The sequence below is a fragment of the Pinus tabuliformis genome, chromosome 2_1 (assembly GCF_031772625.1).
Source record: "Pinus tabuliformis cultivar Carrire ecotype Pingquan chromosome 2_1, CPIR1, whole genome shotgun sequence".
Lineage (NCBI taxonomy): Eukaryota > Viridiplantae > Streptophyta > Pinopsida > Pinales > Pinaceae > Pinus > Pinus tabuliformis.
In genome coordinates, this window is record NC_142299.1 from 437890918 (window position 1) to 437963006 (window position 72089).

Consider the following 72089-nt stretch of genomic DNA (forward strand, 5'->3'; position numbering starts at 1 on the left):
GGGAATTAGCCCATATTTAATTGGTAAATTCCTCACTCATAACTGCACAATCCATCCATAGGACTTCCTCTGATTGCATGCATCACCTCTTTAAGTTAGATGATTTTACAATTGATAGTACATTGTCTCCGAACTCTAACCTCAAGTAGGTCTTCCTCTGAATCGACATGCATGAGCTATTTTGAGTGAATTATGAGTTATCTAATTGATCACTGCATGTGAGTTAAATCCAATTTAATTCACTTGACCTCTCACTAGTTCCTCCAATAGTTAGAACTAGTTTAACTAAATTTAACTCAATTAAATTGAATTAAATAATTACAACTCAATAAGAACTCAACTCGGGACCCTAAAATTTAGGGATCACTCTACATGACTCTAGATAGACTTCCAACTTGAATTTACTGAGCTAACTAAGTCAAATTAACTTAGTTAACTGCTACAAGTTGCTATGAGAATTGAATTACAATTTAATTCCTAATTTAATTCAAGGACAAATTAAATTAGGATTTTTCTTGATGCTATTTTTAACATTTCTTATTACTATTTTCAACACTCCCTCTCAACAAGAAAGGAATTCAACTCTATCCTGATTTGGTACCTTTGGAATGTTTTGCATTCAACACTTTTCATTATTGCTGTTGGTATTGCAATATCTGCAATAAAAAAACATCCTAATAAAATAAGCTAAATCAACTATGTCTGCAACTATCTATTGGGAAAATTGTGTTGCTACTGACTCTACTCCTGAGCCTCCTGCTCTGTTTTCAACTTTACTCTGCACTCCTCAGTATCTGACTGACACTGATCCTCTTGTTATTGAATATTGTGGGCTCCTGTAGCAAGGTAATGATCCATGAGACAATTCAGACCACAGCCGCTCCCACTCTGGTAGATTCTACCTCCAATTAACTAAGTCTTGGTAACTGTGCCAGCTCTTGGGAAGGCCTAGAAGTGCTAGTATCATCAGATCATCTTCTTCAATAGTAACTCTGACACTTCCAAACTCATCCTGACACTGGATGAACTTGATCAAGTACTTAGAAATTGAGTCGCCCTTCTCCATCTTGATCGTTTTGAGTTTGTCCTTCGGTGCCAACTTCCTATGGTCACTTTTGTTTTGAAACAAGTCTATCAATTCCCTCCACATTGCAAGTGGTGTTTCCTTACCATGGATATTTGAGACAATATGATCTCTAACTCCTTCTAAGATAATCATTCTCGTGTTTGCCACACACTTTCTACATTCAGCCAGATCTTTAGCATCAGATGTTGGAAGCTTTAGGTGATCCAGGTGGATATTGGTGGCCACCTGCCAAGTCCACCTGGACCCCCACCATTGTCTTTCTCAACATTTTTAGTTTCCTTAATTGTAGCACAACTTACTATTTTTAGCAGTTTTTCGGGTCCTGAACTTCCGGAGCAGTTTTGAGGCCCTAAACGACGTTTTTTGGGGAATCCGGGGGCAACACGAGTCCATGGAATAGACTGGTGTTGCCCGTTCCAACAATGATAGTGCTCGGATAGATCTTTCTAATGAGCTATTGTACGCGTCAAACGGAGATCATATGCCAAAGTTACGACCCCGGGAAGTTGATGTACCAACTTACCCCCAAACGGGGTCCACAGTTTGGCGTTTCATCTCCTAGGGTTAGGTTTTGGAATGTTAAGGGTTTTTCCATTGTTTCTCAACAATAAATAGGCCTTCAGCCTCATTGTAACAGAGTTCAGAGGCATGTAGCCATCACATCTCTTCTCAGAGATAAGATACCATCGCCCTAGCTAGTTTATTTCCATTTCTGTTTGTAAGCATATTTCAGTATTTTCGATTAATGAAATGAAGTATTCTTTCCGCTGCATCTTTGTGTATATGGTTATCTCTGTAATTTGTTGCGTTCCTGTTTAAATCCGGATCAGTGGTATCAGAGCGGTCTGCATTTTCTTTGTTTTTCTTTGCATGTCCCCAACAAGGTCGGGATATAAGGAGTTAGGGCTTGAACTGGTTGAACCTTTGCAAGACCAGCCTCGCAAATCCCGACAGCCTCCCATGGCGGACGAGAAGAAAGACGAGGGGGCAGGAGATCCCATCAAAATCTTGCTCGAAGAAGCGCTCGAGCGACAACGGAACGCGATGATGGACAACTTTGCGCAGATCCTTCAGCGGCTACCCAGAAGCGGCGCATCGGCTTCCAGCAGCTCCTCTGGAAACGCCACACCCTTTAAGGTACAAGTTAATTTTGAAATCCCCATATTCGAGGGTCAGATAGACGCCGATGCTGTAGATAAATGGTTAAATCTGCTAGAGGGTTATTTTTCTATTCATGAATTTTCGAGTCGGGAAAAGATTGTTTTTGCTCTTCTCAAAGCAGCCCCCCACGTCAAGGACGGGTGGGAAACCTACTGCGAGCAGAAGGATGAAAGTACTGGCTCACTATTTTCAGCCGCACCCACCTGGGATTCGTTCCGGGATGCCATCAAGGAGCAGTACTACCCTGTCGGAAGCTATGAGGATGAATACATAAAGTGGACCACGCTGCGGCAGGGAAGGGACCAAGACGTGCCGGAGTTCACCAATCTTTTCCATACCCTTCGCACAAAGTTGGGTATCAAGGATTCGGAGCAACATTTGATACTCAAATACCGTGGCTGCCTGCACAAGTACATCCAGGAAGAAATACAGTTCCTAAACATCCCCTCGCTCGGTGCAACATACCGGTATGTCGTCAAGGTCGAGCAGAAGTTTAAACAAAAGAAGCGAGACTTTGGATCTGCAAATCCAAAGCAGGGGAAAGGTGCCCCTAAACCACAGAACAAAGGACAAAGCCAAGGCGGGACAGCCCAAGACAACCAGCCGAAGCTGCAAGCAAAGAGCAACGCCGCGAAGCCGAGAAAGGACACTGGAAAATGGTGCGAGTTCCATAAGAGCTCCACTCACAACACAAGTGAGTGTCGGGCCAAGCAGTCACTGGTGGCTGAGCTAAAGGTTTCAGAATCAGATGCATGTTCCGACTCTGAGTCAGAACCCAATAAGGGGTATGAAAAAGGGAAGCAGATCATTGATGCGGATCCCAGTGCCACTGTTGCTACCGCAAAGATCCAGAAAAATGAACCCGAAGATCCAGAGGAGGAGGAGCGTCTCTTCCACTCCCAGATGTGGGTAAAGGGCTCCCCGATACAGTTCATTGTTGATAGCGGGAGTCAAAAGAACCTCATTTCGGCAGAGGTCGTGAAGCGGTTGGGCTTACCGACCACAGCACATCCACAACCATACACCATTGGGTGGCTTCACCAAGGGCGAGATCTTCGCGTGAGCCAGCAGTGTCGCCTTCCATACAACATCAAGCCCTTCACGGATGAGGTATTGTGTGACATTGCTCCCCTTGAAGTTTGTGATGTATTACTAGGACAACCATACTTGTGGAAGCGACATGCTGTGTATGAATCAAGGCCCCGTGCTGTTATTATTACATTGGGAAATAAGTTGTTCAGGATACCAGAGGTAGCACCACCTGCCGCCATCTCTTTGATTACTGCAAAACAATGCAGTAAGATCATTTCCAAAACCAGGAAATTTGTTTTCCTGATGATACGCCCTCAAGGGAAGAAGAAGACAGTGGCCGCGGCCTCCAAACGGGGTCCCTCTGCACGGCAGCTACAGATGGACAAGATTGTGGAGGAGTACGAAGACATCTTCACCTCCCCGGCAGGGGTTCCTCTGCACTGTCAAGTCAAGCACTCCATCGATCTGACCCCAGGTGCGCCGCTACCCAATGGACCAATTTATCGGCGCTCCGTTCTGGAGAACAATGAAATCAAGAGGCAGATTCAGGAGCTCCTGCAGAAAGGTCACATCCGTCCGAGTTCTTCGCCCTGTGGGAGCCCGATAGTGTTGGTACAGAAGAAGGATGGGACGTGGAGACTCTGTATTGACTATCGGGCGCTGAACAAGATCACTGTCCGTAATAGGTACCCGATCCCGCGGATTGATGACCTCCTAGACCAACTAAAGGGGGCGAAATATTTCAGCAAGATCGATCTGAAGTCAGGATATCACCAGGTACCAATTGAACCCTCAGATGTGTGGAAGACTGCCTTCAAATCCAAGGAGGGCCTCTTCGAATGGTTGGTCATGCCTTTCGGATTGACGAATGCTCCTGCAACCTTTATGAGGCTAATGGATGACATCTTGCGGCCATTCACCAACTCCTTTGTAGTAGTATACTTGGATGACATTCTGATCTTCAGCCAGAGTTGGGAAGAGCACCTCCACCACATCCGACAGGTTCTCCAAACACTGCGGCAACACAAGCTATGTGCCAATTTGGAGAAATGCACTTTTGGCATGACCGAGGTTCAGTATCTGGGATACATCATTGATGAACAGGGGGTGCATGTCGATCCAGCCAAGGTCCAAGTCATTCGGGATTGGCCCTCTCCAACCACTCTAACAGAGCTCCGCAGCTTTCTAGGTCTTGCCAACTTCTACCGCAGGTTTGTGTTGGGATTTTCTCATATTTCTTGGCCCTTGAGTCAAGTCACCAAGGGCGGGGCGAAAGCAAAATTCTTTTGGTCTGAATCTCAACAGAAGGCATTCAGGGAGTTGAAGGATCGCCTCTGCACGGCACCAGTGCTCGCGTTACCAGATTTACAACAACCATTTGAGGTCGAGACAGATGCCTCTGACTATGCTATTGGGGCAGTCCTTACTCAACATGGACATCCAGTGGCATATCACAGTGAAACACTTTCAGACACAGTCCAGAAGTACCCCACTTATGATAAAGAGATGTATTCCATTGTACAGGCCTGCCGACAATGGAAGCATTACATTTTGGGGAAGGAAACGGTCATCCACACAGACCACCGACCTCTGCAGTTCATACAGACCCAAGGGAAATTGCAGAATGATCGCCATCAGAAGTGGTCTACATACCTGCAACAGTTTCACTTGAATATCAAGTATAAAAAGGGCAGCACCAATAATGTTGCAGATTGCCTCAGTCGACCACCGATCATGGCGCTAACCACCGTGCTCAACTCTTGCGGGCACGAGACTTCTGATTGGCCACTTCTCTACAAAAGCGACCCAGAATTCGGCCACACATACCAGACACTCTTGGAGGGTCGGCAGGTTGCAGATTTTCACCTCCAGGATGCCCTATTATGCCACCTCGGTCACCTTTGTGTTCCTTCAAGCGAGCGTGCCAAGATGATTTGGGAAGCACACTACAGTCGGGCTGCTGGGCATTTCGGGGTCGAGAAAACAGTGGCAGTACTGCAAAACTATTTCTATTGGCCGAATCTTCGACAGGATGTTGGGAAGTACATCCGATCATGTACTGCCTGTGCCATTGCCAAACCGACCATTAAGAAGCAAGGCCTCTATACCCCGTTGCCTACCCCTAGTCGACCTTGGGAATCCATCTCCATGGATTACATGTCAGGCCTTCCTTCCACTAAGCATGGAAATGACTGTGTTTTTGTGGTCGTCGACAGGTTCTCAAAGATGGCCATTATGATGGCCTGCAAGAAGAATATCACAGCAGAAGCCACTGCTAAACTCTTCTTTGAACGAGTGTGGGTGCACTTTGGGATCCCACAGTCTATCATCTCAGATCGGGACAGTCGGTTTCTCAGCACCTTTTGGTCCAGTCTCTGGTCAATGCTGGACACCAAACTCACGAAGTCCACAGCCTTCCATCCTCAAACTGATGGCCAGACAGAGGTTGTCAATAGGATGATTGTGCACATTCTGCGCATGTATAACTCAAAGCATCCACGCACATGGGACGAGAGCCTCCCCTACGTTCAACACAGCTACAACCGAGCTCTTCACAGCTCCACTGGCCATAGCCCTTTTCAGGTGGGTTTGGGATTCCAGCCACTATGCCCCATTGATGTGGCCATGCCACTTGCAGCTACTCACATGAATTCAGCTCATGTCCAGTCCGAAACAGATAAGGCCACCAGCTTCATTGAGCGCATCCAACATATTCGCCAGCAGGTCCATGACATTCTTGAGAAATCAAATGCCAAGTACAAGCAGCGACATGATCAACATCGGGTGCCACACAAGTTTCAGGTGGGCGACAAAGTCTGGTTGCATTTGCAAAAGGAACGCCTTACTGGAGCCTATCGGAAATTGAGACCACTCCGATATGGTCCTTACACCATTACTAAGGCTATGGGAGACAATGCATTTGAGCTCAGCATTCCCCCATTCCTTGGCCTGCACCCAGTATTCAATGTGGACCGCCTTCGGCCATACTTTCCACCATTGCTAGACACATCCGACATTGCAGAACAGCTCAAACCCACAGAATTAAATCCAGATTGCATGGAACAAGCTGCAACTGATCAGATCATGGACACACAGATCAAGAACACTCGCCAACAGAATATCCAACTGTATCGAGTTGTCAAAGCAGGCCAACTCCTTCAGCAGGGCAAGTGGCTCACCAGGGAACAAGTTCAGCAGAAGTTTCCTCATCTCATGGAGGAGCTCAACGCAATGGGGACCATTGCTTCCTAAGGGGGGAGGAATGATCCAGGTGGATATTGGTGGCCACCTTCCAAGTCCACCTGGACCCCCACCATTGTCTTTCTCAGCATTTTCAGTTTCCTTAATTGTAGCACAACTTACTATTTTTAGCAGTTTTTCGGGTCCTGAACTTCCGGAGCCGTTTTACGCGTCAAACGGAGATCATATGCCAAAGTTACGACCCCGGGAAGTTGATGTACCAACTTACCCCCAAACGGGGCCCACAGTTTGGCGTTTCATCTCCTAGGGTTAGGTTTTGGAATGTTAAGGGTTTTTCCATTGTTTCTCAACAATAAATAGGCCTTCGAGCCTCATTGTAACAGAGTTCAGAGGCATGTAGCCATCACATCTCTTCTCAGAGATAAGCTACCATCGCCCTAGCTAGTTTATTTCCATTTCTGTTTGTAAGCATATTTCAGTATTTTCCATTAATGAAATGAAGTATTCTTTCCGCTGCATCTTTGTGTATATGGTTATCTCTGTAATTTGTTGCGTTCCTGTTTAAATCCGGATCATTAGGATATCATGATTTATGAATTCCTTTAGCCTGTTGTCTTACAACACTTCCTCCATCCTGTCCTTCCAAGCAATGTAATTCAAGTTTCCCTCTAGGGCATACTCAAGTCTCAAACCGTAGAACGATATCCTTCTGAATCTGAAGTATGAAATTGCAAATTTGATTTCACCTGCACAACAAACTCGTATTCTCCTCTTCTATAGTGATTTCATCTCCGATATCATGTAGAATTTTAATGTAGATTCAAACTGCTTATGTAATATACTATAACAAAATACTTGAATCTACTCTACTCATAAGCGAAAACAAAAATTGATCGATGAATTCATGAAGCAGAAAAGGAAGAATTTCAATCACACAACACAATACTTTTTTGGGGAAAGCAACATCTAAAAACCTCGCTATCTATATATTGCATTAACTAGAAGATCTGAGAAAAAAATACAATGCTTGTTAAATCCAAACAATCTCTGCACAAGTACAGACTATCTCTGTGCTTCACAAACCAGCTCAAGCCAATGCTTAGCCAAATCTGTTGCCTACCAATCTCCTACATCCTTGCACAGTTGCCTAGGGAATTAACCCATATTTAATTAGGAAATTCCTCACTCATAACTGCAAAATCCATCCATAGGCCTTCCTCTGATTGCATGCATCATCAGTTTAATTTAGATGATTTTACAACTGATAGTACACTATCCCTAAACTCTAATCTCAACTGGGTCTTCCTCTAAACTGACATGCATGAGCTATTTTGAGTGAATAATCAATTATCTGATTGATCACTGCATGTGAATTAAATCCAATTTAATTGACTTGACCTCTCACTAGTTCCTCCAACAATTAGAACCAGTTTAACTGAATTTAACTCAGTTAAATTGAATTAAATAATTACAACTCAATAAGAACTCAAATTGGGCCCCTAAACTTTATGGATCACTCTACATGACTCTAGATAGACTTCGAACTCAAATTTACTGAGCCAACTAAGTCAACTTAACTTAGACTTTAATTGCTACAAGTTTCTATGAGAATTGAGTTACAATATAATTCGAGGACAAATTAAATTAGGATTTCCCTTTGATGCTATTTTTAACATTTCTTGTTGTTAGTTTAAACATGCAATGTTAGACCATGGTTGACCATGGATGACCAGGTTGTCACAATGTGATGCTGGACCAAGAGACAATCTTTGTCACAATGTGACCATGGTTGACCATGGTTGATTTTCATATTGAAACAATCTTTGTTACAATGCAACGTTGGAACATGGTTGACCATGGATTACCATGGTTGTCACAATGTGACGTTGGACCAAGAGAGAATCTTTGTCACAATGTGACCATGGTTGACCATTGTTGACCATGGTTGATTTTCATATTGAGACAATATTTGTCACAATGTGATATTGGAACATGGTTGACCATGGATGACCATGATTGTCACAATGTGACGTTGGACCAAGATACGATCTTTGTCATAGTATGACTATGGTTAACCATGGTTGATTTTCATATTGAGACAATCTTTGTCACAATGTGACATTGGAACATAGTTGTTACCATGGTTGATTTTCATATTTAGACAATTTCTGTTACAATGCAGCTTTGGACCTTAGTTGACCATGATTGATTTTAAGGTCGAGACAATCTTTGTCGCAATACGATGTTGGACCATGGTTAACCATGGTTTATTTCCATATTGAGACAATATTTCTCACAATGTGACATTGGACCATAGTTGACGATGGTTGACCTTGATTAATTTTCATATTCATAAAATCCTATGGTAAAACCTAAGATAAATATTATAAATCAAGGTATATAAACCCTTAGATAAATATTCTAAATGCTAAAATAAACATGGTTGATCATGGTTGATTTACATATTGAAACAATATTTTGCACAATATGATGTTGAACCATGGTTCACTATGGTTGGCCATGATTGATTTTCGTATTGAGACAATATTTGTCACAATGCAACATTAAACCATGGTTAACCATCGCTGACCATGGTTGACAATGGTTGATCGTGACTAACCATGGTTGGCCACCGTTGTCCATGGTTGATTTTCATATTGAAAAAATATTTGTCTAAATGTCACATTGGACCGTGGTTGACCATGATCGATTGTGGTTGATCATGGTTAACCATGGTCGATTTCATATTGAGACAATCTTTGTCTCAGTTTGACATTGGACTATGGTTGACCATGATTATAAACTCAAGGGATTTATATTAAACCCTAGGATTAATATTATAAACCATATGAATAATATTATACCCTAGGAATATGAACCCTTAGATTAATAAACCAATGGGACTGATATTATAAACCTAACGAATCAATATTAAAAATCCAAGATATTATAAAACTAATGAAACAAAGGATTAATATTATAAACCCAAGGTATATAAATTTTAAGATAATTACAAGGTTTTTTTAGGGGTCTCCTACACCAATTTAGTTATAGCTTGGTCATGACCTTAAAATTAAACGATCATTATTATTATTACGATTATAAACTTTATTTATCTTAAAGAAATATAAAAGTTAGTATATATAACAAATTCATAGTAATTATATAAAAAGGTAGTTTTTCATATATATATATATATATATATATATATATATATATATATATCTATGTTAATTGAGTATCTTATTATCTAATCTAAAAGAAGAAATTCAAAACCAGTTATTACAAAGTTACCTTTGTTTTATATATATATATATATATATATATATATATATATATATATATATATATATATATATATTGTATAAAATAATTATACAAATTTGGTCCTGGAGTAATGAAAAACACTTGCAACGTTCTTTCCATTGGTTCATGCAATATACTTACAAGTAACTGCATAAAGAAATTTGAATCTGTAAATAAATAAATCTAAATTTGTATATGCGAGGAGAAGAAATAGATGACACCAAATCCCAAAGAAAAGGAAGCGTGTTCATTCACAGTCCCATTGGAAAGTACTGCAATTTCTATATTTTTTTTAAAGAAAAGAATGCGTTGGAAATAATAATGCATTGGCACAATAACATTTCTCAAATTAATTTTATCACGAGAAATGAATTCTCTATAGTACCAACTGTGTTTTTACATAGTTCAAATTTAGTACTCCCAAGAGGTTTGTTTATGTATCTACCTGTTGTGGCCACAACCACTACCTTATGAAAACATACTCTGATAGCAAATTTTGAATGGGTCCCCTAGAAGTTTGATATTTTATCTTTCCGAATGATCTATTTTATCCCAGGTATTTTAACTCTTTGTCGAGTCAAATTTTCAATGCCTAATGGCTAAGCCCCTTGAATAAACCTCTGCTACATGATTCATTCATGACCCAACCTAACCCTTCATTCATTCCCTTCATCGGGACTCTTCAATCTTCATAAGCATTCATGGTACATTTATGCCCACACATATAATCACCCCCACCCTTATTATAATCGTTGGTGTGCTTAACCCGCAAAATCTTCCATTGCGTCTTTATTCCCATCATAACTCTTTATAATGGGAATACTTCACAAAATACACATAACATTCCTTTTTTCTTATCGCATGCAACATTGGCGCGCAACGCGTACCATGAGGTACCGGATCCGACGGCATTATAAACCATAACTTATATATTTCTGGTCCGGAGCCCATTGCATATCACAATCGGCGGAACCCGAGGATCATATATAAAATAAAATGTGATATGGCGGACCCATCGATCCTATTAAACATAATATATATATATTTTTGGGTCCGCCCCCGCCCCATCGCAAATTGCTTTCGGCGGAGTTTAGTGCTCATGCATAAGGTGCGACACCATATGGCGGACTCGATGATGGTTATAGATCCGGTACATAATTTTTGAAGTCCCCCTTAGGGTTCGGCCGCGGTTTTCCCGTGTTTTCCTGTGCATTCGATGAAATGTCATGGTCTGGGTTTTCAAAGGAAATCTGATAGGGGTGATGTTGCCTATGATTTCTCGTTGAGATGCACGATTGCGACTCGGTCGCAGCACAACTTTGGCTGAGCCAGGGGTCGATTCTTTCGCACTTGCTCCTTTTGATTTCATTATGCCTTATCATTTTTAAAGTTTCAATTATGGAAAGAGTTGTTCTTGGGCGTTTCTATCATATGTTCATAATCATAAAGCTAATGCTAATCTTCTCTGCAGGTGAGGAGTAAAAGACGCTTGAGCGGATCTGAAGAGTTCAGGTATGCGAGTATGTTCTGTTTAAATATCCAACCTTGGGCATTCTCAGTTGGGGTTCCACGAATAGCCTGTGTATTCTAAAGGAAAAGATATCCCAGGTTTCATCATGGGGAGATGACACACAATCACTCCATTTAATTAGCATCTATCCATTTCCCCAAGAAATGAAGCGCTCCAATAGATATGCCTTCTACGTGTTAGCGGTTACACTGACAATTTTATCTCTGTATATTTTGATTTGTATATTGAAAACACCAGGGGAAGGGGAAAGGTGAAAGGGAAGACTGAAGGTCATCTCCAGAGGCATAAATATTACCTCCGTAGATGAGGGAAAGGTTTTTTTTTTAGGAGAACAACCTTGATTTATTATGAATAAAGAAGATTGTTTAGTTGAATGAGGAGCCTTTGGTTTCTGATTTATTTTCCTTTGCTTTTATGTGTTTTGAAATAGGGTGTTGTTGTTGGCATAAATACACATGTATTTTGTTTTTGTGCATATTGATAATGATATAACTTGTGATTAACCTTGGTTGTTTGAATGTAATTCTTCATCATAGTTAATTCATGAGCAATCCTTCATTTGAAACTATGTTAGACATCAATTGCAAGCTTTATTTGTATGAAAAGGAATGTGTATTCATGTATGAGTAATTGGATTGCAATTCAGATTTAATGTAGCCTTGTTCTTATGTGAACCAGTAATTGATCCATTTGGAGTTGGAATTTATATATGATGTTTAACCTCTTTTTGTTATGCTCCTGCAGGATAGATTAGGATAGTTAGGACTAGCTTAAGTAGTTTAGATTGGATTTGATACATATAGGTTAGCTGTTTCCTTTTGTTGATTTAATTGAAGTCTTCTTCCACGAAGCAATCTCTCAACACCTATAAAAATTCATGAGGTCCTTTAAAACATGTTGGAACTAGCCACTCCAAACGAAAGCAGATCTAATTGGGGTCTATGATCGGGCTAGTTCCCCTTGTTGATATAGTGAAAATTCGCCATGTCAACAAATTGGCGCTAGAAGAAGGGCCTGAACCATCATCCACAACTTTTTATGATTTCATCTATAAATTTCGCGCATGGACTCGAAAATATTAATGCATGGATCGTGAAGGTTGAAAAGACCCTTCCTCTCATTCGGAAAAGCCTCATTTCGAAGAAGAGACACTGTGGGAGTATCCTGTCACTCAGGAACAACCAGTCAGAATACTTACTTGGGCTTACGCTCGTTCCCTCTCTTGGCTCCCCATATTTCACTCTTTACCTCCGACAACTAAAAGAAATCCAAGGATCTGTTCCATAAATGAAGAGACATCTACAGCCTCGTCTCTTGAAGATATTGTGATTGAATCCTTGCAAAGTATTGACACTCCCTGGGAAGAAATTCCTGAAGATCCACTCTCTAAAGGTAATCCCTGGCCCGATTTGGTAAATCCTAATAAAGAACGCCTCAAAGAAACGTTCAACCAGAACATCCCCATCCACAATATGGCTAACGTTCCTCTTCCAGGTGGGAACCAGCTTCAACCGGGTGGAAACCAACTCCCACCTCCTCTGGGAGCACTCCCTCCTTGGCTCGCTCAGGATGTCGTAGTGGTACCTGGGCAGCAACATCCCTTACCGAAGAATGCAGAAAGAGTACTGCCTAAATTCAACCCTGAGAAGGGAGACACCGTTGATAACCATATTCACTCTTTCTTCTTAGCCATGTGCATGTTGGGGGTAGCCGATGAAGATATAGTATGTCGCCTATTCCCTTTTACTCTGATTGGTGCAGCCTCCACATGGTACTCTAGCTTGAGAACAGGATCGATCACCTCGTGGGCTGCCTTTCAATAGGCCTTCTTAGACAAGTATGGCGCTGAAAAAACACCTGCGGCCTTAGTTTTAGAACTATCCCATTTGTAAATGGAAACCAAAGAAAAGGTCAAGGATTTTAACATCCGGTTCAACAACTTGTTCAACAGAATCCCGGCTAATGCTAGACCTATTAAGGAGGTGCTCATGGAATTCTACATCATTTCTTTCCTTGTCCCTACTGTGATGTGGGTCAAGAGGAGTAACACGTAAACCTTACAGGGTGCTATCGATAAAGCAGTAAAAGTTGAGAATCAAATGATCAGTCTCACAGCATGTCATCATACAACTAGAGAAAAGAAATCCTCTCAGTCTCCCAAGAATAATAATGGGAGGGACAACAAAGTGGTTGAGGGCAAAGAAAGGGACACCACATATGTGGAAGGTTTGTATTGGATCATTAAGAAATTGACAAACATAGTCATCGATATGAAAAGGAATTTTGGAGAGAGTACAAGTGGGAATGGAGGAGATTATAACAACAGAAGACCTTTTAAACCATTCTACTGCAAAAGGACAGAAGGTGGTCATGGTCTGCTTGTGTTGCCTGCTCCACCCAATGAAGGGAATTTAAATACAGAAGAGTTGGTTCTTATTGGATCGCTCCTTAACCAAGAAGAACCTATAGTGGAGCTAGAGCCAGAACAAGAAAATGAGGAAGAATACCAAGTAGAATAGCCCTTGGACAAAGAATCTCAAATCAATGTACTATGGGATTTTTACACAAATGAGTACGATGACGATGAAGGAGATAGTATGGCAGAAATCCACACTAATGAAATCCATACACGAAGTAAAGGGCCACTTGTAGGTGTGATGAAGCCTGTAGACTAGACAAATAAATATGTTCACCCTTTGAAGGCACCCACTCCCAAAGTTCCTATTGAGAAGGGTAGACCTAGTGGTTAGTCCAAGAATACCCCAGTGGCAAACCATCCTGAGAAAGATAATATACCTCCCACCGCGATGAAGGCGACTCAAAATGGTAAACTCCCACCTAAGAACAACAAAACTGGTATGTTTACTCTGCCATATCCTGTTTATAACATTGATTACAATATTGTGGATGATCTTAAGAAATCTAGGGTTAATATCACATACTTTGATTTGCTAATATTAACACGGCAAAGAGATTTGCACTTGAAAGCTATGAATGAGTGGAACTGCAAAACTCCCACCATCCCAAGTAGCCAAACCTAGAAGTTGGGATCTAGACCCGTTAGTACGTCTAGTACATCCCAAAAGCCACCAGCCATGGAAGCCACTCTATCAAAAATGAATTGAACCCCCAAAGATGTCAGTGTGGCCATGATAGGAAGGAAATCAAAATCCATGACTCCCCCTTTCCTCATCACATTTGAAATATTCAACATGAACATACACAATTGCTTGGTAGACTCAGGTGCCTCACCCACTATGAAGCCTTATGCTATTGCTAAAGGACTTCATGTGATACCTGAGAAAACTGGAACTCGAATCATGCAATTAGACAGGACAAATGTGAATGTAATTGGGGAATTGAAAGATGTATTGATCCAGATGACTACTAAACCACAATACACACAAGTCATCGACATAGCTGTAGTCAACATACCTAAGGCTTATGGAATGCTGCTTAGTAGGGATTGGTCAGTAAAACTGAATGGATACTTCTCAACTGATTGGTCCCATATCTTGCTGCCACAGAAGGGAAAAGGTGATATGCTGAGAGTTGATCGAGATAGATACATGAAGTATGTAGTGACGGAGCTAAACGGTCCCAATGAACTTGTAATGTTTACCAACTCTATCCTTGGGAATTATAGTTTCAATGTTTGTGCCACAGAAACCTGTTTTGGAGAATTCCATGCAGAAACAATTGAAGAAACTGCAATAAACACATAGTTGGAAGCTCTCCCCTGTAATCCAACTGATGAACCACCTTGTAATATAGTAGATGATAGAACTAGTTTCGTAGGAAGCAAATCAATTGATGTAACACTAGACTCTATATTTTGGACACTCTATTTTGATGGCTCTAACTGCTTTGAAGGTGCAGGTGCTGGGAGCATTCTCGTTGATCCACAAGGGAATCAAAAACTGATGGCCAGCCGGTTGGAATTCACGTGCACCAACAAAACGACAGAATATGAAGGCTTGCTGCAAGGCCTGAAAAAGGCCATTGATATGAAGGTAAAAAATCTTAAAGTCATTGGTGACTTGCAAATAATTGTGGACCAGGTAAGGAAGAGGATACACTGCAATTCGCCACACCTGGTAAGGTACCAACATGAGGTATGGAACTTAATTGATAGTTTTGGTTCTTTTAATATCACATACATACCTCGAGGAAAAAACCAAGATACCGATCTAATGGCTGGTATGGCTGCAAAAATTTTGCCTGATTTTAGATTAAAGAAGAATAAATGCTATGTTGAATTGATTTTCAGACCATCTGTGCCTGATAACATCTCAAATTGGCAGGTGTTTGAAGATAACGAGCAAATCTTTGAGTTCTTGCACTGCGAGAAGACATTCAATAATGCAATCATTGATGAAAAAGAGCACGACAGACTTATAAATGAGAGGGAAGATGAGGAAAAGGATCAATCCAATATGATTCCCAAGTCACTTGTCAAGATGGAGCACTTGTATGACCTGCATGGTAAATTCAAGAAGCCAACTAATTGCAAAACGCATAGCTCATCCATGAAGTACGAATCGGTCAACCTTGGAACCAAAGAAGACCCAAAAACTGTTAATTTGGGCTTGGGGTGCTCTCCACAAGAAAGAGCTACATTTTTCAAGCTATTTAAAGAATACAAGGATGTCTTTGCATGGACATATGGAGACCTAAAAACCTTTGATACCAACGTTATGCAGCATGTAATTCCTTTAGAAAAGGAGGCTAAGCCCTACCAACAAAAGCTTCACAAGATGCATCCAAGCCTGGAACCATTGGTGAAGAAAGAATTAAACTAGCATTTGCACCTAATGTTGCAAAGGAAACGCCGTAAGGCATAGTGTGTGGAAGAATATTGAAATGTGAATGGGCTTTTTTGAAAGCAAGGGTCGATGATAATGAGTTTGAATTGAGGAAGCCATGCCGAAAACCCTATTCGGGGGTTAAAGTGGCTATGAAATAGAATAAAAGTAGTCATAAATATCCATTGAACTTGTTTAGATACCTTAAAGATTGCCTAGTTGAAGGTGAAGTTAAACAAATGAATTCACGTGAACAACAACTAGGTATCCATATCGATATACAAGACCACCAGACATGCTTTGAAACAAGGGGATAAAGAATGGGACCAGGTAAAACTTTCTATTTCCCTTTTCCTTTTAGTTTCATTGTTTAATATAGCCTCTCCTCTGGATATGGGGAAGGAGAGCGGAGCGATGGAGGCGTATCTTGGATTTAGGGTTTCAGCAAGCATTCTCAGCGCCGCCGCCGCGGATCCAAAAGTTCTGACCTGCCTGAGATCGGATAGAGGTCTGGGCGATGGATCTGAGCTCGGAGGCCCTTTTGGGTCCTGGATCGAACTGGCGGATGGAAAGGATTTTCACGCTTCGAATCATAGCAATCTGCGCTTCTCCTCCTTCAGGGTGCAGATAGACTTCTCCACGGCGGCATCAGGAATTTTTTGTTCGGCCCCAAAACAAATGGTTTTCACCCTGACGCGTCTTGATACGCCATCGTACAGGTATGGAAAATCTGATTGCGAATATGAAAAGAAGAGGCATCTGCTAGCTTTCATGGGCCATTTAGGAACCCCGGGGTTTCGATCTGTCGACCGAGGACGGTTCTTAAAAGGCAAAGCTGTAGATCAAGCTGAGGATGGGAGTAGGGCCCTGGCTCCACGGCGTTTTGAGACTTCTATGCCCCCTGCAGCGCAGATCTGGGCTTATATCACATCGACGCAGCAGTTCATGCTCAGGTATGGGAAATTGGTTTGTGACTATGGAGAAAAGAGGTGCATGCCAGCTCCTAAGCCTCATTTTGGCACGCCGCAGTCTCGATCTGCAGATCCCAGACAGAAGCAAAACAAATATTGGCCAGATCCAGAATACAATGGAGACACAACGGATCTGAAGCAAATTTTTATCAGATCAACAGAAGGCAGACACATTAGTGTGCAGATCTGGGATCGGATGAGTGTTTTGGAGCTAAAAAAAGAGATCCAGGGAAAAATAGGGATTCCAGCTGCACTACAAATCCTAATTTTTTCAGGGTACTGTTTGCAGGACCAACTCACACTCCAGCATTACAGGGTGGCAAAGGATTCAACTATTACTCTCAATCACCGTCTGCGAGGCGGATCAAAGGGAGATACCTCAAAACCTATAGGTACCTACCGCGATGCAGCCAAAGGGAAAGAAGCCCCAAAGATGAAAGAAGCTACAACTGATAATGCACCACCAGGGCAGTACATTGTGGATCAAGCGCCAGAAAGTCCATCCATCTCGCTGGATTTACCAGAGGTAGAACACATATTCTCAGATCTACAGAAAAACGCTGTTATCTGTAGATTTAATGGCTTCTGGCCGAGAACCGATGCCTTGTACCAATGGATCTACACGGTCTGGACCAAAAATTGTCAAATAAAACTATGTTCAAAGGGTTTTTTCATAGTGACTTTTCACGCAGAAGAAGAAAAGGAAAAAATCCTTAATGAAGGGCCATGGTTCTGGGGCAATGCGGGACTGTTTATTACCCCATGGTTCCCGGAGTTCGATGCCAATACCATGGTGGTATCAAGGATGCCTGTATGGGTAAGGCTGCATAACCTTCCGATACATTTTTGGCATTACAAGGCCTTATTAGCTATAGGGAACGCCCTGGGAAGAATGTTAAAGATTGATTTAGAGAGACACATACAAGATCTTAGAAAAGAACTACCTGATAGCATCATTCTAAATTTCAACAACTCTCAGTGGAAACAAACTCTGGATTATGAGAATACAGCGTTCAGATGTAGGGGATGTCAACAAACAGGTCATCTGTTTAATGCATGCAAAAGTCAAAACAAAAGCAAGCCGCACCAAAGGAAGGCAAAAGGATGGCAGAACATAGATGACGTCGTAAGGAAGAGAGCAGCAGAACTGAAAGCCCATCGGAGAAAAGAAGAAGAAGAAACAGAAGCAGAAGAGAATGATACCACTATAGAGGAAGATGAAACAGAGAACCAGAAGGAAAACCCATCAGACAACAAGGCTTCACAGGTTCAGATGACAAGCGTGGACCAAAGCATGGGAGGCACAAAACGATACCATCACTCAGACACATCAGACTCAGACAAAGAAACAGGCTCTCAGAATGCTGGAAACCAGTTAGTCATTGCCTCAACCGAGCCCACTCAAGGAGAGTGGCGTAAGGTCGAAAAGAAGAAGGGGAGGAAAACTTGAAATTTCTATTTCTTTTTCTTTTCTCTTCTCTTCTCAGCTCTTATTCTTTGCACGTCTGTGTTGGGTGCGAAAGCACTCGAGCCCAAGTGGCTTCTTACGGAATGCTTCATTGCATCTGCTAGTGTAACTTTTCATTAAATTTTTTAATAAAAGGTTACCATTTTTTTTCCTTGGAAAAAAGCCTCTCCTCTGGATATGTAGAGAAGTCGTATTCACTGAAATTCTATAAACCACCTTAACTCAGGGTTTTGGAATGCCAAACATGCTCTGAAACACGGGGATAAAGAATGGGACCAGGTAAAACTTTCTATTTCCCTTTTCCTTTTAGTTTCATTGTTTAATATAGCCTCTCCTCTGGATATGTAGAGAAGTCTTATTCACTGCAATGCTATAAACCACCTTAACTCAGGGTTTCGGAATGCCAGGGTCTTGGGCATTATGGGCTGCAACAGAGTTGTTTACAACGGTGGTCCCCTAATCCATAGTTTTTGTTGAATGTTGTTGAACAGATATACTTGGCAGATTATAATCATGACAAGGCAGAGCAGTCTGTTCTGTGGACCTTAAGTGCAGATGTTGGAAATAGGTATCAATGTCTGAGCCCTGTGAACAACATTAATTTGAATATGGATGCGAAAGCTGCAGATAGCCATGTTGGAGGAATACGTGATGGAAATGAACTCATCCTCTTTGAGTGGAAGAAACAGAGCAACCAGAAATGGAAGCTCCAGCCCATCTATTGTAAGCAATCTAACAATAACAAGTTGTCTTTCAAGCTCTTTATTGAAAGTAGCATCATTTCTGTAAGTTTATCAATAGAAAGGACGGAGGGTTCATGCTACTTGAAAGTTTATCATTTCTGACATTTTCTGTAAGTTTTTCTGGCATCATTTTCCACATTCTTTTGTTTGCAGGTTTGGGTGTTCATCATAAGTTTGCTTGGCCTTGCACCTCTTGCTGAACGTATAGGCTTTGTCACCGAGTAAGTGAAAAATTGCATGGTATATGTACATAGGTTATGTGTAATCTATACCTTGTACTGCAATTGTTTATACACTTGGAATGGTCACTGCAGTGCAGTGACTTCATAAAATATTATGTTTGTTGGTTCTACAATCTGATGTTTTGTTGTAAATTGTTGCAGACAAATTGCATTCTACACTGGACCAACAAGTGAGATTCTTATATGTATATGGACTATGTACTCATATTTGTGGATACAAGATATGAGCTAATTGATTTATATGAGAAAGTGTTTTACATTTCAAAGTAACTGATGCAAATATATTGTTAATTAATTCTCCTATAGTTGGCGGGCTGCTCAACGCCACATGTGGAAATGCAACAGAGATGCTCATTGCAGTGTTCACACTTTACCATGGCAAGACCAATGTGGTCAAGTATTCTCTACTAGGCTCTGTGCTTTCCAACTTACTTTTTGTGCTTGGCACATCTCTCTTTTGTGGAGGAATTGCCAACATGAAAAAAGAACAACGGTTTGACAAGGCATGTGATATATTTTTAGTTTTTCTTTAACAACCTAGGACACAAAAACAAGTCCGACCTGCTCATGATATTCATTCATTAGGGCCTAACCATGGGTGTTGTATTGCTATATGATGTAGGTTATTTCTGGAATCGACTCCAGTCTTCTCATGATGGCTTCACTGTGTCTCATGCACCCTTGGCCCTTCAACAATCTATGACATATAGTGAAGCAGCTGTATCAACATTACAACTGTCTAGAGTCAGCAGCATCATCATGCTGATAGCTTATGCTGCATATTTGTTCTTCCAATTAAGGACACAGACAATTGTTTGAAGAAGGCCCAGAAACAAAGGAGCTTTTTCTCTGAATCCTCAGCAGCAAGAATTCTTTGTCTTGGGTGGTTCCACTCCATATACATCCATAATATTAACTCTGTTGAGAGACAATTGAGACTTATAGGAATCTGAATTTAGCATTTTCTTGCTCACATTAGTGTAAATCTCCTTGACCACAATTTGGAATGCAGGCAATACATTTGTATTATCCAGAGCCAATTCATAGTCAAATGAATCCATGCATGATTGACTACAAGCAATGGCTTATCTAATCATGATTCAGTGTTTGAAGGCTGCCAATTTGACTCAGAGGAAGAGGTAAGTGACGCTCCAATGGTAATTGGGGATCTCCTTCTAGATTTGCATGACACTGGCTTGGAGCTTGCAGCTCTGGATGAATCTATGTCAAATGGCAAAATTTTGTATCGTCTCAGATCGAAACTAGAATGTGTCTTGGAAAGGAGAGGCAAAAATGGTGATTTTTGGCACTCTAAATTTCTCGATTTCTTAGTGGCATTGTCTGATAGACGGCGCGATCGTGTTGAAAAGTGGCTTCACTGCAACACTGCAGAATTTTTTGGGAATGCTGATGTACAAAAGTTGCAACTGGAGGCAATTTTATCACTTGCAGAATTGAAACAGGGACTCTCTGTATGTGTTTGTAAATGTTCTGTATGTTTTTGGCGGTGTGTTCTAGAGAAGGGCCATTCCCCTGATCACTCTTGTATGGGTAACCATTGTTGCGATGAAAAGTGCACATATTGCTCTCTTGAATCACACCAAGGAAATGAATTGGAGGAATGCTGAAACTTGGCAGGTCATGATGGGAGTCATGATTGCAAAAAGAAAAATCATACATGTATGAAGCTCTGTTCTTTATTTGATAAATCATCTAATTGTAACAAATTTTGTTGCTTGAAGGTTGGCCATGAAGGTTACAAATTGGCAAATGCCTACAAATTGTTCATTCTAATAAAATGAAAAGTTATTTGCAGGTGGGATGTTGTCTTTTAATAAGTAGACTTCCAAGGATTGCCAAACTAAAGTCCCCATATGGATTATTAAGCAATGACGCATTTGAGATTAGGACAAATTCTATATCAGCATATTATTATACAACCTTAACTAATGCATTGACTAGCTTTTCCACTAGGCAATCAACTAGTGTAACGGATTTCACTTCGAGTGGATCTTTTCCAATATAATTGACTACAAGCAATGGCTTATCTAATCATTTGACTATGAATTCTCATGGTGAATCTAATACAAAAATTCCATCTATAAGGGACATTTGTCTTCTCCAATGGTTGACTAAGACAATTGAAGTTGTCGATGTTAATGTAGGTACGATAAATGACTCAAGAAAGACTTGATAGAAATAGTGTGTTAGTGTTGCTTTCATGGCATGTATCCTAAAGGAATTGATCTCAATAGACATTCAGATGCACAAGTTTAATCTAAATGGGAGAATGATATGACTAAAGAGTGCAATTCCTTTGATGAAAAATAAAAGTTGACTTAGTTCCCCAGGCATAAAGAAAGAATGTGATGAAATGTCTAATGGTATACAAGACTAAATTTACCATCTACATAAAGAAAGAATGTGATGAAATGCCTAATGGTCTACAAAACTAAATTTACCATCTACAAGTGTTATTGAGAAACATAAATTTACTTGTGACAAAAATCTTCTCTCAACAAGATCATATTCATATTGACTACATTGAAATCTTTGCACCTATTGCAAATATGAACTCTTATCTACTTATTCTTTCACACATTATTCATTCTGTATAAGAGTTATAACATACATCCTACTAAAGAAATCCTTTTACACTTTGAAGCAAGCCTCCATAGTGTGGTATAAGAAGATTGATTGATTATTAGTTTTGGTTTCAAGCATCATGAATTTGATTGTACTGTTTATATTTTGCAAATGATGATACTTACATGTTGTTGACTTAATCATAAATGTGCAAGCGATAATACTTACATGTTGGTGACTTAATCATAAATTGAAGTAGTGTCAACCTAATTTTGGGTTTGAAAAAACAATAAATAGAGATATTTAGAATTACAAACCTGAGTGTGTTGTATTTTTCCTTATGGAAGCCAAGTTTTGCAAATGGATAACAATATATTTATTTACCTAAATATAAATCGCCATTCATTATACATGTTTAGGATGGAACAATATAAACCATTTTTGGCACCATATCAATCAAGAGAGAAATTGACTGAGTGTGCCTTTGAAAATTAATGGTACTCTCTACAAGAAGACTACTGGAGCCTCATTTACTTGATTCATAGCAGATTTGATATATTATTTGATGTTAGTGTGGTCTACAAATCCATGTAGGATATGAAAGAGAGCTGCTTAGAGGCCACAAAAAGGATTGTTTATGAAAGATACATATTAGCACAGTATGAAGTACTGCATTAAGAATATGAAACTAGTCAGTTACTTTGGTCTTGTAAGAAGCAGGCAGAACTATTGACCACTAAAATTGAATATAAGGGTGCATTTAATGTTGACAAAATCAATGTGAATCCACATAATGGATGAGGTTGGCTTCTCGTTTGAGCAATAGATTCCAATGTATTATGCAATACAAAATCTTCTTGTTCATAGTAAAATAGTGTATGTGGAGTCTTCATGCCCATTATTTGACAAAATAAAGATATTGTGAATCTTCTTGTTCATAGTAAAATAGTGTATGTGGAGGCTTCATGCCCATTATTTGACAAAATAAAGATATTGTGAATCTTATTTATTGCAAGATAAGTGATCACATCATTAATATTTTTGCAGAGTCATTAACAAAAGACAAGTTTACGAAACTTTGAACTATGTTTTGGATTTAAAAAATTGCAATCATGGTAGAGTGTACATAAGACAATTTCACCTCTAAAAAGTTTCAGATAGTTGTGTTGACAAATGAGCTTTGAAACATCAATTTCATCATACAATTTGACCTTTTATGGATATTGTTGATTCACAATGGAAGGTCAAATTACTAATTGGTTAGATTCGTCCAAGGTCCCCAAGTTATGCAAGTCGAAGTATCTAAGATAGGTCCCCAAGCTTTGCAAGTCAAAGTATCTAAGATAGGTCCCCAAGCTTTGCAAATCAAAGTATCTGAGATGAAGATCCAAATGCATTTAAGATGATTAACGTTGATTGTTTTTCCTATTTTAGATGAGTTACTTTTAATTTTAAGCCATATATAAATCATACCGATTGTCTTATCATTAAAATTATTTAGTTATCCATTTTATGTCAGGCAATGCTTACTTGTACTTCAACACTGTAAAGATATCTTTGAACACAACATTTTCTTGAAATTCATTATTCTTCGTTCCTGTAAGTCCACGGCTCTCTAACAACCATTACCATTGACTTGAGTACATTTAAAGAACATTGTGATATACTTAAAACCCTAGTTTTAAAAATAAGACATAAATTCCTTGAGAATTCACTTTCTAATAAGACATAAATTCCTTGAGAATTCACTTTCTTTAGATCCTTTGAAAGCTCATTTACCATAGGAGTTCACGATTTGTTGTTAACTATCCTCGGCTGCACTTGGAGATGATACAGCACATAGCAACCTCCCATGAAATAACAACAGAAATCTTATAAATCAGACAGAGCAAATCAACATTGCCACGAAATACCTGAAGTATCATCATCGCGGTTACTTCATAAAAAGTGCCAAACATAATACAAAGAACAATAGCACAAACAAGCACCACACACATTTGTAATAAACTTTTATTATTATGGGCTGATAAAGAAACAGAGGATACAGAGCTATACAGAGGCCAACCCCCAGTCAAGTCGATCACAAACAATGAACTATGATCATCCAGAGGCCAACTCCATTGAATTTGTTGTACAATTATTTACATATTTTACATCATCAATACAACGGTATAAGAAGTGCAAGTGATCAGAAGTGCCAGTGGATTCAAATGATTTAAGAAAGAAGGGGGAAGCACTGTATTAGCTGATCCAGCAAAAACATACCACTGACCAGGAATCTCTAAACAGAAAGGTGGGGTGCAGTTCCTATTCGATGAAGGAAAGCAAAAAATACCAGCAATTTCCCCAAATTGTCACCTTGTGCTGTACCAATCTCCTACCAAATCACACTCCTTTCAAATTCAGATGTTCAGCAAGAAGTCCAGAATCCAACGCCTTCTCCATCAGTCTGCCCAATTCTTGCAGATAGACTTGGGATCGTGCCTTCTACTTTTCAAAGGAAACCTCCAGTGGCTAAAAGGAGTATTTTACTTCCTACAAGGCCAAGAAGTGCTAAGAATCTATGTCAAGCACTAGAATCTATGTTAACACTGTGATTCATCAATGGTCTTTACCTGTGTAGTTTGAAGAGTTGTCATTTTGTAGAACAAAGACTATTTATCAGCTTGTAATTTGTACAACTTGTATAAGAAATTCTAGATTAGGTGGATTTAGTTCCTTTCTCCTACCACCACTGTAATTAGTGTTGTCTTCTTTTAGATCTACCAATTTTGCACACTTCTCTATGATGAGGTCAATTTCGCAATTCCTGGGTCATCAAATGACAGGGCCATGTTCGGCCAGTGTGGTGAATAGTTCTCCATTGCTGGTCTTCTGTTCGATGATCAACAAATCATATTTGGCAAATCCCAGTGGTATTGTGCTTTCCAGATCCTGGCATTGTTGTACCCAATTTCTGTCTTTAGCAAGGTAATTGTCACAGTGGAAAACAGATGAACGACGATGGTTTTTAGAGAACCATCGTCCATACATACAACCTTCAAAGGCAATTACTTAATTCCATTGCAAGAGGCCCAAAATACAACATCTAAGAATAGGATTTTATCAATCCAAGACTGTAGAGAAAACGCTCTGACTTTGATTTGAAGAGATCACCAAGGGAGAATCGGATGGCAGGTTCCCTTGGAGGAGATTTTGTATGCATACAGTCGTCTTTTACTTGCAAGATTGTTAGTCCAATTTCTTGGCGAACAACTTCTACTGTCTTGACATCAACGGGGTTTCCAGCTGTATCAGTCACATAGAACACATCAGCTACCTTATCACCCCGCATTGACACCTCTGCTTTTGTAACTGACATCCCATTTTCTCTAAATATGCGAGTCACCTCCGACAGAAGCCCAACACGGTCGTTGGTGCAGAGTTCCAGTCACATACCCTGAATTCATAAAATATCATCAACAAAACTCACACTAAGCTGACTAAAATTTAAAAAGGATCAAATTTGAATGCACCGGGAATCCCAAGTCTTAGGGTTTTGAATAAATTTCCACCATGGATTCGATCCTTGGACTCATACCTCTGATGTTTTTCGTCTAATGGCAGCCTCCAAACACTGAATCACACGCTGCTTCTTTGCTTTTGAATACACGGGGCAACCATCAGTATGCCTGATGTAGTACTCCTGTATCACAAAAGAGAAGAATGGAAATAAATACCCCAACTCTTCTTTAACCTAATTTAGATTCAATATTAATCCCATTAGGGATGTGATCTGAAACCACCTATACCTGGTTTAACAAAATCAAATTAGGAAATAAACATTTGAAAAAAAACAAAGATCCTATGAAAAATCAAGTCCCTTGTAGTTGCTGGAGCTATACCTGAAAAGTTTGTGGGCCTTGAGAGTCTATAGTGGCATGAAAGACAACATACTCCATATCTGTCAAGCTGCAAACAATATCAAAGAGAAGCTTAGGTCTGTCTTTACACTGAACAGTCACCACAGAATACCCCCTCTCCAAATAGTTGTCAACAGTCACAAGAGGCTTGGCGTTGTCGTTGTCGAAGTATCTAAGATAGGTCCCCAAGCTTTGCAAGTCAAAGTATCTAAGATAGGTCCCCAAGCTTTGCAAATCAAAGTATCTGAGATGAAGATCCAAATGCATTTAAGATGATTAACGTTGATTGTTTTCCTATTTTAGATGAGTTACTTTTAATTTTAAGCCATGTATAAATCATACCGATTGTCTTGTCATTAAAATTATTTAGTTATCCATTTTATGTCAGGCAATGCTTACTTGTACTTCAACACTGTAAAGATATCTTTGAACACAACATTTTCTTGAAATTCATTATTCTTCGTTCCTGTAAGTCCACGGCTCTCTAACAACCATTACCATTGACTTGAGGACATTTAAAGGACATTGTGATATACTTAAAACCCTAGTTTTAAAAATAAGACATAAATTCCTTGAGAATTCACTTTCTTTAGATCCTTTGAAAGCTCATTTTCCATAGGAGTTCACGATTTGTTGTTAACTATCCTCGGCTGCACTTGGAGATGATACAGCGCATAGCAACCTCCCGTGAAATAACAACAGAAATCTTATAAATCAGACAGAGCAAATCAACATTGCCACGAAATACCTGAAGTATCATCATCGCGGTTACTTCATAAAAAGTGCCAAACATAATACAAAGAAAAATAGCACAAACAAGCACCACACACATTTGTAATAAACTTTTATTATTATGGGATGATAAAGAAACAGAGGATACAGAGCTATACAGAGGCCAACCCCCAGTCAAGTCGATCACAAACAATGAACTATGATCATCCAGAGGCCAACTCCATTGAATTTGCTATACAATTATTTACATATTTTACATCATCAATACAACGGTATAAGAAGTGCAAGTGATCAGAAGTGCCAGTGGATTCAAATGATTTAAGAAAGAAGGGGGAAGCATTGTATTAGCTGATCCAGCGAAAACATACCACTGACCAGGAATCTCTAAACAGAAAGGTGGGGTGCAGTTCCTATTCGATGAAGGAAAGCAAAAAATACCAGCAATTGCCCCAAATTGTCACCTCGTGCTGTACCAATCTCCTACCAAATCACACACCTTTCAAATTCAGATGTTCAGCAAGAAGTCCAGAATCCAACGCCTTCTCCTTCAGTCTGCCCAATTCTTGCAGATAGACTTGGGATCGTGACTTCTACTTTTCAAAGGAAACCTCCAGTGGCTAAAAGGAGTATTTTACTTCCTACAAGGCCAAGAAGTGCTAAGAATCTATGTCAAGCACTAGAATCTATGTTAACACTGTGATTCATCAATGGTCTTTACCTGTGTAGTTTGAAGAGTTGTCATTTTGTAGAACAAAGACTATTTATCAGCTTGTAATTTGTACAACTTGTATAAGCAATTATAGATTAGGTGGATTTAGTTCCTTTCTCCTACCACCACTATAATTAGTGCTGTCTTCTTTCAGATCTACCAATTTTGCACACTTCTCTATGATGAGGTCAATTTCGCAATTCCTGGGTCATCAAATGACAGGGCCATGTTCGGCCAGTGTGGTGAATAGTTCTCCATTGTTGGTCTTCTGTTCGATGATCAACAAATCATATTTGGCAAATCCCAGTGGTAGTGTGCTTTCTAGATCCTAGCATTGCTGTACCCAATTTCTGTCTTTAGCAAGGTAATTGTCACAGTGTAAAACAGATGAATGAGGATGGTTTTTGGAGAACCATCGTCCATACATACAACCTTCAAAGGCAATTACTTAATTCCATCGCAAGAGGCCCAAAATACAACATCTAAGAATAGGATTTTATCAATCCAAGACTGTAGAGAAAACGCTCTGACTTTGATTTGAAGAGATCACCAAGGGAGAATCGGATGGCAGGCTCCCTTGGAGGAGATTTTGTATGCATACAGTCGTTTTTTACTTGCAAGATTGTTAGTCCAATTTCTTGGCGAACAGCTTCTACTGTTTTGACATCAACAGGGTTTCCAGCTGTATCAGTCACATAGAACACATCAGCTACCTTATCACCCCGCGTTGACACCTCTGCTTTTGTAATTGACATCCCATTTTCTCTAAATATGCGAGTCACCTCTGACAGAAGCCCAACACAGTCGTTGGTGCAGAGTTCCAGTCGCATACCCTGAATTCATAAAATATCATCAACAAAACTCACACTAAGCTGACTAAAATTTAAAAAGGATCAAATTTGAATGCACTGGGAATCCCAAGTCTTAGGGTTTTGAATAAATTTCCACCATGGATTCGATCCTTGGACTCATACCTCTGATGTTCTTCGTCTAATGGCAGCCTCCAAACACTGAATCACACGCTGCTTCTCTACTTCTGAATACACGGGGCAACCATCAGTATGCCTAATGTAGTACTCCTGTATCACAAAAGAGAAGAATGGAAATAAATACCCCAACTCTTCTTTAACCTAATTTAGATTCAATATTAATCCCATTAGGGATGTGATCTGAAACCACCTATACCTGGTTTAACAAAATCAAATTAGGAAATAAACATTTGAAAAAAAACAAAGATCCTATGAAAAATCAAGTCCCTTGTAGTTGCTGGAGCTACACCTGAAAAGTTTGTGGGCCTTGAGAGTCTATAGTGGCATGAAAGACAACATACTCCATATCTGTCAAGCTGCAAACAATATCAAAGAGAAGCTTAGGTCTGTCTTTACACTGAACAGTCACCACAGAATACCCCCTCTCCAAACAATCGTCAACAGTCACAAGAGGCTTGGCGTTGTCGTTGTCCTTGAGAGAAAGAGATGCTCTGTCTCCAGTTCCATCGAGTTTATCATAGTCACGGTCAGCAAACATCAATTGATAAAGCCGCCTTTCTGTGTGAGTGAATCCCATTGACACCACCGTTTTAGCTTCTCTGTGTTAATTCAATTGTCGTATGTTCAGTAGCTGCATCTAGACCTACTGGTTTTCCAAACAAAGGCACTACGCAAGGGTTTGTTGCCAACCTCTGCAATACAACGCATGGATGATTCAGAGGGATATTGCATGGATGATTCAGAGGGATCCAGAGCGGCGTGGAGGGATCCAGGGGAGGCAAGTCCTGAGGGATCCAGGGGAGGCAAGTCCTGACGCCCGCCTGGAGAACACCACTGGAGAAACCCTACCTCTGGAATGGCGATTGGCACCCCGCGCTCTTCATTACCTGGACCGCCTCAGTGACTGTTTTGATCGACGGTTCCAGTGTTTGTAATCGTCTAACATCTAATCGTACGACGTCAAAGGAGGACACGCAGGCAAAAATGGGGATGGATTTGAGAGGGAAACGCCTTACGGCGTAAACATATATATGAAAAATAACGGTTCACTATGCGATAAATTATAAAATGGAAATTTCAAAAACTATGATGGAAAGGATAAATCATTGGACGTTGATTTTGAGTCTGAAAAAATAAAAAAAATTAGTTTGAAAAACTAAAATTATGTTTAAGCCACAGACTTTATTCGCTCAAAATCAGATAAATTTTAATACACTGTGGAGATTTCTTGTAACTCCCTTTTATGGTGTTTGGGGAGACTGGGAAGGAATGATGTTTGGATTTTTCAATTTTTTTTTTTTTTCTTCTTTCTGTGGTGCCAGTTTATCTAATTTCCTATTTATTTTATCTTCCTTTTGGAACCAACCATATGTGTAATTGTAACGGTAGATGGAAGGAAGTTGTCTTGAGGTTTATTTGGTTATAGGATGTGGGGGAATTCAAGAGTCCAACTATTAGTTCTAGTTTTCACGATGGCCTTTCTGCACCTAGAGTTTGGCTATATAATCATGTTCCCAACTCCATGTTGTCATCTCGCTGTTCTCAATTTTGGTCGACTGGTTCTGCAGTGCGATTGAGGTTTTCTTGGGGAATTTGTGGTAAGGGTGATTTATGGTGGAGACTTATTGCCTTGAGGAAGTGGTGTAGGGAGAGAATTGCACCACCCTCTGTAGTACAAACCTAGCTGAAATCTTTTATGAGTCCCCCCCTATTTAGAAAAGGCCATCAGTTTGAGACATACTTGGGGTTCCGGCTTCTCTGTGGTTTATAACTCTCTCGTTGTCTTCAATCTTTACTCTATGTTTCCAATCACCCGTCTCTAGAGCCAATGCCATGTCAGAGGGTGCGCATTAGGAAGTGGGAGCTTATTATCAAGAATGAGCCTAAAGGGGGCACACCTGCATGCACCATCGATTGAAGGACTTCTTTGGGATATTTTGGGACCTGACACTAGGCCCTATTTAAGAAGAAATTAGTCGTGTTAAGGGAGAAGCATCCACACACAAAGTCCCTCTCTCAAATCCAGAGGTATTAGTAGAATGGGTTGATTGGATCCCTAATACTAGGCATACCAAGGGTCATTTCAACTAATATATGCAAACCATAGGCCTATATGGGTAGATGAAATTCATATTCGATCAGACGTTGGTGGACAAACATGAGCAAACATGAGCATTGGGAGGATGTCCTTAATTCACTAGAGCACCTTCACCACCATCTGAGAAATGTGGATCATAGGTTAGACAAATAGAGCACCACCTTGGGATCCCCTATGATGGGAACAACTCATCAAGGCTTAAAGGATCCTGTACAAATTGTAGTCTCAGACTTGGATCCCTTAGAGTAGCTATCTAATGTATATGTTCTATGTATCTTATGATACTAGTATTTCGAGGCAATGCATCCCAGGACAAGACTCTAGTTATCTTTTGTTTTTGCAGTCTCTTTTTGTATTAAGTTATCACTGTCCTCTCTACGAAGAGTTTTTTTTGTTATGGCCAAGTCTCCCTAGTGAGAGACTAACAAGATATATCTTTTTCTTGATGTAATCTCCAATTTTACAAGGAATACAATTCACATTACAAAAAATAAAAGTCTATATAAAGTGATTGTCCAAAAGAGTATAGCTGCACCAAGGAAAAAGAGAAACAAGGGGTACCATAATCCATTCTAATAAGATATTAGATTTAGATGATGCAATTTGCATAAAGGACAAAGAGAAGCAAGAGAAAGTGGAGTATTCCATTAACGCTTCGTAATTAGGTATTAAATTTAGATGGCACATTTGACGTATTGAATATAATCACTTTTTCTTTTTATAACTAGAATGAGAATTTTGTATTTATATGCACATATGTGCCTGGATCGTAGCAAATACATCAAGTGGTACATAACTATATCTTCAAAAAAAAATCTTGAGTCCTCTTATTTAGCAAAACTATAAATTTTTCCATAGAGACTCCAAATTGGACAACAAAAAATGAGGTTTTGTAGGTATATACCTTCAAAACTGACCCACCAAAAAGAAAATTACATGTCAAACTATTACTAACTGATAATGCAATCTTTCATAATTGTGCAATGCCACTCCATTTAGTTCTAAGGAATTGGAGAGGGCCTAATTTGACAATTGATTTTTAAATCTCCCAATCTTAATTTACACCATTCATTAACACATAAGTCCACATTCTTATTGAGATCATGGAGAACATGGAAATATTGGTACCAAAGAGAACTCTTTCTTTACTTTCCTAATTCTTTTCATGAGACTTCATAATGTTTTATCCCTCGAAGATGAGGCTTTCACCAAATGCTAATAATATGGAGAGAGTCTCCCAAAACATTGAGAGATACTACCTGATTTTCTTTGACTTAATTGAATCCTCTAATAGAAGGCATAAGTTTCAACTTGGCTATTTGTCATACATCCTAAACCCCATGAGTACTTTGCAGCTTACTTTCTTGGGGCCATAAAGCACCCATTTCTTCCTACCACTCCCTACTGAATATAATAACTATGAAAGGATCCTTTCACCTCAATTTTGATATGAAGTTCAATGTTATGTAAAATCTCTCAATGATTAAAGTTTAAAATATCTTACCTCAAACTTAGTAAAGGTGCATATCAAACATCAAACTGAATTTAGATAGGTTAAGGAGTGTTTAGTAGGATATTTTTCGAAAGATAAAATTAATTTTGATTTTGATTTGGTCAAGTTCTTATTTAGATGGAACTTAAGCACCTAGGGTTTTAACTATGCGTTGAGAAGTCTACATCAATCACCAATGGAACTGTTATAAATAATTTACTGAAAATGGATTATCAAAAGCTCTGATGGAAGGGGTTTAAAATAAATAAAGATTGACTCAAAATAAAAATCTTTGATCTTATTTTCTCGATGACCTTTTCTTTGTTTTAATTGAAACCAATTCTTGTATTAGTCAGAAATTTCCTATTTTTGTAATCGAAGTGTCCTATGCAGAGAACTGGTAGACCGAGTAGTCAAGTCTAATGGATTTTTCAAACAAAGAATTAACAGCCATAGAAAAGAGGATTTCACATGCGTACTTGGATCTGTGGAGGTAAGAGTTCCCGTCTGCGCAAAATCACAATTCCAATTGTTCCGACCCGCAGTCTGATAGTATGCGTTCATGGCATAAGCAGCATGGCCTGCCACTGTATTTGGTGAATAGCAAGGACCTCCTGGTTGAATAGGCCTACAGTCAATGCCCTGTCCACAAACATAGTTCAAATTTTCCTCCAAAGTTTGCTCTTCGGCGCCCGGCTTGGCAATGCACCAAACTTTCCCTGTAGGAGGAGCTGTCACAGGCCCCCCAGTGCGTGGAGCAGGAGGAGATGGAGCTGCACTCTGCCTTATTTACAGATTCAATTAGAAATAACAGATAAATTCTCAACGCATCCAATGTAAGACTGTTTAGCCTTAAAAAGAAACTACGATCAAGACCCACCCAGTAAGGCCTTTCAGAACCAACTCTTCATAACCCTTCATAACCATATCAGTAACCAATATTGGAAATCATGTCAACAACACAAAAGTATAGATGCCCAAATTCACAAATTCACAAACCCAAATCAGACCAGTGTCCAAATCTTGTCAACAGCAGAACAAAATAAATACCAATATTCATAATCACATGAATACTCTTTGTAACCATAACAGTAACCAATATTGGAAATCCTGTCAACAGCACAAAAGTATAGATACCCAAATTCACTATTTCACAAACCCAAATCAGGCCTAGTGTTCCAAATCTTGTCAACAGCAGAACAATGTAAATACCAGCATTCATAATCACATGAATACCCTTCATAACCATATCAGTAACCAATATTGGAAATCCTGTCAACAGCACAAAAGTATAGATACCCAAATACACAAATTCACAAACCCAACTCAGACCATACCCGGTGTTGCAAATCTTGTCAACAGCTGAACAATGTAAATACAAACATTCATAATCACATGAATACCCTTCATAACCATATCACTAACCAATATTAGAAATCCTGTCAACAGCAAAAAAAACATAGATACCCAAATTCACAAATTCGCAAACCCAATTCAGACCCAGTGTTGTAAATCTTGTCAACAGCAGAACCATGAAAATACCATAATTCATAATGACACGAACAACCCTTAAGAACCATATCAATTACCTGTGACGACGAGGCTGCAGTGGGCGGCAATGGCTTCCAGGTTTGTTCCGTTGGGCAGCTTTTGCAGATCGGCGTAGGTGAAGAGGCCCTTGGCGATGTGGTGGAAGAAGGCCCATCATTGAGTGACAACTGTCTTAAGGATGGCCTTTCAGAACCAACTCTTCATAACCCTTCATAACCATATCAGTAACCAATATTGGAAATCCTGTCAACAGCACAAAAGTATAGATGCCCAAATTCACAAATTCACAAACCCAAATCAGACCAGTGTCCAAATCTTGTCAACAACAGAACAAAATAAATACCAATATTCATAATCACATGAATACTCTTCGTAACCATAACAGTAACCAATATTGGAAATCCTGTCAACAGCACAAAAGTATAGATACCCAAATTCACTATTTCACAAACCCAAATCAGGCCTAGTGTTCCAAATCTTGTCAACAGCAGAACAATGTAAATACCAGCATTCATAATCACATGAATACCCTTCATAACCATATCAGTAACCAATATTGGAAATCCTGTCAACAGCACAAAAGTATAGATACCCAAATACACAAATTCACAAACCCAACTCAGACCATACCCGGTGTTGCAAATCTTGTCAACAGCTGAACAATGTAAATACAAACATTCATAATCACATGAATACCCTTCATAACCATATCACTAACCAATATTAGAAATCCTGTCAACAGCAAAAAAAGCATAGATACCCAAATTCACAAATTCGCAAACCCAAATCAGACCCAGTGTTGTAAATCTTGTCAACAGCAGAACCATGAAAATACCATAATTCATAATCACACGAACAACCCTTAAGAACCATATCAATTACCTGTGACGACCGAGGCTGCAGTGGGCGGCAATGGCTTCTAGGTTTGATCCGTTGGGCAGCTTTTGCAGATCGGCGTAGGTGAAGAGGCCCTTGGCGATGTGGTGGGAGAAGGCTCATCATTGAGTGACAACTGTCTTAAGGATGGAAGACGATCTAATGGCTGGAGTTTATTCTATCGTCTAACAATCGATCTAAGGGCTCATAACGAGACAGCGCGGCATGGAGGGGAGTTTCTCTCAGAGGGAACGCCTTACGGCGTAATAAAATGCTGAATGCTAAAATTATTTTCCCGGTCAGACACACCCGCTAGGTAGCCAATCTCTTGCCAGTGAGAAAGAAAAATGGAGACATCAGGTTGTGTATCGATTTTAGAAACCTAAACAAAGCATCACAAAAAGATAGCTATCTTGTCCCTTCTATGGAACACATCCTTTAGTGCATTTCTGGGTCTGAAATGTTGTCCCTATTAGATGGGTTTTCAAGATATAATCAAGTATTGGTATCTAATGGGGGTTAGCTAAAGACAACCTTCAACACTAAATGGGGTACTTACGCATATTGTAAAATGATTTTTGGACTTATTAATGCGGGTGCCACATTCCAAAGAGCCATGGACATAGCTTTCCAAGGATTGATCAACAGATCAGTGGCAGTGTACATGGATGACATTACTGTGTATTCATATCACAAAGGGGATCATATTTATCACTTGAAACAGATTTTCGAAATATGTTGAAGGTATGGAATATCATTGAATCCAAAGAAGAGCGTTTTCGCAGTCACAGAAGGGAAACTACTAGGTCACATCCTCTCTAAAGAAGGGATTGTTATTGATCCTGAAAGAATAGAGACCATCATGAGAATACAACCCCCTGCCAATAAAAGGGCAATGCAATATTTCTTTGGGAAGATCAATTTCGTTAGGAAATTTGTCTCAGGTTTCGCAAAAATAGTGCGTCCCATGTAGCTAATGATGAAGAAAGACGTGGTGTATAAGTGGAGCGATGAAGCCAAGAAAGCATTTTAGTGAATTAAAGAGGCCATCACAGAAGCCCCTGCATTGGTTAGTCCCGATTTCGGCAAGGAATTATTCTTGTACACTTTTGCTTCTGATCTTTCATATGCCGCAATCCTCACCCAAAAAAATAACGAGGGCAACGAAGTCCCCATTTCCTATATGAGCTCTAATCTCCAGGGAGAGAACTGAACTACCCAGACGTGGAGAAACAAGGCTTTGCGGTTTTTAAGGCCATAAAACATTTTCGCCCTTATTTACTAAAGGCCAGGACTAAAGTGATCGTTCCCCATCTTGCTGTAAGAGCCCTCTTCGTGCAAAAAGAAATGGGTGAACGGAGAAGAAATTGGATAACCGCACTTCAAGAATACGACCTCGAGATTAAGTCGGCGAAGATAGTTTGAGGGCAGGGACTGTGTGAGCTCGCAGCAGAAGCCTTGGTGGAGAAAGTAGGGGCATCCGAAGAATGAGAAGCATATAACTTACAGAATCCACAAGTGGAATTCAGGGAGGAGCCCCTATGGATTAATGAAGCGCTGATGTGTGAGTGAGAAACGTCGGAAGCCCTTTTGGATCCTAAGTCATGGTATTATGACATCCACTTTTATCTTGCATGGGGGTCATGTCCTAAACACATGGATGCATCACAACGGAGAGTGCTCAGATTGAAATCTAATCAGTATCATTTGGCCAATAACACATTATACAAAAAAAATTATGATGGAATTTGGCTAAGGTGTTTGGAAAAGGATGATGCCGACCATGTCTTGAAAGAAATGCATGATGGCCCAGCAGGTGGTCACTATGGCGGAGAGACCACTGCTCACAAAATATTAAGAGCCAGATATTATTAGCCCACAATGTTAAAAGACTCGCATGCCTACGCTTGCAAATGCAAGGTGTGTCAAATCGCCGGAGGACGAGAAAGAAAGCCAAATGTTCCCCTCAGGCCTATTATGATTGATTGACCATTCCAGCAATGGAGCCTAGACGTCATAGGAGAGATCACTCCAAACTCTTCACAACAGCATAATTATATACTCACAGTGACTAACTACTTCACCAGATGGACCGAAGCCATCCCACTTCGGAAGGTAAACGAAGATGAGGTAATATCATTTATTGAGAAATTCATCATCAATAGGTATGGCATCCCTGACGCTCTCACATTTGATAATGCTTCTTACTTTTTATCACTGAAATTGACTGAATTTGCTACTGATAAATCAATTCACATAAGGTATGCATCGAACTATTACCCCCAGGGAAATGGAGTTGCAGAGTCTTAAAAAAAGAACCTCATATGCATAATTTGTAAATATGTCGCTGACAACCAGAGGAACTAGCACAACACTCTAACAAATTCCCTTTGGGCCGATAGGGTCACCCCAAAAGTGGCCTTAGGAAACTCCCCATACTTCCTCGTCTATGGACAGGAAGCCATCTTACCTCCAAACGCTACGCTTACTTCATACAACTCTCCCAAGCTTCAAGAGGAACCCCTGCAGCCTTGCTTCAAGAAAGCATCAACCAACTGGTGAAGTTGGAGGAATTGAGAGATAAAGCGAGAAATAAATTCAGAAATCACCAAATGATTGTGAAGAGGTGATTTGATCGCCATCTGGCAGAAGATAAAGATTACCAAGTAGGAGAGCTAGTCCTGAAATGGGATAAGTTGAATGAGCCAACAGGTAAACACATGAAATTCCAACACTTATGGCTGGGTCCATTCCAAGTTGTGGAAAGAATTGGTCAAGGAACTTACAGGTTGAAAAATTTATGGGGAGAAACTGAAAAACTCCCTGTTAATGGCCAGCATATGAAAAGATACTTCCAGTAGCCACCACATGGTGGTTACCTCTTGAATAGGTTAGATTTCATTTCATTTTGTTGTTAGCTTAATTCCATTTCCGTGTTTACCGTTCTTGTTTTTTTGCAAAGTTTATTTTCCTTTTGTTTTGAATTTCAGCCCTTTTCAGCCAACTGATTTCGATCCTCTCGTCTTGTTTTTTCCTTTCTCAGATTTTCCCTCATTCACCACCTTCAACCTTTCCCTTCCTCATTAACTTGTTGATGAGTTTGTTGATTCTAAGTCCATCGTTACCTTGCAAATCAAACAAATTTTCAATCAGCCCATGAGAACTTGAAAATCAGCTATGGAATTCAAACCAAAGCCACTCATTGGCATATGTTGGGAACTGGGTAAGATTTGTTGATAACTTGGATATCTGGAGCATGTAGGGGCATCTTTATAAAACAAAAAATGTGTAACTACAGCTGGACTGGCATGGAGGAACACTGCATTTTGAATAAATCCCACTCAGACCTAGCCTATACTTGCTTGTAAGGTTTGTAGTCATTCTCCATCGGTCCCATCCACCACACTAAATTGTCCAATACCTGTTATCTACAAGTAAATCCCTTTTCATGGGCTAAACTAACTGTCATATACCATGTGGCAAATCCAATTGTGCTCTAGTCCTTGTGCCTGAAACTAGAAGGACTTATTTAAAAGAAAATGAAATGTCAAGTCCTTGTTCCAATATGGAAGGACAAGTTGTTTGGGAGGCTGGTTAGAGTAAGCACTGTTACTGGGTTCAGAGTACCGGTTGACACAACAAGCCCAACCTTGCTTAAGCGGTTTAAAAATATGGCATGATACATGATTGTGCCCCATTCAATCATATGAAAATATAGCACTGGAATTCTCATATAAAGTGCAAATAAACATATCTACATCAAGTTTGATGAGTAATAAAGAGTTGAGGTACACACCTAAACAGGTATTGACAGACCAGTGATGGCCCCAGAAGGATTTTGAAAGTAGGAAACAGGTAAAGGAAGGTCAATAAATTCCATAATATTACCATTGTAGAATGCCTGTCAAAACCCTATCAGTAAGTAGTAGCTATTTGTCTTTATCCTGCCTGAAACAATTAATGTTGAAGTGGAACCCATGCCTATTCATCTGTACAGTTTGCATCTCAAGTTTATCTTAACACCCTGATGTTTTATTGATCTGAGATTTATTTGGAAACAGAGATAACTAGTTCGCCCAGTGGTTCACCATTTGTTGTGGCCACAACCACCACCCTATTAAAACATGCTCTGATAGCAAATTTTAAATGGGTCCCCTAGAAGTTTGATCTTTCATCTTTCCAAATGATCTATTTTATCCCAGGGATTTTAACTCTTTTCCGAGTCAAAGTTTCAGCGCCTAATGGCTAAGCCCCTTGAATAAACCTCTATTGCATGGTTCATTCATGACCCATCCTAGCCCTTCATTCATTCCCTTCATCGGGAATCTTCAATCTTCATAAGCATTCATGGTACATTTATGCCCACACATATAATCACCCCACCCTTATTATAATCGTTGGTGTGCTTAACCCACAAAATCTTCCATCGCGTCTTTATTCCTATCATAACTCTTTATAGTGGGAATACTTCGCAAAGTACACATAACATTCCTTTTCGCTTATCACATGCAACATTGGCGCACAGTGTGTACCATGAGGCACCAGACCTGATGGCATTATAAACCATAATTTATATATTTCGGGTCCAGAGCTTGTCGCATATCGCAATTGGCAGAACCCGAGGATCATATATAAAATGCAATGCGATATGGAAGACCCACCGATCCTATTAAACATAATACATATATTATCGGGTCTGCCCCCGCCCCATCACAAATCACTATCGGCAGAGTCTAGCATTCATGCATAAGGTGCAACACCATATGGCAGACCCGACGATGGTTATAGATCCGATACATAATTTTTGAAGTCTGCCTTAGGGTCTGGCCGTGGTTTTCCCGTGCTTTCCTGTGCATTCGATGAAATGTCATGGTCTGGGTTTTCAAAAAAAATCCGATAGGGGTGATGTTGCATACGATTTCCCATTGAGATGTGCGATTGCGGCTCGGTCGCAGCAAAACTTTGGCTGAGCCAAGGGCCGATTCTTTCGCACTCGCTCCTTTTGATTTCATTACGCCTTATCATTTTTAAAGTTTCAATTATGGCAAGAGTTGTTCTTGGGTGTTTCTATCATATGTTCATAATCATAAAGCTAATGTTAATCGTCTCTGTAGGCGAGGAGTAAAAGACGCTTGAGCGGATCCGAAGAGTTCAGGTATGCGGGTATGTTCTGTTTAAAGATCTGGCATTGGGCGTTCTCGGTTGGGGTTCCACACGTAGCCTGTGTATTCTAAAGGCAAATTTGTCCCAGGTTTCATCATGGGGAGATGACACATAGTCACTCCCTTTAATTAACATCTGTCCATTTCCCCAGGAAATGAAGCGCTCCAACAGATATTCCTTTTATGTGTCAGCGGTTACATTGACAGTTCTATCTCTGTATATTTTGATTTGTATACTGAAAACCCTAGGGGGAAGGGGAAAGGTGAAAGGCAAGACCGAAGGTCATCTCCAGAGGCATAACTATTACCTCCGTAGATGAGGGAAAGGCTTTTTGTTTGAGGAGAACAACTTTGATTTATTATGAATAAAGAAGACTGTTTGGTTGAATGAGGAGCCTTTGGTTTCTGATTTGTTTTCCTTTGCTTTTATGTGTTTTGAAACAAGGTGTTGTTGTTGGCATAAATACACATGTGTTTTGTTTTTGTGCATATTGATAACGATATAGCTTGTGATTAACCTTTGTTGTTTGAATGTAATCCTTCATCATAGTTAACTTATGAGCAGTCCTTCATTTGAAACTATGTTAGACGTCAGTTGCAAGATTTATTTGTATGAAAACGAATTTGTATTCCTGTATGAGTAATTGGATTGCAATTCAGATTTAATGTAGCCTTGTTCTTATGTGAACCAGTAATTGATTCATTTGGAGTTGGAATTTATATATGATGTTTAACCTCTTTTTGTTATGCTCCTGCAGGATAGATTAGGATAGTTAGGACTAGCTTAAGTAGTTTAGATAAGATTTGATATATATATGTTAGTTGTTTCCTTTTGTTGATTTAATTGAAGTCTTCCTCTAGGAAGCAATCTCTCAACACCTATAATAGTTCATGGGGTCCTTTAAAACCTGTTGGAACTAGCCACTCCAAACGAAAGCAGATCTAATTGGGGTCTGTGATCGGGCTAGTTCCCCTTGTTGGTATAGAGAAAATTCGCCATGTAAAAACTACCACATTATCATTTATATTACATTATATCAATTCAATTTCATTTGAGTGTATCCTTTATTCACAGAAATTATGATGGTTTTAATATGCTTTATCTTGGCATAAAAAACTAGGTTGTGTGCCAATTTTATATATCTTTGGCTACATGTATAAAGAAGTGAGTTCATCATTGGGTAAGATCTTGTGCGTTTGACTTAAATGGTATGCCTATCACAACACATTTGAATGTATTACCATTGGGTTCATACAATATGTCATTGGGCATGGATTGGTTATATCTTCATAGAACCAAGGTAGACTGCTATGAAAAAACTATTGATTGTGTTGATGACAATGGGGAACCAAGAGTTTTACAGGGTAAGAAGAAAGACACATCAAGTAGGATGGCGATAGCTATGCAAGCAAAGTGAAACCATGGGAAAGGGTTCAAGCTATTTGTAGTACACATTTCTAGTGAAAAGGGTAAGGAGGTTGAGGATGTAGATGTGTTAAATAGGTACCCAGTTTTACAATAGTTCAAGGATGTGTTTCCTGAGGACATTACAGAGTTTCCACTTCCCAGGGAGGTAGAATTTTCTATTAAGTTAGTGCAAGGGGAAGCTCCAGCATCGAAAGAAACTTATAGGAATAACACAACTGAGTTAGTTGTGTTAAATCTACAGTTGCAGGAAATATTGGAAAAGGGATACATTAGGTCAAGTGTATCACCTTGGGGCGCACTAGTATTGTTTATAAGGAAGAAAGAAGGTACTTTCAGATTATGCATTGACTATAGGAAATTGAAGAGTGACTATCAAGAATAGGTACCCTTTGTTGAGGATTTATCACTTGTTCAATCAGCTGAAGGGAGCAATAGTGTTCTCAAAGATTGACTTGAGATCTGGATACCATCAAGTAAGTATCAAAGAGGAGGAAATTTACAAGACTTCATTCAGGACTAGGTATGGGAATTATGATTTTGTTATTGTTCCATTTGGCTTAACTAATTCTCCAACTACATTCATTTGTTTGCTAAATAGTGTGTTGCGTCCATATTTGGATAATTTTGTTATCATGTTCATTAATGATATACTGGTATATTCTAAAAACGAGGAAGAGAATGTCGAGAATTTAGTAGCAGTGTTGAGGTTGTTGAGATAACATCAATTGTATGCTAAGCTCAGCAACTGTAGTTTCTTTCAAACTAAGGTACACTAATTGGGACATGTTGTCTCCAAGGAGGGCATTGCAGTAGATCAAAAGAAGATAAGGGCCATTGTGGAGTGGGTAGCTCCTAAGAGGGTGGACGAGGTGAGATCCTTCATGGGTCTGGCAGGCTATTACCGGAGGTTCATCAAGAACTTCTCACAGGTTTCTTATCCCATTACATCATTTCAGAGGAAAGGTAACAAGTTCAAATGGATAGAGGAGTGTGAGGCTAGCTTCGAGCAGCTTAAGCAATTTTTGGCACATGCACCAGTGCTACAGATTGCAGATCCGGACAAAGAGTTTGTGGTATGCATAGATGCTTGCGAGAGAGGGCTTGGTGGAGTTCTGATGCAGGATGGACAAGTGGTATGTTATGAGTCTTGGAAAATAAATAAGCACGAGAAAAACTACCCAACACATGATCTTGAGTTAGCAGCGATTAGACATGCATTGAAGATGTGGAGACACTATCTTAATGGCAGGGGATTTGTACTGATGAGTGATCATATTGGGGTGAGGTATTTGTTTGACCAGTCAAATATGAATGTCAGGCAGGCTAGACGGTTGGCCACGATTAGCGAGTTCGATTTATAGATCAGGTACTTTAAAGGTAAAGAGAATAGGGTGGCAGATGCTCTCAGTAGACGCGTATAGGTACATCACTTGGAAGCTATGAGCTCCTATGGGACAAACTTACAGGATAGGATCTTGCAGGCAAGGCAGCAGGATATCAGGTATATGGAGACTGTGCACAGGTTGCAGTTATAGGTACATATATTGCTACATGTACAAGTGGCACTATAGGTACATGTACATGTAGTGGTACAGGTATAGGTGGCAGTATAAGTACAGGTTCACGTGCACGTGGCATGGAGTATTATCTTACAATTGATGGATTAGTCAAGTTTCAAGACAAGATATATGTACTAGATAACTGTGAGATCAAGAAGGTGATCTTGAGGGAGTTTCATGCTAAACCATATCCAGGTCACCCAAGTTATCAGAAGACACTTACAACAGTGAAGAGATATTACTATTGGCCGAATTTGAAGAGGGATGTAGCAGAGTTTTAGGCGAGGTGTTTTGGATGTTAGTGAGTGAAAGAAGAGTGTAAACATCCATGTGGAGGGCTATAGCCGATCGTGATTCTAGAGTGAAAATGGGAGGTTATTTCCATGGATTTCATCACAGGGTTACCGAGGATAGTGAAGCAGCATGATTCCATCATGGTCATTATGGACAGGTTAACAAAGGTTGCACACTTCATTCCAGTGAAGTCTACTTTCTCAACTAGTGTTGTGGCACAGGTATTCATCAGATATGTGGTTAGGTTGCATAGTGTTCCTAAGAATATTGTGTTAGACAGGGATGCGAAATTTACTTCCAAGTTTTGGAAGGAGTTATTTGCAGGTTTGGGCATAGAGTTGCCCTTCAGCATAACTTATCATCCGCGGACAGATGGACAGACAAAGAGGGTCAACAAGATATTATGGGACATGTTGAGGATGTATGTGATGCATCAGTAGCGGAAGTGGGAAGAATATCTCTATTTTGTAGAGTTCACATACAACAACGGTTATCAGGAGTCGTTAAGGATGAGTAATTGAAGTCTATTTTGATTTCTCATGTGCAGGCTGTTGGATACCTATACTGATAGGTTTCATATTTCATGATTGGCCAAGGAAAATCCAAATATGCTCTGCTTTGGTATTACAAAGATCCCATATTTCCTAGAGAACAAGAGGTGTGTAAAGTGTTTCAAATATTGATGACCTTATTCCAATTTGGATGGATGATTCAACAGTCTAACCTGGATCATGCCATGTTTCAATTTTGATGTTATAGAATAGAGAAAGAAGTCTGTCCAAACTGTTCAATCTTGGCAGACAAGTAGTTTAGGTAGAGAAATAAAGGTTCCCAACAGTTTAATCTGGGACCTTGGAAGAGATAAGGCTAGAAGTAGATAGAAAAGAAAAAAGAAAAAGCCAAAGAAAAGAAAAGGCAAGCAAGGGTTTGCAAGTCCAAGTGCACCCTCCAAGGAGAAACAAAAAATGCTAGGGAAATAGGTGGGTAGGCAGTTGTGGTTGCAGAAAGGGTATTTTCACCATTACACATGTGTCAAGAGGTGTTTTGCCAAGGCAAAAAATCTGTCGGTGGACAAAGTGGTTAATTCCATCAACTTACAGCAAGGAGCATAACTAACCTCCCTCTTCCCCTCTATTCCATTACTAACACTCCCTTTCTTTAGCTGAGATTTATGAAGAGAGACCATGGTTTTATGGTGGTTCTAGTTCATTCAGAATCCACATTTCTTGTCTAAGATCTTTTCATTTTGATCTACTCTCAAAACCAAGTCAATTTCAGATAAACTCAGCAAAATCCCCTTCATTTTCTCCCTTCATTCACATTAACCTCTAATTCTACTATATAGCTCCCCTATTTTACCCCTTCCCTTAATAATACTAACACTATGGTGTATAAAGCCCCAAATCTTATAAATACTCCTTCCCCTTGGCATTATAGCCCTATATTCTTCAAAAAGGACCAAAATGACATCTGGTCACTTTGGTGAACCTGTTCCATCTCATTCCCCCTTGCTGCAAGTCAAATTGCTCCTTAAAACCACCATTTGCATTGAAAAACCCTTATAAAACCCTCTTCCGCCTTTAAATCCTTTGCAAAAATTTACCAAAGCCAAAAAACCCGCCTCTGGCGCATTTCCAAAGGTTAGCGCATTGTTTGTTTTAAATAATAAACAGTGATAAACCAATGAAAAACCATCGAAAAACCCTCTACCCAAAGTTTTCCGCCCTCATACAACCCGAGCATCTTCCTGCTCTGCCCGCCGTCGGATCAAGCCCCGAAGATCCGACGATCCACGTTGATATCGGAGCGGCCCCCAGTGCTGTCCTTTACCGCCCGAGAAGCTGACGTTGCGTCACGTCAGGGCCTCTCCACGCGTCAAGCGCTAAGGTATCTCGGAGCCAGGCCTGACAACTTCGGCGCCGTACCCAAACCGCCCCGAGAAACCGTAGCGGTTAGCCTTAACCGTAACCGCTACGGTCCTAACCGCCACCTGTTTTCCGCCAACGCATCGCCACGTCACCTCCGCTCGTACTTGCCCCTGCTATTCGTCCACCTGGCCGCTGCCATGGCTGCCACCTCATCGCCCCTTTGAACCAATAGTCTACCGCCACGTCACCCGATGACGTCAGCTGACGTCACCTCACCTTGACCCACCAATGACGCCATGCTGACGTCATCACTAAAAAGCGCCAAAATGGTAAAAAAGTCTATATTTACCCAAAAAACCGTGTTTTTCCCACTTTTCTCTCCTGTCGCTGTTGTTCTCTCTGCATGACCGTTTACGTTCGAATTTCCGCCAACTTGTTGAATTAACCCGGGCGACCTCCTCAACAGCAACCGTGCACACCTGCGATACCTCTGTTCGTCAATTAACAGGTATTTACCGTTGTTCTGCCCTCCATACGACTGTTGTTGAAATTTAAGTTGCTCAGAAGGCTAAGGATACCATAAAAATTACATTTTCACCGGCCGTTTCCCTCTGCACATCCACATTTGCAACTGTGAAGTCCAAAAGCATCGGCCGAGCCTTAATACCTACAATTTCGCTCAAAAGCATCATTCACTGTGTATTCCCGGCCAATTTCTTGTCAAACTCAATTTTCTCGATAAAAGAGGACACAGTGAGACCATAGAGAAGCCCTGCTCCCAAACAAACAGTATTTCAACTGCTGTTGTGTAAATTCCTCCTCTGGTACCTGAGATACAAACTGTTTTTACAGAAAATCACTTCTATTCTGTGTTGCTTCCATTAAACAACCACCTGCAATTGTTGAACTTTGAAGAAGATCATGGAGACTCCCATTGCTCTCAACATCAAGCCCCTCAATGCCCCTCACCAGGAATTGGAGTGGAAAGCCCTAGGAGATATGGATTATCAAATGCTGGACTGGTTCCCTATGGGCTCCAAATACAATATCCAGATGATGAATGAGTTGAAGGCCCAGCACCTGAGTGGAGCAGACATCTTGGGGATTTGGGACTCAAACCTGCCAATCTACAACCTCCCCCAGGTAAATTCTATGCCAGAGTTGATACACAGCTGCCAGGAATGCTATGACCCAAACCAAAGAGCTGTCATTAGCCCCTCAGGCTTAGTTTTGTTCCACATCACCCCAGAGAGTATAAATGAAATGCTGCACTTCCATACTGCTAAGCAATTGACCCCACTCCATATTCAGAATCTGATAAAGATAGGGAGCAAGCTGTCAAGTGACCAACTCATTAAAATCAATCAGCTGTTTGTAAGACCAGGCTCTGAATCTGTCAGAACTCTTCCTATTGGGTATCAATATTTAAATGAATTGGGCAGGATGTTAGTGGATTTAATCAGTTATGTCCTAGGATTCAGGGGGATGGAGGATGTGGATGAAACCATAGTAGCAATGCTGTCTATTTTCTCTCCTGGTAAGCCCCCGGCTGTACATTATGACTATGCAACCTACATTGCAGATAAAATCCATGAGCAGTTTATGAACTTGAAGAGGGAAAGATTATTCAGGTATACTTCATATATATACCATCTATTCTTGTTCTATCAGCCAGCCACCTTCTCTTTTCCTTTGAAGCAACTCAATGCCCAAGGAAATCTAAGATCAGTTGTGTTCTGGACTTCTGTTTTCCATCGTACCTCTGTATCACCTTACACATACATTGAGTTTATTGACTTATTCATTTATCCAGTCATGACAGTATTGCATGGTACTCCTCCTCCCAGACTAACTGATGACATGAGAAGAATTCTCCATTTGAATAAATCCTACAGCATTGGTAACTGGTACCTCTACCAGAACCACACAGTCATCAGAATATATGGCTGTGAGTTGACCCCTTTTAGGTTGCCAAGGTATGTCCCCATGAGGCTTTTTGCCTTGGAATATTTCAGACAGTTTGGGAACTCAGACTACCTCCATTTTCAGAGCAAGAACAAGAAGTCACAGCTAAAGGTGAGGAGCCAGCTGGGTCCTTTCCTATACAATAGAAAAGAGGAGGGATGGAAAGAGGCAAACACTATCCTGGAAGGCCTCAGACTGCAAACTAGTTTTGAATGGATACCCTATGATCCCAATCATTTTGTCTCCCTCAGGAGGATAAAATATAAATTGGGTAGTTATGCACACAAGAGACAACCCGAGATTGAACAGTATGCCAATGCATTAAGCTGGGAAGAGGGTACCTTAGAAGAAGAAATAACTGTTGAAGAGCTTCTAGAAAGAGAAGCTAGAAACATTCAAAAGGAAGCTGACTTAGAAACTTGTGGACAGGTTCCCCTCTCATACAAAAAGCGGCCTGGACCAACTACTACAACATCAACAACACAGCAGCAGGCTGCCGGGAAAACACCACAAACAGCAAGCAAAGATAAAGGGAAGCAGGTGGAGCAACCACCTCCATTAACAGAAGAGCAAGTGGAGACATTGGTGCAGCAGCAAGAAGAAATGGAGCAGCAGGAACAAGGGCAGCAACAAGAAGAGGTACAATATAGTGAACAACAGCCCTTGCAGCAAGAAAAAGTGATTAATGCTCCAAGCTCCACTGAGCAACAGGCTCAGACAATAGTGCCTCCTAGGGCAGAAACTACTGTTGATACCTCAGTCCTCCAAACCCCACAAAAGGAGGACTTAACCAGGAAAAGGGATAGAGAGACTCCCCTGACTTCATCCATCAATCGGGGAGAGAAAAGACAAAGACTAAATGACTCTCAAGAGGATGACATAACAGTGAGGCAAGCAATGGGCATGGGCCCACCCAGTGGAGAAGTTTCAGCCAGTTCATTCCAGCATGAACATGATAGAGCTATGGGAGGAGAGGTCAGTTCCTCCAGCCAGCACAGAGAAGGACAGTCAAGCATCAAACAGCAATTTATTGACATTAAGAAGAGAAGTGATCCTATAAAAGTACAGCTGTACAATCATTTGCTGAACCTGGCTCCTACCAATCAGCAAAGACTCATGTCTGCCTTTGATGTAAGTGAAGGCAAGATGATCATGAGTCACTTCATGCCCACAACGCTGCATCCTCAATCTACCTCGGATTATCTAAGAACCAACATGGAGGTTATGGCTAAAGACATACACCCTATGGATAAAATCGAACTGCATAAACAAACTGGGGAAATGGTGTATGCCTCCTTGGCAGATGAAACATTGGAAAATTATAAATTGAAGAGCAGCCTTGATAATACAGCATCTCAGCTGGAATTGGAGAGAGCATCATCACAAGCCAAGGATAACAGAATTAAGTCCTTGGAAGAGGTAATTATAGAAATAGGACATGATCCTAAAGATGTTAAAGGTATCCAAGAACTCTTGAAGCTAAGGGATGCAGACATGGCGGCCTTAAGAAAGAAAATCAAGCTCCCAGCTACCATCCATCCTCAAACAGACCAAGTTGCCCAGCAAAGGCAGGAAAAGGATGCTACAGACCTACTGATATCCATGTACAAGGAGCTGGTCCGGACTCAGGAGCAGCTAGGACAATCAGAAGCTGCAAAGGCAGCATTACAGACAACATTGAAACAGAGAGAAGAGGGCCAAACTTCCCAGCCCCCTCCGGAAGTAATCAACCTTGAAGAAACCCCTCCAACAACTACTCTTCCTCCTCAACAGGCAGGAACTACAGCTCCATCTACAGCAACAACTACGCCAACAACAGAGGAGACTCCTAGTCTGGACATGCAGAGGCTGCAAGCTGAGATCCAAGTTCTTGAATCCCAAATGAAAGAGCTTGATGAAGTCAAAAGGTCTTTGACTAAGGTGAATGAAAGATTTGACAGAAGCAAGCAGAATGAGGCAGCAAAAGAAAGAGAGGTAAAAGCTCTAAAAAAGAGAATAGCTGAACTAGAAAAAGAGCTTGCACTAGAAAAAGTAACAGCAGAATTAAAAGCGGTCCTCTGGGGCAACATTGGTCGATCCATCACCAATCAATGGCAGTATATTGAGACTATGGATGAGCAAATAGCACTCATTACCAAGGCAAACAGGGAGGTACAGAGAGCTAGAGCGAGCCTGGGCCACATGCCAGATGCTGCCAGCAGAATGATCACTATTTTGAACAACAAAACTAGCTCTCAGCTGGCCACAATAGGAATTACCAACAGGACTGAAACAATCTCAGTAGCTAAAAGAGTCTTGACACTGAGAAACCTAGTTGGAACGCTGGAGAGAAGAACACAGGATATGCAGACAGAGATCAACAAATTCCTGGACAGATTTGTGGCATTACAAAACAGAGGCCTCCCCAGCATACTAAGCAGTGTAGGAAGACTGCTTACCCTGGAAAATTACATCAAAAGGGTTGATGCACATGCTGCAGCACAAATAGCAAAACAGCCCAGTACCTCAGCAGAAACAGGGCCAGCATCAGGGCAGAATTTGTATGATAGGGTGGATAACCTGTTTTTCATTATGAATGAAATTGATCACCTATTTGATACACCACCAAATTTCTTTAAGTATACAGAAGCAGATGAAACTCTGGGGGCAATCATAAGACACCAATTGCCCACACAGGAAGAATGGAGGAATTTGACACAGGTAATCTTATCAGGCCCGAACCTGTAGCAATAGTTTTCTCCAGTTTATGAACAGTCATGCACAGGCAGAATTTTGATGGATAAATCTACAAGGAAGAGACAGATGCTGAGCCAACTCAGCAGAGCTATTTACTCACCACAGCAGCAGTCACAATCACAGGTGACAAACCTAGAATACAGCGTACAAGCCATAAAGTCGGGTTCCCCAGCATTTAATCAAAGTATCTCGACCGACTCAGCAGATCCCAAAGGCCAAAATATCTTCTGACAGAACATTAAGACGCCTTCATTTTGTATTCAATGCTGTAATAAATTTCGGATAATAATATCTCAAAAGTTGGTGAGAATATTAAGTCTGAGATAACTTAGAACTCAGATATTTTGTAAACAATCGCAAGTATATATTCACCCCTGACAGAAGCTCAGGGGGTTGTTGTAGTTTTCCTTTTGGAAGTCTCACTTGCTGTAAGATTCTCAGAGAAGCAATACAAAGGGAGAATGGAATTTCCAAAGCTTGGTGTATTTGATGCGTTGTGATGAATGGTGAATGTTGCAGGATTCCAGAGTGTTTCATAAAACAATAAGTTTTCTTAAATCTCTGTATTACATGTGTTCGAGTCTTTTGTTCTCTTTTGTTGTTTAAATGTTTTACACTTGATAGCTAAAGTAGAAGAATAGTTCCAGGATTTAATCACTGATTACCCTGGACTCAAACTGAGCTATTATCCATGTTTTCTTCAGATACAGTGTATGAAGTGTAATTCTTAACTGCTGCACTTTAAACTATATCTTTTGTAGTGATAGACATTCCCAGGGATTCAAGTTTTGCCCCTGAGACATCTGTCCGTTGTTAATGCCTAGTTTGGTGGAAATACTTAAATACCTTTAGTGAAAATTCTTGATTGCTTTCACTGGTGTTTTCACCTGTCTGTGTTATAAATTAAAAATTTTGTTGTATGAAATATCCAAATGGCCCTGTAAGTTTCACCAGTTCACCTCAAGATTTCTAGACACCTACAGCCATAGACTCCATTGCCCAATGATATTTGACTCTTTGAATACTACATCAAAGGACCTGAAAGAAACTCTTCAACCAAAACATAAACAAAACCAGTGCATAATACCTAGCCTAAAACCCTATCATAAACAGATACAAATCATAAAGAGAGAGCCCTCTCTGATCACAGTTTGGCTAGAAACAGTGATCAAAAGATTGGTTAGTGGTTACCCCGACCGTATTCCCTTGGGAGTCATAGGGAACAACCTGGGTGTTAACATAATTGGCGACTCGACTGGGGACTTCCTAAAGATTTTTCAATTACTATCTATCTTCCAAAGCTACCATCAAGCCTGAGATTAGCCAAGAGGCCTTAGAACTGTTTATGTAATACATGGACAGCTTTAGGGAAGAGCTAAATGGGGAATCTTCATCCTAGCTTTGGAACATATATAGCCATTCCAAAATTTTCATCCAGTCCTTGCATATACAGCAGCTTCCGGTACAAATTCAAAAGAAATTAGAAGTTGGCTCCCAAAAGAAACCCAAGGCACACTAGGGCAAATCCTGACCCTAATCAACCCATCATTGTTGATAATCCAAATATCATTCCAAAGAACATCAGGAGACAGCAAAAGCAGGAGAACCCTGCTGATTCAGATATAAGTTCAGATCGACCTATCCTTATTCCCACTCCTTGCAAAGTTCTTTTCCGATCCACCACTAGTTCCCCTAGTTCATCATCAACACCTCAAAGCCCTCCTCTCCCATCTTCACCATCTGCACATACTTTCTCAACCAGTTCCACGCTTGTTACCCATATCATTAACCCTGTCACACCTGTAATCCCTGTTGTTCCATTTGCTCCTGTTAACCCTCTAAACCTCATAAACATGGCTAACAGGTATGCACCTCTGCAGATACCGGCTAATGCTCCAGCTCTACCCCAAGACTACCAAACCAAAATCTCATTTTTTGACTCCCATGGCCCTTTGACAGCTGTCCAGCATGCTAAGAAGATGCAAGACCACTTTGAGACCTATGAAATAGATGATGACAGTGTCAGGATGAGAATTTTTGTTCAAAGTTTAACTGGGGATGTTAGAACTTGGTTCAGATCCCTCAATGCAAACTCCATTGCAACACCTGATCAGCTTTACGAAGCTTTTACTGAGAGATGGGAGAAGAAGAAAGATCCACTCCACATACTCGGTGAATATAACACTATTAAAAGAGGTCCCCAAGAAACAGTTTTGGAATATTGTGCTAGGTTTAACAATGTATATAATGCTATCCCACAAAACTTAAGGCCCCCTCCTGATTTGGCCCTGTATAACTTCCCTGACGGTTTTGATTCTGATATGGCCTATCAGTTGAAAGAAAGAGACCCTCCAACCCTTGCAGAAGCTCAAAGGGTTGCATTCACTGTAGAGGCTAACCTAATTGCCAAAAGAAACAGGGAAAAGTTGGAGAAAAAGGCTGGCTTCAGAGAAGAGCCCTCAGGCTTTGATCAAAAGCTGGATGCAATACTAAACAGTATGAAGAGATTGGGTGAAAGAGTGGAATCAGTGGAAAGAAAATCATCATGGGAAGCATCACAAAGTAACCCTCCTAGAAACCCGAATTTTAGGAGAACTCAGAACCCAAACATAGGAAAAACAAGTGCTGACCAAGATATTAGACCCCCTTTTCAAGAAAACTATGCAGAAACTTCCACAGACAGCCAGATCAATGAAGATCCTGAAATTAACTTAATGGGTTTGGATGGTAAAAGCCATGTCTTTTTAACACAAGAAGACCATGAGGAGGATGAAAGCAAAACATTCCAAACTAAATCAGGAGAATCCTTTGACTTTAAACAAGGGTATGATACTGCTGTCTATGAAGTCCATAAACAGTATAAACTCAGGAGTAGGACTGTGAATGTAAACCAGCCCGACAAGATAAATGATAAACAGAAGTCTAAAGAAACCATGGTCACAGAAATTAATGACAAAATAAACTTTCCTGTAGAAGAAATTGTAGTTGAGGAGGTTACTGAACTGCTGTCCCCACTACAACAGCCCATGGAAACTTCGTCCTCTCATCCGGATTCAAATTTTACCCCTCAAAACATGAGTAAAAGGGGCAGATCTCAAAATCAAGATGAAATCCAACAAGAAGATTTAATGAACAAAGAAAAGGCTGGTATCCGTGACCCTAAAACCCAAATTGACAAACCTTTTGACCTAGGCACAGAGATTGGCAAGCTAAAGATAGCCATTCCTCTCTCAGAGCTAGCCAAGCATGACATATACAAACAACAGATCAAAAAATCCCTTCAACTCACTACTAGCAAAGATGATGTAAATGTGCTAGATGACACTCCAGAATTACTGTTCGGCCCAGAGGTAGATGGAAAAACAGTAGTCTCAGGGGTTTTACCTTTTTATGTCAGCTTGCATATACATGATAAAGTACTGCATAATGCAATGTTCGACTCAGGTGCCTCTCACAACCTTATGCCAAAAGCAGTCATGGAAAGATTGAACTTGGATATAACAAGACCATACAAAGACCTGTTCTCCTTTGATTCCAGCCAAGTCAAATGTTTAGGCCTAATAAAAGATTTATGTGTGTCTCTGGTTCAATATCCCAACAAAACCATTCTAATGGATGTTGTAGTCGCTGATATCCCACCCAAGTATGGGATGCTGTTATCAAGATCATGGGGAGCCAAGCTCCAAGGCTCCCTACAATTAGACATGTCATATGCCACTATCTCTGTCTTTGGGCAACCAAAAAGACTTTATAGGGAAACACTCATGAAGTATATGGTCAGCAGTGAAGAAAAGCCTCAAAATTTTCCAATATATGCTGTTCATTCGGACATAGACTCCTTCATCCTCTTCAATGACAGCACAAGCCTCCCAAACAAGGACATTAGGACCGAAACACTCATACAAGAACAAAACATTGATCAAACAAGTATCACCTGCCAAACATCAATCAGCCCAACAATACACAGTATCCCTCCTCTAGTTGTCAAAGATTGTCAAACAAGGGATGAAATTATCCTAGAAAATAAATGGGAAAAGAAACCCCAACTCATGCTCACATTACCATCCCATGAACAGAATCTTAAATCTCCTATTCAGCAAGACATCCTGTGGGTCCTAGAATTTGATGGCTCAGTTAACAAGCTAGGAGCAGGAGCTGGAGTGTGGATACATAACAAAGAGAAAGATTATGCAGAAGGCAGGGCTTACAGATTGAATTTTAGATGCACTAACAATATCGCAGAATACGAAGCTCTGTTGCTGGGCCTAAAGCTAGCAAAATCACTACAAGCTCCTAAACTTTCCATCATGGGAGACTCTGATCTAATAATTCAACAAGTAAAAGGAAATTTTGTCACCAATGACAAAAGATTGAGGTCCTATAGATCTGCTGTAATTGAAATATTAGAGACCTTCTCTGAGTTTGTCATCACAAAAATTTCAAGGGGCCACAATCTCCATGCACACAGCTTGGCAACCTTTGCCAGTACCTTCAAATTCCCATTAGAACCCAATAACTGTTTCACAGCCGAGGTCAAATACAGACCCTCCACCCCAAACAATGTCAAAGAATGGCAAGTATTTGAGGATGACATGCAAATAAACAATTTTTTAACCTTGCAACAAGAATTCACAGGATTAAATATTGATATTGATGGAGCAAGTCCATCACAAATACAGTTTCAACAGTCTGCTCACCCAATGTCACCTAGAACAGCAAAACAATTACTGAGTCCAACCATTTTCAACAATGAAAACATTCAGCAAATTCACTTAATTGGCTGTGAAGAGATGAGCAACGCTGAAGCTGAAATCATACAACTCAAAGACAATTTCCTTCCAATAGGCCTTACCCCATTAGAAGACATTTTTGATTCAAATGATGTCCCCAGGAAACCAAAGATGCAGCCATTAGATGCAGCAATTGAAGAATGCAACATTGGTACTGCAGACAAGCCTAAAATAATAAAACTATCTGCTGCTTTGCCCCCTGATCAAAAACCCAAATATATTGACCTCTTTAAAGAGTTTCAAGATGTTTTTGCTTGGGGTTATGAGGATCTAAAGTCTTATGATACCTCTGTCATCCAGCATACCATTCCCCTCAAGCCTAATCAAAAACCATTCAAATAGAAATTGAGAAGAATCAATCCTGTGCTCCTTCCTTCCGTTGAAAAAGAATTACAGAAAATGTTCAAAGCTGGTATCATAGCACCAATCAGGTTCTCTGAGTGGATTTCAAATTTGGTCCCTACAAGAAAGAAAACTGGTGAGATTAGACTCTGTGTAGACTTAAGGAATTTGAATCAAGTATCGCTCAAAGATAACTACCCTTTACCCAAAATGGATCATATTCTTCAAAGAGTAGTAGGGGCTTCAAGGATATCATTACTTGATGGATTCTCAGGCTTCAACCAAATCCTAGTACACCCTGATGATCAAGACAAAACTGCATTCACAACCCCATGGGGGACTTTCAAGTATGTTAAAATGCCTTTTGGATTGAAGAATGCCGGGGCAACATTTCAAAGAGCAATGGATATTGCTTTCGCAAAGGAAATTCATGATTTCCTTGTCATTTATTTGGATGACCTCACACCTTTTTCTAAGTCCGACCAAGAACACTTGAAACATTTGAGGCAGATTTTCATAACATGCAGGAAATATGGTATTTCCTTAAACCCCAAGAAGTCATTATTTGGCTTGGAAGAAGGGAAACTTTTAGGACACATTATTTCAAAAGATGGCATAAGAATTGATCCAGATAGGATACAAGCTATCCTACAAATGCCTCACCCAAGGAATGTCAAGGAATTGCAAGGATTCTTAGGGAAAATCAACTTTTTAAGAAGGTTTATCCCTAATTTAGCAGAATTAATCAGATTACTAAACAATATGCTAAAGAAAGATTCAAAGGTCAAGTGGACTGTTGAAGCAAAGCAAGCCTTTGAAAGTATAAAATTAGCCTTGACTCAAACCCCAGTGTTAACCAATCCTCAGTTTGACAGAGACTTTATCATTTTCTCCTTTGCCTCCCAACATACTATTGCTGCTGTATTATTACAGAAAGATGACCAAGGGAATGAGAAGCCTATTGCCTTCTTCAGCAGAGCTCTTAGAGATGCCCCCCTAAAGTATCAAATAATGGAAAAACAAGCCTATGCTTTGATCAAAGCTATTAAAGACTTTAGGATTTACATCCTTTACTCCCATGTTGTGGCTTATGTACCAAGTCCCATTGTCAAAGACATTCTCACCCAAGAAAACTTAGAGGGCAGGAGAGGAAAATGGATTGCCAATATACTAGAATTTGACATTGAAATAAAACCCACAAAGCTAATAAAAGGGCAAGGTTTGGCCAAATTAATGACAGAAGCAAATTTCCAAGCCTTAGATATTAACCAACTGGACAGTGAAACAGAGCTGGCGACTCCAAAGATCAATGTAGCCTTTGAACAATCCCCTTGGTACTCTGATATCTGCTATGTGTTACAAAACCTGTGTGCTCCCCCAGGACTGTCCAGAACTAAGTGTAGGTTCCTAAAAATGAAAACATCTAGATTTTGTGTGATGGATGGAAATCTACTTTGGAAAAACCATGAAGGTATATTGCTGCACTGTCTAATAGAGAATGAAACTAACAATATCATGCAAAATTTCCATGCTGGAGACTGTGGTGGACATTTGTACTGGAAGTCCACTGTGGACAAGATATTGAGGGCTGGTTATTACTGGCCCACCATGTTCTCCGATGTTAAGAAATTCACAGCCTCATGCCACAAATGCCAACTGTTTGAAGGCAAAAGACAGTTGCTGCCACTTCCTTTGAAGCCCATTGCAACAAAGAGACCTTTTCAACAATGGGGCTTGGATTTCATTGGGGAAATTCATCCCTCATCTTCAGGGCAACACAGATGGATTTTAACAGCAACAGACTACTTCACCAAGTGGATTGAAGCTGCCCCATGCAGACAAGCAAATGATTAAGTAATTATTCAGTTTTTGGAAAACAATATACTGGCTAGATTTGGCTGTCCAGACAAGATAATAACAGACAATGCTGATGCTTTCAGATCCAAGAAAATGGTGAACTTCTGCCATAAATTTCACATTACTTTGGGCCATTCTACAGCTTACTATCCTCAAGGAAATGGCCTTGCTGAATCATCAAACAAAAGTTTAATAAATATCATAAAGAAAGTACTGGAAGAGAACAAAAAGAACTGGCATAAGAAACTAGTAAATGCTTTATGGGCAGATAGACTAACAACAAAAAAGATCAATTGGGACCAGCCCATATGAGTTAGTCTATGGATTAGAAGCCAGATTTCCTTCATCACTAGGAGTACCGGTTATGAAGTTACTGCAAGAGAGCCAAGCAGAGCCAAATGATATGCAAAGGAGGATCAATCAGATAATCTGTTTACAGCAAACTAGAGAACAAGTTTTCAGCAGAGTGCAGATATTACAAGAAAAATTGAAAAAGGCCTTTGATAGGAGAACCAAAGCAGAAGATTTCAATATGGGAGACAAAGTCTTAAAGTGGGATGCAAGAAGAGAGGAGAAAGGAAAACATGGAAAGTTTGATTCTTTATGGAGAGGACCATTTACTGTCCAAGCAGTACAAGGTAACAACACCTACTTCCTCAAAAGTCTGACTGAAACGGACTTGGATGAAGGTCCTGTCAATGGCAGGATGCTGAAGCACTACTTTGACTATTCACCATGAGCAGAATCCAAGGGATTCATTGTATATAGACAGATGTACATATTGTTTTCTGTTTAGATTATAAAAGCAGTTTTCCCAAGTGATTCACCGAGCAGTAAGAGGCAAATAGAGTCAGAGGTCTTCCGAGAAAGAAGCACACAATTTTGACACATTTTGCAGCAAATTTCAAAGGGTAAAGAAGGGCAGTCAAGGAAAAGGCAATCTGACCTGATGTTCTTGGTCTTTCAAAAGAAAAACCATCCCCATGTGGAGCCACTGTTGGATACCTATACTGATAGGTTTCATATTTCATGATTGGCCAAGGAAAATCCAAATATGCTCTGCTTTGGTATTACAAAGATCCCATATTTCCTAGAGAACAAGAGGTGTGTAAAGTGTTTCAAATATTGATGACCTTATTCCAATTTGGATGGATGATTCAACAGTCTAACCTGGATCATGCCATGTTTCAATTTTGATGTTATAGAATAGAGAAAGAAGTCTGTCCAAACTGTTCAATCTTGGCAGACAAGTAGTTTAGGTAGAGAAATAAAGGTTCCCAACAGTTTAATCTGGGACCTTGGAAGAGATAAGGCTAGAAGTAGATAGAAAAGAAAAAAGAAAAAGCCAAAGAAAAGAAAAGGCAAGCAAGGGTTTGCAAGTCCAAGTGCACCCTCCAAGGAGAAACAAAAAATGCTAGGGAAATAGGTGGGTAGGCAGTTGTGGTTGCTGAAAGGGTATTTTCACCATTACACATGTGTCAAGAGGTGTTTTGCCAAGGCAAAAAATCTGTCGGTGGACAAAGTGGTTAATTCCATCAACTTACAGCAAGGAGCATAACTAACCTCCCTCTTCCCCTCTATTCCATTACTAACACTCCCTTTCTTTAGCTGAGATTTATGAAGAGAGACCATGGTTTTATGGTGGTTCTAGTTCATTCAGAATCCACATTTCTTGTCTAAGATCTTTTCATTTTGATCTACTCTCAAAACCAAGTCAATTTCAGATAAACTCAGCAAAATCCCCTTCATTTGCTCCCTTCATTCACATTAACCTCTAATTCTACTATATAGCTCCCCTATTTTACCCCTTCCCTTAATAATACTAACACTATGGTGTATAAAGCCCCAAATCTTATAAATACTCCTTCCCCTTGGCATTATAGCCCTATATTCTTCAAAAAGGACCAAAATGACATCTAGTCACTTTGGTGAACCTGTTCCATCCCATTCCCCCTTGCTGCAAGTCAAATTGCTCCTTAAAACCACCATTTGCATTGAAAAACCCTTATAAAACCCTCTTCCGCCTTTAAATCCTTTGCAAAAGTTACCAAAGCCAAAAAACCCGCCTCTGGCGCATTTCCAAAGGTTAGCGCATTGTTTGTTTTAAATAATAAACAGTGATAAACCAATGAAAAACCAACGAAAAACCCTCTACCCAAAGTTTTCCGCCCTCATACAACCCGAGCATCTTCCTGCTCCGCCCGCCGTCGGATCAAGCCCCGAAGATCCGACGATCCACGTTGATATCGGAGCGGCCCCCAGTGCTGTCCTTTACCGCCCGAGAAGCTGACGTTGCGTCACGTCAGGGCCTCTCCACGCGTCAAGCGCTAAGGTATCTCGGAGCCAGGCCTGACAACTTCGGCGCCGTACCCAAACCACCCCGAGAAACCGTAGCGGTTAGCCTTAACCGTAACCGCTACGGTCCTAACCGCCACCTGTTTTCCGCCAACGCATCGCCACGTCACCTCCGCTCGTACTTGCCCCTGCTATTCGTCCACCTGGCCGCTGCCATGGCTGCCACCTCATCGCCCCTTTGAACCAATAGTCTACCGCCACGTCACCCGATGACGTCAGCTGACGTCACCTCACCTTGACCCACCAATGACGTCATGCTGACGTCATCACTAAAAAGCGCCAAAATGGTAAAAAAGTCTATATTTACCCAAAAAACCGTGTTTTTCCCACTTTTCTCTCCTGTCGCTGTTGTTCTCTCTGCATGACCGTTTACGTTCGAATTTCCGCCAACCTGTTGAATTAACCCGGGCGACCTCCTCAGCAGCAACCGTGCACACCTGCGCGACCTCTGTTCGTCAATTAACAGGTATTTACCGTTGTTCTGCCCTCCATACGACTGTTGTTGAAATTTAAGTTGCTCAGAAGGCTAAGGATACCATAAAAATTACATTTTCACCGGCCATTTCCCTCTGCACATCCACATTTGCAACTGTGAAGTCCAAAAGCATCGGCCGAGCCTTAATACCTGCAATTTCGCTCAAAAGCATCATTCACCGTGTATTCCCGGCCAATTTCTTGTCAAACTCAATTTTCCCGATAAAAGAGGACACAGTGAGACCATAGAGAAGCCCTGCTCCCAAACAAACAGTATTTCAACTGCTGTTGTGTAAATTCCTCCTCTGGTACCTGAGATACAAACTGTTTTTACAGAAAATCACTTCTATTCTGTGTTGCTTCCATTAAACAACCACCTGCAATTGTTGAACTTTGAAGAAGATCATGGAGACTCCCATTGCTCTCAACATCAAGCCCCTCAATGCCCCTCACCAGGAATTGGAGTGGAAAGCCCTAGGAGATATGGATTATCAAATGCTGGACTGGTTCCCTATGGGCTCCAAATAAAATATACAGATGATGAATGAGTTGAAGGCCCAGCACCTGAGTGGAGCAGACATCTTGGGGATTTGGGACTCAAACCTGCCAATCTACAACCTCCCCCAGGTAAATTCTATGCCAGAGTTGATACACAGCTGCCAGGAATGCTATGACCCAAACCAAAGAGCTGTCATTAGCCCCTCAGGCTTAGTTTTGTTCCACATCACCCCAGAGAGTATAAATGAAATGCTGCACTTCCATACTGCTAAGCAATTGACCCCACTCCATATTCAGAATCTGATAAAGATAGGGAGCAAGCTGTCAAGTGACCAACTCATTAAAATCAATCAGCTGTTTGTAAGACCAGGCTCTGAATCTGTCAGAACTCTTCCTATTGGGTATCAATATTTAAATGAATTGGGCAGGATGTTAGTGGATTTAATCAGTTATGTCCTAGGATTCAGGGGGATGGAGGATGTGGATGAAACCATAGTAGCAATGCTGTCTATTTTCTCTCCTGGTAAGCCCCCGGCTGTACATTATGACTATGCAACCTACATTGCAGATAAAATCCATGAGCAGTTTATGAACTTGAAGAGGGAAAGATTATTCAGGTATACTTCATATATATACCATCTATTCTTGTTCTATCAGCCAGCCACCTTCTCTTTTCCTTTGAAGCAACTCAATGCCCAGGGAAATCTAAGATCAGTTGTGTTCTGGACTTCTGTTTTCCATCGTACCTCTGTATCACCTTACACATACATTGAGTTTATTGACTTATTCATTTATCCAGTCATGACAGTATTGCATGGTACTCCTCCTCCCAGACTAACTGATGACATGAGAAGAATTCTCCATTTGAATAAATCCTACAGCATTGGTAACTGGTACCTCTACCAGAACCACACAGTCATCAGAATATATGGCTGTGAGTTGACCCCTTTTAGGTTGCCAAGGTATGTCCCCATGAGGCTTTTTGCCTTGGAATATTTCAGATAGTTTGGGAACTCAGACTACCTCCATTTTCAGAGCAAGAACAAGAAGTCACAGCTAAAGGTGAGGAGCCAGCTGGGTCCTTTCCTATACAATAGAAAAGAGGAGGGATGGAAAGAGGCAAACACTATCCTGGAAGGCCTCAGACTGCAAACTAGTTTTGAATGGATACCCTATGATCCCAATCATTTTGTCTCCCTCAGGAGGATAAAATATAAATTGGGTAGTTATGCACACAAGAGACAACCCGAGATTGAACAGTATGCCAATGCATTAAGCTGGGAAGAGGGTACCTTAGAAGAAGAAATAACTGTTGAAGAGCTTCTAGAAAGAGAAGCTAGAAACATTCAAAAGGAAGCTGACTTAGAAACTTGTGGACAGGTTCCCCTCTCATACAAAAAGCGGCCTGGACCAACTACTACAACATCAACAACACAGCAGCAGGCTGCCGGGAAAACACCACAAACAGCAAGCAAAGATAAAGGGAAGCAGGTGGAGCAGCCACCTCCATTAACAGAAGAGCAAGTGGAGACATTGGTGCAGCAGCAAGAAGAAATGGAGCAGCAGGAACAAGGGCAGCAACAAGAAGAGGTACAATATAGTGAACAGCAGCCCTTGCAGCAAGAAAAAGTGATTAATGCTCCAAGCTCCACTGAGCAACAGGCTCAGACAATAGTGCCTCCTAGGGCAGAAACTACTGTTGATACCTCAGTCCTCCAAACCCCACAAAAGGAGGACTTAACCAGGAAAAGGGATAGAGAGACTCCCCTGACTTCATCCATCAATCGGGGAGAGAAAAGACAAAGACTAAATGACTCTCAAGAGGATGACATAGCAGTGAGGCAAGCAATGGGCATGGGCCCACCCAGTGGAGAAGTTTCAGCCAGTTCATTCCAGCATGAACATGATAGAGCTATGGGAGGAGAGGTCAGTTCCTCCAGCCAGCACAGAGAAGGACAGTCAAGCATCAAACAGCAATTTATTGACATTAAGAAGAGAAGTGATCCTATAAAAGTACAGCTGTACAATCATTTGCTGAACCTGGCTCCTACCAATCAGCAAAGACTCATGTCTGCCTTTGATGTAAGTGAAGGCAAGATGATCATGAGTCACTTCATGCCCACAACGCTGCATCCTCAATCTACCTCGGATTATCTAAGAACCAACATGGAGGTTATGGCTAAAGACATACACCCTATGGATAAAATCGAACTGCATAAACAAACTGGTGAAATGGTGTATGCCTCCTTGGCAGATGAAACATTGGAAAATTATAAATTGAAGAGCAGCCTTGATAATACAGCATCTCAGCTGGAATTGGAGAGAGCATCATCACAAGCCAAGGATAACAGAATTAAGTCCTTGGAAGAGGTAATTATAGAAATAGGACATGATCCTAAAGATGTTAAAGGTATCCAAGAACTCTTGAAGCTAAGGGATGCAGACATGGCGGCCTTAAGAAAGAAAATCAAGCTCCCAGCTACCATCCATCCTCAAACAGACCAAGTTGCCCAGCAAAGGCAGGAAAAGGATGCTACAGACCTACTGATATCCATGTACAAGGAGCTGGTCCGGACTCAGGAGCAGCTAGGACAATCAGAAGCTGCAAAGGCAGCATTACAGACAGCATTGAAACAGAGAGAAGAGGGCCAAACTTCCCAGCCCCCTCCGGAAGTAATCAACCTTGAAGAAACCCCTCCAACAACTACTCTTCCTCCTCAACAGGCAGGAACTACAGCTCCATCTACAGCAACAACTACGCCAACAACAGAGGAGACTCCTAGTCTGGACATGCAGAGGCTGCAAGCTGAGATCCAAGTTCTTGAATCCCAAATGAAAGAGCTTGATGAAGTCAAAAGGTCTTTGACTAAGGTGAATGAAAGATTTGACAGAAGCAAGCAGAATGAGGCAGCAAAAGAAAGAGAGGTAAAAGCTCTAAAAAAGAGAATAGCTGAACTAGAAAAAGAGCTTGCACTAGAAAAAGTAACAGCAGAATTAAAAGTGGTCCTCTGGGGCAACATTGGTCGATCCATCACCAATCAATGGCAGTATATTGAGACTATGGATGAGCAAATAGCACTCATTACCAAGGCAAACAGGGAGGTACAGAGAGCTAGAGCGAGCCTGGGCCACATGCCAGATGCTGCCAGCAGAATGATCACTATTTTGAACAACAAAACTAGCTCTCAGCTGGCCACAATAGGAATTACCAACAGGACTGAAACAATCTCAGTAGCTAAAAGAGTCTTGACACTGAGAAACCTAGTTGGAACGCTGGAGAGAAGAACACAGGATATGCAGACAGAGATCAACAAATTCCTGGACAGATTTGTGGCATTACAAAACAGAGGCCTCCCCAGCATACTAAGCAGTGTAGGAAGACTGCTTACCCTGGAAAATTACATCAAAAGGGTTGATGCACATGCTGCAGCACAAATAGCAAAACAGCCCAGTACCTCAGCAGAAACAGGGCCAGCATCAGGGCAGAATTTGTATGATAGGGTGGATAACCTGTTTTTCATTATGAATGAAATTGATCACCTATTTGATACACCACCAAATTTCTTTAAGTATACAGAAGCAGATGAAACTCTGGGGGCAATCATAAGACACCAATTGCCCACACAGGAAGAATGGAGGAATTTGACACAGGTAATCTTATCAGGCCCGAACCTGTAGCAATAGTTTTCTTCAGTTTATGAACAGTCATGCACAAGCAGAATTTTGATGGATAAATCTACAAGGAAGAGACAGATGCTGAGCCAACTCAGCAGAGCTATTTACTCACCACAGCAGCAGTCACAATCACAGGTGACAAACCTAGAATACAGCGTACAAGCCATAAAGTCGGGTTCCCCAGCATTTAATCAAAGTATCTCGACCGACTCAGCAGATCCCAAAGGCCAAAATATCTTCTGACAGAACATTAAGACGCCTTCATTTTGTATTCAATGCTGTAATAAATTTCGGATAATAATATCTCAAAAGTTGGTGAGAATATTAAGTCTGAGATAACTTAGAACTCAGATATTTTGTAAACAATCGCAAGTATATATTCACCCCTGACCGAAGCTCAGGGGGTGGTTGTAGTTTTCCTTTTGGAAGTCTCACTTGCTATAAGATTCTCAGAGAAGCAATACAAAGGGAGAACGGAATTTCCAAAGCTTGGTGTATTTGATGCGTTGTGATGAATGGTGAATGTTGCAGGATTCCAGAGTGTTTCATAAAACAATAAGTTTTCTTAAATCTCTGTATTACATGTGTTCGAGTCTTTTGTTCTCTTTTGTTGTTTAAATGTTTTACACTTGATAGCTAAAGTAGAAGAATAGTTCCAGGATTTAATCACTGATTACCCTGGACTCAAACTGAGCTATTATCCATGTTTTCTTCAGATATAGTGTATGAAGTGTAATTCTTAACTGCTGCACTTTAAACTATATCTTTTGTAGTGATAGACATTCCCAGGGATTCAAGTTTTGCCCCTGAGACATCTGTCCGTTGTTCATGCCTAGTTTGGTGGAAATACTTAAATACCTTTAGTGAAAATTCTTGATTGCTTTCACTGGTGTTTTCACCTGTCTATGTTATAAATTAAAAATTTTGTTGTATGAAATATCCAAATGGCCCTGTAAGTTTCACCAGTTCACCTCAAGATTTCTAGACACCTACAGCCATAGACTCCATTGCCCAATGATATTTGACTCTTTGAATACTACATCAAAGGACCTGAAAGAAACTCTTCAACCAAAACATAAACAAAACCAGTGCATAATACCTAGCCTAAAACCCTATCATAAACAGATACAAATCATAAAGAGAGAGCCCTCTCTGATCACAGTTTGGCTAGAAACAGTGATCAAAAGATTGGTTAGTGGTTACCCCGGCCGTATTCCCTTGGGAGTCATAGGGAACAACCTGGGTGTTAACACAGGCTTAAAACACTCTCTGTTATGCTTTATGATTTAGTAATTTGAATTAATTTAATACAGTATCCAAAACCAAATGGTTGGGGTTGTTCACTCTGTAACAAAAATTATGGTTTTGTAATTCATGTTTGGCTGCTACAAGACCTTGGATTGCATCATGTCACATTGTCTTCTAAGAATGGAAACTTTCCATGAATAAATACTAGACTAGCTATATAAATTTCTCAAATAAATATAAAAATTAGTAACATGTTTCGTATGATGTGTTTAACCTTAAAATGTATAATAACTTCCTCTTCAAGCTACAAATCACATACTTTTCTTTTGCACTTACTCACACCTTGTATCTAATAAGGTGGAAATTTATAGTCAGCTACTAGTTTCGAAGTCATATTAAGTGAGCTTGAGCCATAGTCAAAACCAAAGCTAGTAGTTAAAGCTTAGAGCTAGAGTCAACTAGAATCAGAGTACAAGATGTAGCTAGAGACAAACTCATGTTCCATGAACACAATTTGGTTTGTGGTCATCCCAAAACCACATGTTGGTTTGTGGTCCTCCTTAAACCACCACTTAGGAGAATACTTACTGCTTCTTCTATATAACTTGTGGTCATGTTCAAACCACCATTTCAATAGTTTGTGGTTATATTTAAACCATTATCAGAAAGCACTTCCATTTAGTAGAATACATCAACTTCTAGCGAGGTTAAGAATTACTCTAGGAATTGAATCAAGCCAAGTTCTACAGTTGGTGACTAGCCTTAAACTACTATTGATAGAAGACTTTGGCTTCTATTACCTTTTTGATTTGTGATCTTCCTTAAACGACCACTAGTAGAAGATTGCAATTTTTTCTACCTTATTTGATTTATTATCTTCCTTGAACCACTAGATTTATAGATCACATATAGCCATTGGTTGTTATTTACCTTCATATTTTAACTCTCTTCCTGGACTCAAATACACCCTTTGGATTAATACAGGGCTAGGGTGGGCATGAATGTTGAAAACATAATCCATAGGGGATTATGTAAATTGTAATAAATTGCATGGAAATTGAAAAGCCACTACTGAACATAAAGAGTCATGAGAAGTTGAAGAGACATCTTCAGATATGAAACCATGGGTCATAATCTTATGTACTTATTTGTATCATATGACTAATATTTTAATTTCATGTTTATTTAAACTTTCAAAAGGGCCAAATGAAAACATGAAAATGGAACCATCCATGGTATTTGGTCCACACAATGACAGATAGTTCAAATGGAAATAAATTCATAACCCTAAAGGATCAAGTCAATGAGCAAAGACAAAATGCATACCCCTCCTCAAATGTGATGAGAAAGGGAGGGAGATGGTTACATGGAAATTTCAATGTATTCATTGTTATTATAGTGAAGATATCCTAAATTGATTTCAATTTTATCATTATTTTTAAAATTTTATATACTCCACGATAGGAGTATAAATTTAGATGGAGTGGGGGCCTTGGAGGCTAAGCCCACCACCCTGAGTACACACTACGCATTTAAAGAGGGAGGGTGCAACCTGCCCTAGCATGAATGTGCATGTAGTATCACAGTTGGTGGTGGTTTTATTTAAGGTCTTCGATGGGCGGTGAGACATTATGTGGTGAGTGGAGAGGAACCAAGGTAAAGTCCTTGGTCTCCTGGTGTAGTTCCTCCATTCATTTTGAGTGTCTGAGAATCTTGGTGTTGTGGGTTGTAGTGTGTTTCGAAGGTTGGAAAGGAGGCCATATTGGCTAGTGTAAATGAAATTTGAATGCTTGGGGTTCCTTGGATTCCTAGTCTTGCTCATGGATGTCGAGAGATTACTTTCTAGAAGAGTTATTAGGGGCTTCTAGTCTCAAGTGTAGCATGAACTCCCATGTTATTTATCTACAATTCTTGGTTTCCTTATTTATGTGTTTCATCGGGTCTAAGTATGTGTGTCTAGGGAACAAATCTTTGTGTATGTATTTTCGTCTCTGGTCTAAGGATTCTATTTGAAGCAGTTTATTAATTTGGCATTGGGTTTTTTTTGGGGGGGGGGGCATTTAAGGCTGAAGTTAGGGTTTGTGAGTCCTGAAACGTTGGGTCATTTTCATGGCAAGATGAGCGCTGGTTGTTGAATTCGTTGTCTGGTTGCACACTCCTGGGTTGTGAGGTCTTCTGGTCTTGATGTTGTTTTTATCTTTTTGAATGGTTAATGGAAAAAGGGTCTTGGTCGAGGAAGTCTCATCTTCTATCTCAATTGGTGGGTCTTCTGTAATGTTTAGGTCATATGTCTAAATATTTTGTGATGATTTGATCTACTGGTATCATGGTCTTATAGGAGGTGGGTCACATCCATTCTCTTGTTTTTTTGTAGGTAGAGGCATTCATAGAAGTTGTAATAAGTGTGCCCCTAGAGTCTAAGTTATGCCATAGAGATAGAGAACGGGGTGCAAAATGGGGGGTGGCAGATCTTAGCCATGGAAATGAGGCGTGAGAATTTGTACCCATGACTTGATTGCCACTTATTTTAATGTTGTTTCACCAAATACCTCAGAAAAATTCGTAAGCTTGAGACCCAAGCGGGGGAGAAAAGATAATATCTTTCGGATTACGAGCTTTTGGAGGACGTAGGTTTGGGTTCTTGACCCTGGGCATACCAGGCGAAGGAGGAAGCAATAACTAAACTATGTGGCTCTTCGTTGGCAAATGAAGACCTTGTTGGGCCTAGTCTTGAAGGATAAGTAAGTGGAGAAGTACAATGTTTTTGCATCCCTAGAGGACATCAAGAGGATGCTTAGGGATCAGAGGTTTTTCTTGGATAGGATTGAATCCCGCCTGGCACATGTGGAGAGACATATTTCTTGTGATTCAGATGGTGGTGACCTAATGTATCCTCTTGGTTCTAGTGCGAGGACTCTGAAAAATATTTCATCCTCAGGTAATGATCATTGATCATAGATGGTAGCTAGTGCATTATGTTGGTCTTCTAGTAGTTATTGGTCCATTTATGTAGGGCACTTGTTATCTCTTTTGGTCTCCTTTTTGTGTCGGCATAGGCGAGTCGTGGCATTGTGATCTTCGTGGTGGTTTTGGGCTTGTTTTGTAGAGAACTTGTTATTTATTTGGAAATCCTTGTTGTATGGAAATGGTTGGATGCATTAATTCAGTCTCAATTTGGTTGTTTGTGTATTGGTCATGGTAGTTTCTTAAGGTATCTTATGTTGGAATTCTCGTGGGATCTTTTGTTTTTTGAAAGTTGTAGGTGGCACTTATAATTGGGTAATATATTTGTTATCTATGTATGGAATAGTTGGGTAGCGAAACAGTCTAGCTCTAGCCTTGGCCTCAATGTAACCTGGCTATGGGAGTTTTTTGGTCCTCTGGTCATCAATGGCAACAAGATGAGGAGAGGTTTTATCCTCCATGGTCGCTTTTGACATCCATGTAAATTTGTTTTCTAAGTAATATTAAAGCATTAATTCAACACACACACACACACACACACACATATATATCATCATCATCATCATCATCATCATCATCAAAAGAAAATTCGTTGGGTCTAGGTCAAATGGTTGAAAGGATAAATTGTTATGATACATATCCAAGTTCTTATCTTATTTATGATATGATTAATCTTCATGATAGCCTCATAAATTAAGAATTTAAAAGATTGTGAATTAAAAACATTAAAACAAAAAGAATTATTGGAATTGCAAATATCAATTATTGAGATACCTTGTGGTTGAAAGGATAAATTATTATGATCTTTATCCAAGTTCGAATATTTATTACATGACTACCTTTGATGTTGACCTGGTAAATTAATAATTTAAAAGATTGAGAGTTAAAAATATAGAAAGAAAATGAATTATTGGAATTGCATATATTAATTGTTGATATACTTAGTATTGTAGGATGAACCTTGAGACCAAAATAATGTTTTTTTTTTTTTTTTAATCACTGATGAATGATGAAAAGATGATACAAGCAAGGAAGAAGAGGAGCCTATTGGGGGAGGGACAAAGATTCTGTGAAATTTTAGCGATTTGATATTAGCAATGTACTGCCTTACAGTGTTTTCTTTGCAACATTTAGTGCTAGTATAATTAGATGTTGATAATAATTTGTTGGAAAAACTATAACTTTAAATATTCATTAAATTAAATTAAATATTTAATTTGTAATTTCTCCTTTTGTAAATGATTAAATTTAATATTCTCATATATATATGAAAGATGAAATATATATAAAATAAAATGTTATTTTAATTCTTCATATTTTTAAACACTTTTTTATTTCTCTTTTTAAATTCATTTGTTCTTTTTTCTTATACTTTTATTCGTTTGTTCCTTTTTCTTATACTTTTATTCATTTGTTCTTTTTTCTTGTAATTTTGATACAAGAATGTTAGCTGTCATTACAATAAAATTTATCAATGTTATTTGCAGAAATTGAATTTAGATCAGAAGAATAACAATCATTCCTCATAATTATTTGATAAATTCAAGTATATTAGATAAAATTGAATTCCTTAAAAATAAAAATAACTTAATTTAAACTTATGATTTGAATATTTTTTTAGTTATTTTTATTCAAAATTCAATTAAATTTTTTAAAAATTTGTTGGAATTTTAAAATTATAGATTAAAATTATACAATCTAAAATAATGATTTTTTTCTAAAATATTCAACGTATTTATGCTTTCAAAAATACATTTTCATTCAGACTATATAACAAAACTCTAATATAATTCATAATTCTTTGAAAAAATATCCGAATCATATATAATAATCAAAATTTTCAAATCATAATTTTTTGGAAAAAAATCCAAATCATATAATAATTTTTTTTTTTTTTTTTTTTTTTATAAATTTATAAAAATTCGATATAGGGAAAAAATTATCAAATTTAATAAATATTAAATTAAAAATATATGATAAACAACTTTTCATTTAACCATACTTATCAAACCAGCTTAAAACTTCTTATTTAAACAAATCCTTATATTCTTGTAAAAAAACAAAATCTTAAAATATTAAAATTTTATTAATATAATTGGTTGAAATACATTTCATATTCGTATTAAAAAAAAATTAAACTTTACACCTGTCAAATGAACATGAAACTTCTGTTTTAAACCAAATTCGTCTATGTAATTTCGTAAAAACTAAACTTTAAAATATCACAAATATCATTTCAATATTAAAAAAAATAAAATTATACAAATTCCTAACCATATAAAATTTCTCTAATATGATATTTAATACCTACAAGCAATGACAGGGCGTGAGGCTGATTGATTTAATACCTACGACATCGCCGTTTAATACATTAAGACACCTCAAGCATGACCACAAAATGCTCAACTGTAACATCTGTAAATTGCAAAAAAATCCATTCATTTCCAACGACCTCAAAATGCTCTACTGTAGCATCTACAAGTTGCAACACCCTTCCAATGTTCCAAGTGAAAACGTTGGAGGCCCATCAAATTTCCAACGAAGCGTGGGATACTTTGCATAGTGTTGCACCCCCGCTAGTGAAGACTTTGGAAACCCATCAAGTTCCTAACCTACTTTGAGAGCTTTGGATAGTCTGAGGAGTGGAGAATCTACCCAATCGAAGAGTTTGAAAGCCCAAGTTCTGAACCGAGTCTGGTAACGTCTGAAGAGCAGAACACCCGCCCAAGTAAAGACTTTTGAGGCCCGTCAACTTCCCTACCGAGTTTGGGAGCGTCTGCAAAGAGGAACACCCACCCAAGTGAAGACGTTGGAGGCTCGTCAAGTTGCCAACCCACTCTGGGAGCGTCTGCAAAGCGAAGCACTCGCCCAAGTGAAGACGTTGGAGGCCCCTCAAATTCCCAATCCAATCTGGTAGTGTCTGCAGCGTTTGCATAGCGGATTATCCGCCAAAGTGAAGACGTTGGAGACCCGTCAAATCCCCAATCGAGTCTGGGAGCGTTTGCATAGCGGAGCACCCTCCCAAGTGAAGACGTTGGAGACCTGTCAAGCTCCCAACCGAGTCCGAGAGCATCTGCAGAGCGGAGCACCCGCCCAAGTCAAGATATTGGAGGCCCATCAAATTCCCAACTGAGTCTGGGAGTGTTTGCAGCGCGGAGCACCCACTCAAATGAAAACGTTGCAGGCTTATCAAGTTCCCAACCGAGTCTGGAAGCATCTGCAGAGAGAAGCACCCTTCTAAGTGAAAACGTCGGAGGCCCGTTAAGTTTCCAATCGAACCTGGGAGTCTTTGCAAACGAGAGCATCTGCCCAAGTCAAGACTTTGGAGACCCGTCAAGTTCCCAACCGAGTCAAGCAGCCTCGGCAGAGAGAAGCACCCACCTAAGTCAAGCCTTTGGAGTGCCGTCAAGTTACCAACCGAGTTTGGGAGCTCCTTGAGAGTAGAGCACCCCTCCAAGTCAAGACTTTGGAGTCCTGTTAAATTCCCAACCGAGTCTGGGAGCGTATGCAGAGCAAAACAACTGCCCAAGTCAAGACTTTCAAGAGTTGTTAAGTTCCCCAGGGAGTTTGGGAGCGCGTGCAGACTGCGGCAATACCTTAATGCAAGGTGTTTTAAGGAATCCATATGACATAATTCATTTGGCAAAATTTCTAGGTGACTCTCCCATGAGACAAATTTTTGGAGGTGCTTCAGCGTTCCAATAGACTTTGGAACTTTTGAAAGGGGAGCACGAATATACAATTCCCTCAATTCTAGAGGTGCCTGCAATGTACATTAATAAAGTGGGTTTGACACTGTAAATGTAAATGTGAACATTCTGGCATTGTGGTAGGGGAAGACAATTCTCAAGTGCAAGCAATTTTTATAATTTGGAGAAAAACAAAATAAAAATCTGTTTCAAAGAAAAAAGAAAAGATTACCTGAGATTCATGTTGCCACAGTGTTTGCAGGTGGCTCACCTTCTGTATATATAAAACTCGTAAAGTTTTTAGTGAAATCCAGGAAGGTAAGGACGAGTACGGGCAATTCTCCCAGCGGAGATATATTAGTTGTGGTAACTGCCCAGCTCGGAATAAGCGTTCAACAAAATAACCTTCAGCCCTAAGCAGCTTTAAGCTGCTTAGGTTGAAGCTGTCTGCAAGGGTTTCCAAAGATTGTTCAGAGACATTTCCGTGAACCATGCTAATTCCACGCACCTGAATTGATCACCTCGAACTATTAGAAACAAGATGGTCAATCTTGCAAAGTTGTAATACTTCAAAACTTCAAAGGATTAACGCAACTTTATTTTGAAGCCGGTTGAAATCTGTCGAGAATTTCTAGTTATTCCAAACAAAATACAGTGGAAAAATCCTCTGTTTCCACTGTTGAGAATTTTCTGATAAATTCC

The 72089-nt window shown here is 40.0% G+C and overlaps 1 pseudogene; it reads right to left on the bottom strand.

Annotated features, from left to right (window-relative positions):
• Positions 1-27958: 27958 nt before the first annotated feature.
• LOC149200795 (ACT domain-containing protein ACR4 pseudogene) lies at positions 27959-29042 on the bottom strand (annotated as a pseudogene).
• Positions 29043-72089: the final 43047 nt, after the last annotated feature.